The sequence below is a fragment of the Apodemus sylvaticus genome, chromosome 3 (assembly GCF_947179515.1).
Source record: "Apodemus sylvaticus chromosome 3, mApoSyl1.1, whole genome shotgun sequence".
Taxonomy (NCBI): domain Eukaryota; kingdom Metazoa; phylum Chordata; class Mammalia; order Rodentia; family Muridae; genus Apodemus; species Apodemus sylvaticus.
Window position 1 is genome coordinate 110,891,788 of NC_067474.1, and position 72,089 is coordinate 110,963,876.

General features: G+C 38.3%; 1 protein-coding gene across 2 annotated transcripts; it reads right to left on the reverse strand.

Moving 5' to 3' along the window:
• Positions 1-1,775: 1,775 nt before the first annotated feature.
• Positions 1,776-48,786, reverse strand: LOC127680964 (cytochrome P450 2J4-like). Of its 2 annotated transcripts, XM_052176794.1 has the most exons (10): positions 48,571-48,786; positions 43,356-43,518; positions 42,176-42,325; positions 40,787-40,947; positions 28,182-28,358; positions 26,298-26,434; positions 20,147-20,154; positions 19,805-19,992; positions 4,505-4,643; positions 1,776-1,954 (listed from the first exon to the last, which is right to left on the reverse strand). In XM_052176794.1, exons 1-10 carry the CDS (start codon positions 48,784-48,786, stop codon positions 1,776-1,778), a joined length of 1,518 nt encoding a protein of 505 aa, XP_052032754.1. The 2 variants fall into 2 exon arrangements, with proteins under 2 accessions (XP_052032754.1, XP_052032753.1); XM_052176793.1 differs by lacking the exon at positions 20,147-20,154 and having other exon boundaries at positions 19,805-20,010; positions 26,308-26,434.
• Positions 48,787-72,089: the final 23,303 nt, after the last annotated feature.

Here is a 72,089-nt window from a genome sequence, read left to right on the forward strand (position 1 = left end):
ACTTATTCCTAGGGTCAAGATCAAACTACCACAAGTAAAAGGAAACTATTTTTGATACCTATGGCCCGAGGGAGAGCTTGCCCTGAGGTCTTGAGAGCAGGAGAGTTGTCCCTGCCCTTCAACTTCTGCAACATCAAGAGAGTTGGCCCTGTACCTTGCCTAACTACATAGAGTTTGTGCTTAACATGGGGGTTACAAGTAATTGCCTTAGATGGGCCTGAGTGTTTGAGCTCTGGAGGCTCTGGCTGGCTGTGTGGTGTAGAGGATGAAGGAGAGAGACCCTCATCCTGTCTATTGCCTCAAGGTAGATTGGGAAATCTGGATCCTGGGTCAGGAGAGTGTGAGAACAGGCCTTGTCCCTCACCTGCTGTAAAATTTGGAAGGGTGCTGCCTGTATCTCCCATAGGCAACAGGGTAGAGCTGGCCCTGTTTGTTGAGGTTGCTGGTGAGCATGTTCAAAGGAGCAGGGGAACAGGACAGTCAGTTCAGCCTCTTCCCCACTGAAGCACTTGGAAGCATGATCCTGTACCTCCTTGGGGAAGCACATTAGACCTGACCTTCATAGTGTGGTCAAGGATGAGGGACCACAAAGGCATGACAGCAGGAGAGCTTTATACCCCTTATTGGCTGTACATTGGATATACCAGCCTGGGCAGGCAGGAAATCACAGCCCAGTGATGTGGGTATAAGATAACCCAGCTGGCAGGCTTACCAGCTAAGATACCTCTTAGGTCATATCCAGGGCATTGAACTGGTCAGCTCCAACATCTCTACCCCATTAATGAACTGCTATAGCACACGAAGGGGCAGGTCCTACAAATCCAAATCAATAGCAACTGAACAGCTCAGGACAACAACAGGATATCTGACAGAAAATCCAGTGAGGTTATAATATTGATAGTATAGCAGAAGCCAGAGACCTCCTACTAGACTAATGACTCATTACAGCAAACATGTGCAAGCAAAGATATATGGACAAAGGTGTATACTGAGGGACACTTGCAACACCCTATGGCTTTCCCAAGGAGAATTTTCACTTTGTTGTTGGGAGGAAGAAAGGGTGGAGGAGGGTACAAGGTAAGATGGAGATGAGTGGGATTGGGGTACAGGACATGAAATCACGAAGAACCAATAAAATTAAAATAAAAAAGGAAACATTTTTGCCACTTACTTTGCCTAACTGAGCAGGGAAACATCTGTGCTCTTTAAGTTTCCAGGACTACTTGGAAGTAGAACTACTTAAGTTAATGAAAGATCTATCATATGGGAGAGGTTTCATGGTCTATTTCTGGGGATGCAATCAGAAACTCAGTTCTGATTCTCTTATTCCCTCTTTGCACTACTTTAGGTTGTCTCTGGACTAGAAGCAAATACAATTGTATCAAGGTAAGAATTAGGCACAGTGATGGCACACTACCTGAGATGTGACTCATGATGGGTTAGCATGTTTAAATCACATAAATAATTACAATTTATTTTTACTTTTTAATTTCTTTTTAATTCAATTTAATGCATTTACTTTATAATGGAAAAGTACTGTCCTTAAAACTTTTAGATGAAAAGGAATGCCACTGAGCTCATAAATGATTTGCCCACTGCCAAATTAAGGGTCTAAGAATGAAGAAATCTGATTCAATTTCTTAGCCCAATTTCTTCAATATTTCTTGAATCACCTTCATTCTGTAACCTCTTTCTCCTCCGATACGAGCAAAGTCCAGAAACTTCAGAACATACACAAGGACTTCCTCTTCTTTTTTCTTTTGTCTTTTTCAGCATCACTGTCTAGGGACAGCACAGAAACGATAGCTGACCGGGGAAAGGGTGATGCTCAATCTGAACTTCATGCTCAGCTTCTCATTGATTGGGGGCTTGAAGGCAAATTTTTGCAAAAGAGCAGTGAAGAAAATGAACAGTTCATGTTTTGCCAGTTGTTCTCCAGGGCAACCTCTCTTTCCTGAGGAACAAAAAGAAAAGATGAGTCACTTTCTCAGCTTTCTTTAGTGTGTCTTTGGACTAGTTTCTCCACTTTCCTACTGCAAATCCTGACCTGACCTCTTGGCTTTGTGTCCAGTTGATATGTCTAAAATCTTGATTTAGCCATTAGGATCTGAGTTTCGTTGATATTTCCTGACCTTTGGAAATACAATATGTTTCAAACTTGTTTTTTCATTGGCCAGCTCAGAAAATTGTCATTTCCCCAGGTATCCTGGTTCTCTCTGTGAATAATGATCTGTAGGAGGTTAAATCTGAAAATGAATTATTCTCATAATTCTAGGAACCATTTCTCTAGGTCACTTCACACCATACACATATGCACACTGTACATGCATCAAAGTGTTTGTGTATATATATATATGTGTGTGTGTGTGTGTGTGTGTGTGTGAGTGAGTGTGTGTGTGTGTGTGTGTGTGTACCTGTCTTCTCATTGGTCTCTCTATTGAATAACTGTGTTTGTATGGGCAGTCACTCATGATCTTGCACTCCAATGTCCTCTTCCTCAAGGGACATCCTTATCAACTATCCCAAAAGCACTACAGCACTCCATTCAATTTCAGTCCCATATTTAAGACCCTATTTGTATGGATGTGTTTGTACATATGTGTGCTCATCACTCATCACAGATATACATGTGTCATGAATACAGATTCCCCAGGACAGACAAAGGTTTTGATACTCAAATGTCATACCTGCTTCTTTATTACAGTAGAGTCCTAACTATTTGGAACGTTCCAAGTTAGCCTAGCCACTGAAAACCAAGAGATAAGTCTTTAAGTACTAGGAATATAAGCACATGCTACTATGATCCACTTTTTAAATGTGAACTGTAAAGGTCATAATAAGTTCTCTATGCTTTCAAGGCAAGTCCTTTAACAAGTGAGATATCAACTTTGCCTTCAAGTGCTTTCTCTCTTCTAAACTAATACATTTTTTGACTAAAAAAGTGGAAAATTAATAAAGGAAACTTATAAAGACTATAACAAACATTTTTAGCTGGTATTAAGATAATACTCTTATATCTTTTCCATTGTCCTCATGGGGTTCCCAACAAGGACATGGTAGCAGGAAAGATAGCATGTGTCCTTCTCTGTAGGTTAATGCATAAGTAACTGCATTGGTTTTAATGGCATTAAACCTTCTAACACTTCCTTATAGATGCATTCTTTGTTATCTGCCTAATAGAAGTCCTTGAGAAATAGCATGAAGGCAAACTAGAAGAGGTGAATTGTAAATGTATGTCTATGATGTCAGTTATCTTATATTAAATCTGTATTTTTGACAACAGCGTTGTGTTTGTCTTCTGTTCCTGTTTCTCCTCTTACCAGTCATGAATAACATGGATTTCCTGAGATTCTCCTGAAAGAATGCATATATCATGATATGCAAAGTTAGGACACAAGATTTGTGACATGACCTGTGGTCCACCACTTCTGTGACTGTGACTAAATCTCTCCTTGTCATGAAGCTAAGCCTTCCTCATTTGGCAACAATGTGAAGTCATTTCCTTGTTCCTGAGCATGGCTGAGAATGTGGGAACTTGTGATTCAGTATGGAGCATCTGATTAAAAATCTGGCATGTGTAATGGGTATTTTTGATTTTACCACAGAAGTTTGAGTGAGAAGACCTTTGAGGTTTCAAAGGCCTTTCCAGAACCCTCCCTCTCTCACCCTCCCTCCCTGTTGGACTTCTCCCCTTTCCCTCTTTCTCTCCTTCTTTCCCTATTCCTATTCCTCATTCCCTCTCTCCTCCATTTCCCTCTCTATACCTCTCTCTGTCTCTGTCTCTGTCTCTGTCTCTGTCTCTCTCTCTCTCTCTCTCTCTCTCTCTCTCTGTGTGTGTGTGTGTGTGTGTGTGTGTGTGTATGTGTACCTGTGGATCCAGAGGTTAACTGCTGGATGTGTGTGTGTGTGTGTGTGTGTGTGTGTGTGTGTGTGTGTGTGTATACCTGTGAATACAGAGGTTAACTGCTCATCTAATACTCCAGTGCCAAGCCACCTGTCTGATTCTTGCAATAAGGATCATGGACTAAATCCTATGGATCTGGAAGCAAGACTCCAATTAAAAATGCTGTCTTTTTTAAGAACTGCTTTGGTCATGCCATCCTCTCACACCAATAAAATAGTAACCAGTTCAGGTACCATCTTGACTGTGACACTATTGGAAAGTGACAGAAAATTAAGTGACTATGCACCTAAAGTAGGTCATTTGAGTCATGTGCCTAAAGTGATAGATACAAACTAGGAGCATCATTTTCCTGTTTCTGTCAACCATGAGGTGACCATGTTCTTCAGTAAACAGTTCTAAAAATTGATAATTGTCACTCCAGGCATAGGCTTAATGGCTGGCTGACCACAGACGAGGGTCCTGAAACAATGGACCACACAAGATCTTGGTTGCAGTGGGTGGAGCTATATGGAAACAGTCAAATCTGAGCAGAGATCTCAAGGGAGAAGAGGATGGAAGGGATGAAGTAGACAGACATGTTTCTTTCTTGCTACTACTCACCCACTGAGAATGGCAGAAAGGATTCTCTCTTCTTAAACTGGCCATTCTCCAAAAAGTGTTCTGGATTAAAGACATCTGGAGTGGCCCACTCTTTGGGGTCCCTATGCAGAGCAGTGAAATTGGCCAGGACTATGGTTCCCTAAAGGAGAAAGCAAAGAGTCGAGGCTTGAAATGTGGAATAGGCATAATCAAGGGATGGAGGTTCCAAATATCCCATGCTTTTTTTTTGTTTTGTTTTTTTTTGTTTTTTTCAAGACAGGGTTTCTCTGTATAGCCCTGGCTGTCCTGGAACTCACTCTGTAGACCAGGCTGGCCTTGAACTCAGAAATCCATCTGCCTCTGCCTCCCAAGTGCTGGGATTACAGGCATGCACCACCAAGCCGGGCTCAAATATCCCATTCCTGTTTACACTCTAAACTCTGCACCAAGTCTCACTCTTAGTTCAGATCAATGATGGGGTTTGTGTCCATAGGATATTCCAGGGCCATTAGGTTTCTTTTCATTACAAAATGGTAGTCTGTGGGAATAGGTAACCATGTGATAGGAAAAAAGACTTTTGAGCATAAAAGGATAAAATAAAGGGGTAAGAGGTGAAAAACCATCAACCTAGCTACTTCCTATCCTGAGGATATGAAAGGTCTGCAAAAGAAATCGTCTGTATTTCATTTCATCTTTACTTCCTAATTCTTAGCCCTCAATAGGGAGCCTCTGAGGCCTGTCCCTCGGCTGTGTCTAAAACACATCAAGCAGGCACAGTAAAAAAAAAATAGCCAGTCTCCCTGACATGTTGCCTGGACTGTCCAGAGTGTGCCTTTACCTAACACTGACTCATCCACCCAACTCTATACCTGAAAAAGTCTTTCCATCTCTCTTAACATTGTCATGTTAATTACTATTTCCCACTGCCACCTTAGAGCAGGCAGCCCCCGTGATCTCCTACCTATATTTGTACCACCACTGACAATGAATATTCCATAAACACAACTTAACCACTCTACATTCAGAACTCCTATCATTTTCTGTACCCACTCTGTAGAATGTTTCCATCATTCTTAGTATAAAGAGACATTAATACTCAAGGGCCAGTTGCGCTAAGTGCCTGAGATGCCATAGGCTGCTTTTTTTTTCTTTAAACTTTTTCTTAAACACCAGTCTTGCATTCACCAGTCTACTTTAAACACTGTTTCCTTTGTTAGGAACTCTCTTCCATCCCTGTGTTGCTTGACTAAAATGTAATAGTTCTTTGATTCTCTGAACTAGCATCTGTTCCTTTAGAATCTATCTTACCCTATCCCAGGTTCTGCTCCTCACTCCAGCATATCTACCTCTTGACAGCCCCAGGGTGCTTTGTTCAGGGCATTCTCATGACTTGTAATCTGGCAATTACATGCTCATCTTGTTCAGGATGTCTTACAAACAGGAAATCTTTATGTGTGTGAGGAATAAAAAATATAACTGTTATACAGGGTGGGAAGCTCTGCTTGTAGGATACCTATTCCTGTGATTGCTGCACACTATTCTGTGTGATGGATTGCACTGCACTCTAGAAATGTAGAAATCCATACTATGAGAGATTAACAATTTTCTTAGAGTCTGACAATGGGTAGAGATGCAGACACTTCTAGAACTATGTCCTAGTAAGGTCAACACCATGACTCTTTGCTTCACTTACATATAATATTGTTAGATTGTCATTGTTTAGAGCTGATGTTATTGTTGAAATTGAAGATCCGTGGTAAAAATGAACATGTTGGTGCTGTCTGTTTCCCTGGGTTAAAGGCATGGTTGTATTTGTATTTCTGTGATCCCAACTCTTCTGATCCCAACTCTGAAGACTTTCCTCAGAACAACTCATTCTGTGGTTCTAAGACAAAGCATTACAGATTTGCAGAGGCTCTGTCTGGTAGTAAATCTCAATTATGGACTTTGCTAATTGATAATTGTCTGGGAGATTGCAAGACACCCAGGAGAGTACCTGTGTGTACATTTCCAGGGTTCATTATCTAATGACAGTAGACTTTCTCTGATATGTGGCACTATCCCCCATGCTGAAGAACTGTGTAGAATAAGTAGGGATGGGAGACAGAATCCTGCCTGCTTCCCTTCTGCTCCCTGGCCATCATTGTGAAGACTACTCTGCTGTACCTCCTCTTGCTGTAATGCTAAGCTGAAATTTCAGGCATTCATTTTGTCACTTCCAAGAAATGTCACTTTTGGGCAATACAGAGTGTACAGAAAGAATGTAACTGATAATTATTTTTCCTTGAACAGAAAGTGTATAACATGTTTTCTGCAGAAATTCTGAGTAGATCTTAGCTGGGGTCTGGGAACTGAGAGACTCTAAGAATGATCCATGAATAAATGTGTGAGGGAGATCTTTCAATGTCTAATATTATAACTCCTAGGCAGAAATATTTGTAACAAGTTTACTCCCAGATCCCAACAATTAAGACATTTAATATTGGAGTAGTAAGAACTTATGTACACAAATGTCACCTAGTCACATATTTTTAATTAATAAAGATCAGATCAATGTTCAAGAAAGGGGTATTAACATATTGTGAAATATATCATCATTTTCAATACATGTTTTCTTGGCAAATATCTGCTTTAATCTATTCCTTTCTTAAAATAAATATTTCACTTCAGAGAAGATTTCTTTGTGAGATAGAAAGATCTCCACTATGGAAAGAATAATCAAATGTTGAACACTCACCTATGACATCACATTTGGCAAAGAAATACTGTTTTGAGCATACATTAGCAATAAGATGTTCTTTGGTAAATAAATTTGATTTTGAATGAACAAATTCAAGACGGGAATCTCCCCTTCTGTACTCTACTTGATTGACAAAAATATCTGCTGAGGTCTATCCTTAGTTTAGAGTGCCCAGGCAAAGCAGGGAATGGTCAAGCACTGATTCAGTAATGACTCAGAGTCAGTAGTGGATGCAAGCTGTAAGTTTAAGTGTTATCTCTTTTCTGGAGGATTCTCATTCTCTGTTACTCTCCTTTCCTTTGCACTTCTTCATTCTTCTCATTCTTTTTCCTTCTTCCATCCAGAGAGCCTGAACCCAAGCTTTTATTTCCTAAAGCTACATCCTCAAGGCTTGGGCCATTGATTTTTAAAAAAATCTTAATTTACATAAATCCTATAAACACTAGACTGTTAGCCCCAACCCCAGCTTCCTTAAAACAGAAACTAAACACAAAGCAAAAAACATGTTTCCTCATAGGTTTTACACAGATAGATGGTACAGATCTTTCCCTTTTCTGGGACAACAGGAAACAGTCTTTAGTAATTATTTTCATGTAAGAGCAAGAGGTCAATAGGACAAAATGGCAACCAACAGATTCGGAAAAGATGTTTACCATTACTACATCCAATAGAGGGATAATATCCAATGTATACAAAGAACTCAAGAAATTAGACTCCAGAGAGTCAACTAACCCTATTAAAAATGGGGTACAGAGCTACACAGGGAATTCTCAACTGAGGAAACTTGAATGGCTCTGAAGCATCTAAAGAAATGTTCAGCATCCTTAGTTATCAGGGAAATGCAAATCAAACCAACACTAAGATTCCACCTTACATCAGTCAGAATGGCAAAGATGAAAAACTCATGGGACAGCAGATGCTGGCTTGGATGTGGAGAAAGAGAAACACTTTTCCATTGTTGGTGGGATTGCAAGCTGGTAAAACCACTCTGGAAATCAATTTGGTGGTTCCTCAGAAAATTAGACATAGTACTACCTAAGGACCCAGCTATACCACTCCTGGGCATATACCCAGAAGATGCTCCAACATGTAATAAGGACACATGCTCCACTGTGTTCATAGCAGCCTTATTTATAATAGCCAGAAGCTGGAAAGAACCCAGATGTCCTTCAACAGAGAAATGGATAAAGAAATTGTGGCATTATACACTATGGAGTGCTATTCAGCTATTAAAAACAATGAATTCATGAAATTCTTAGGGAAATGGATGGAACTAGAAAGTGTCATCCTGAGTAAGGTAACCTAATCACAAAAGAACACACATGGTATGTACTACTGATAAGTGGATGTTAGCCCAAAAGCTCAAAATAAACTAGTTAACATTCACAAACCACAGGAAGCTCAAGAAGAAAAATGACTGAAGTAGGGGTGCTTTGGTTCCTCTGAGAATGGGAACAAAATACAGGAGCAATTATGGAGATAAAGTGTGGAGCAGAGACTGAAGGAGAGGCCACCCAGAGACTGCCCTACCTGCGGATTCATCTTATAAGCGGTCACCAAACCCTGACACTATTATGGAAGACAAGATGTGCATACCTAAAGGAGTCTGTTGTAGTTGTCTCCTGGAGGGGCTCTGCCAGAGCCTTACACATACAGAGGTAGATGCAAGCATCCAAGCTTGGGACTGAGTGTGGGCTCCCCAGTGGAGGAGTTGGAGGGCAGACTGGAGGAGCTGAAGGGGTTTGCAGCCCCATGGGAAGTGGAGGAGTTGGAGGGCAGACTGGAGGAGCTGAAGGGGTTTACAGCCCCATGGGAAGGACATTGATATCTGCCATCCAGGACTCCCAGGAATTAAACCATCAACCAAAAGGGTACACATGCTTCCAGCCAAAAGTGTGGCAGAGTAATGCCTTGTCAGACATCAGTGGGAGGAGAGGTCCTTGGTCCTGTGAAGACTCAATAGATGCCCCAACAAAGGGAAATCAAAGAGGGGTTAGAGTGGATCAGGTGGAGGGGCATATACTTGGAGGCAGGGGGTTGTAGGAGGGGTTGGGGTTTTTTGGGGAGGGGTGAAACTGGGAAAGGTTTTAGCATTTGAAATGTAAATGAAGAATATATTCAATAAAAAAAGAGGAGGATGTGACAGACCAGTAAGGTTAAAATAATTTCTTAAAATGTTTTAAAATTTATCTAAGGAAAATGCTAACTCTCTAATTTCTCTTTAGGAGTTGTTATCTCTGAGTAGCTAGGGATTCAAGTAGTTAGGAAAACAAAGCACTTTTTGTATGCATGGACACCATTTTTATTCTCTAATCTTTGTTTCCTTATCTCAGCAATTCCATGGACTCACATACTCTCTTTCTAATACTTCAAGTTGCTATGAAAATGTAATAGTAACTTTTTTGTCATCTTTTTTTTAAAAAAATTAATCATTACATTTGTTTACATCTCAAATGATGCCCCACTTCCCAGTTATCCTTAAATCCCCCATCTCACATCCACCCTCCCTCCTCCAGCATTCCCCTATGCTGGGGCATCACACCTCCCTGGTATCAAGGGCCTCCCCTCCCATTGCTGTCAGGTAAGGCCATCCTCTGCTACATACGTATCTGGAGCTATGGATCCCTCCAGGTACACTCTTTGCTTGGTGATCACTGGGTGGTCAGACAACTTATTTTCTTCTTCCAGTAGGGTTGCATTCCTCCTCTGCTCCTTCAGTTCTTCTGCCAGTTACCCCATCAGGTTCCCTGAGCTCAGTCCGATGGGTTACTCCAAGCATCAACATCTGCATTGGTCAGATGCTGGCCAGACCTCCCAAGGAAATGCCTCCCTAGGTTTCTGTGAGCAAGTGATTGTTGACCATAACAACAGTGTTGGATTTGATGTCTGAAGATATGATAGATCCACAGGTGGGGACGTCCCTGGTTGGTTCCTCCTTCAGACTCTGTTTCATATTTGTCCTTATTCTTCTTTTGGACAGCAACAATTCTGGACTGTACATTGTATCAAGGGCATTGAGAGCATTTGGGCTAATAGCTACTTATTAGTGAGTACATACCATCTGTGTTCTTTTGTGTGTGGATGCTCATGGATGAACAGGATTAATATAGTAAAAATGGCCATCTTAGCAAAAATGAGTTACAGATTCAATGCAATCCCCATCAAAATTCCAACTCAGTTTTTCATAGAGTTATAAAGAGCAATTCTCAAATTTATTTGGAATAACAAAAAAAGCCTAGGATAGCAAAAAATATCCTCAAACAATAAAAGAACTTCTGGGGAATCAACATCCCTGACCTCAAGCTTTACTATACAGCAATAGCAATAAAAACTGGTACAGAGACAGGCAGGTAGATAAAAGAAATAGAACTGACCACCTAGAAATGAAAACACACACCTATGGTCACTTGATCTTTGAAAAGGAAGCTAAAACAATCCAGTGGCAACAAAGATAACATTTTCAACAAATGGTGTTGGTTCAACTGGTGGTCTATATGCAGAAGAATGCAAATCAATCCATTCTTATCTCATTATAGTAAGCTTAAGTTCAAGTGGATCAAGGACTTCCAAATGAAACCAGATAAACTGAATCTAAAAGAAGAGAAAGTGGGAAGAGCCTCAAATACTTGGTCAACTTCCTGAAAAGAACACCAATGGCTTATGCTTTAAGATCAACAATAGACAAATGGGACCTCATAAAATCGCAAAGCTTCTCTAAGGCAATGGACATTGTCAATAGGACAAAACAGCAACCCAATGTTGGGAAAAGATATGTACCAACCCCATGTGTGATAGACAGCTAATATCCACAATATACAAAGAAGTTAGACTCCAGATAACCAAATAACCCTATTAAAAAAGTGGAGAGCATGGCTAAATAGAGAATTCTCAATCAAGGAATTTGAATGTTTGAGAAGCACCTAAAGAAGTATTCAACATCCTTATTCATCAGGGAAATGAAAATCAAAATACGCCTTAGATTTCACTTCACACCAGTCAGAATGGCTAAGGTAAAAAAAAAAAGTGCAAGTGACAGCAGATGTTGGTGAAGATGTGGGGAGAAAGGAAACTCCTCCATTGCTGGTGGAACTGTAAGCTGGTAAAACCACTCTAGTAATCAGTCTGGTGTTCCAGAGAAAATTGGAAATAGTTCTACCTAGGGACCAAGCTATATCACTCCTGGGCATATACCCAAAAGATGCTCTAACATATAGCAGGGACACATGCTCCACTATATTCATAACAGTTTTATTTATGATAGCCAGAAGCTGGAAACAACCTAGATGTCCCTCAACAGAAGAATGGATACAGAAAATGTGATACATATACACAATGGAGGACTATGCAGTAATTAAAAATAATAATTTCATAAAATTCACAGGCAAATAGATGGAATTAGAAAATATTATCCCAGACACATAAGAACATATATGGTATATGCTCACTAGTAAGTGTATATTAGCCCAAAGGATCACAATGCCCATGATACAATGTACAGTCCAGAATTGTTCCTGTTCAAAAGAAGAACAAGCACAAAAAAATGAAACGGAGTCTGAAGGAGGAGCCAGCTGGGGACTTCCCCACCTGGTGACCTATCATATCTTCAGACATCAAACAAACACTGTTGTTGGTGATCTTTCCATCTTCTGAAGTTGTCATCAATTTCTTTCTTCAGCTTTTTAAAGTTCTCATAATACAGATATTTCACTTGCTTGGTTAGAGTCACACCAAGATATTTTATATTATTTGTGACTATTTTGAAGTGAGTACATACCATGTTGTTTTCCTAATTTCTTTCTTAGCTCTTTAATCCTTTGTGTAGAGAAAGGCTACTGATTTGTTAGAGTTACTTTCATATCCAGCCACTTTGCTGAAGTTGTTTATCAATTGTAGGTGCTCACTGACAGAATTATTTATACTATCATATTATCTGCAAAAAGCCATATTTCCTCCCTTGCAATTTTTATGCCTTTGATCTCTTTTTGTTGTCTAATTGTTCTGGCTAGAACTTTGAGTACTATATTCAACAGGAGGGAGAGTGGACAGCCTTGTCTTGTCTCTGATTTTAATAGGATAGCTTTGAGTTTCTCTCCATTTAGTTTGGTGTTTGTTACTGGTTTGGTGTATATTGCTTTTATTTTTTAGACATAATTTAATACCACTTATTAAAATAGATAAGAATATATAGTATATAACATAAAATAAATACAGCAAGTGAAACTCTTTGTAACATATAATATGGTTAAATATGAAGCTGAAGTTGTTTCTTGTAATAAGGTCTTCTGCTATGGTAAAGTGGGAGGTAAAAGGGAACATTGAAATTGAATGACTGGCACCTTCTTCAGTTATGAAGTTGTCCCCTGCAGCAGTATTTACTGAAATCTTTAAATCATCTGGCCTCTTTTGATTAAAGTCACAAATGATATGGTAATCTTATCCAAATATATCTAGACAGTTGCCAATTATGATTTGTATAATAGACATCGTTTTTGAGAGGTCACTCCCAAATAATGTGTTTATGCAAGTCGGATCCCACAGCACATGAGGGCCAATGTGGACAGATAAGATGTAGATGTCTAGGTGATTCCTGGTAAAGGTTTCAATTTTTAATATCACACAGATGAGCTGTTTTAACAGAAGGTAGTTTGCTTGTGGCATCTTCAGAAGAATACTTTGTATAGCAGAAATTTTTCCAAGCAGAGATTCTTCATCAAGGACACTAAGCCAATTTTCGTATAAATCTGAAGAAAGAAGCTTCCTTGTATATTCCTAATAAAGTCTTTAAAAATGGAAGCTACAATCGGCACAGATTCTTCACTCCAGTTAATCTATTGTTCAGTGTGAGTTTTTCCGAAAAGAATAGGAATATTTGATCTGAATCTTGTCTCTTTTCTGCAATTATGGATAACATATTAAGCATAGTAGAAGGTATAGCATTTGTCCAAGTAAACAATGGGGAGAAATTTATGAAATACCTTTTTTATTGGTGCTGGAGGTATTTGAGAAGTTTCTTGTGGGGTTATACAGACATTGCCTTCTTGTTTCTATGAATCTATAATGCCTTCATAGAGAAGAGGGGTTCCAGACTTGTTGGCAGTGCGTAATGGCCAGGGGTGCCTGTCCTTCCACTGGGGCAGCTGCTGAGTCCATGTTCTGTTTCCTTTATGTTGCTGATGTTAGATGGAGTATTCTAAGACCATGAGGCCTTTGCTCCATGTGGATCAAAATGTGATGTTTCATACTAAACTGAAATTATGTCTATTCTGAATATTTTTGGAGTGTTTTCAATCAGAAATGTTACCAGAGGAATCTCTACACTGCTGCTAATTTCTCTTTGTCATTGACTGTTTAGGGTACAGCAAGCCACTGGTCATATAATTGAGAAGTCAGCAGACTTCCTTTAACAGTTCAAAGAAACCCCTTTAGGATCTAGGCCACTACATGCACTGATTGATTTTTTTATATCCACCTTTTACCCAGAATCCAACTTTTCCTTTAGTGTTTTACAAGATGTCCTATTGAGATATGATGGATATGCCCTCTGTTGTGGGACATTTTTCCCTTAAGAGGGACAGGATGGTCAGAATTGCTGTGGGTCATTTTCCATCATGACAAATAGAACTCAGCTCTTTTCCAAAAAGTCTTTCTCACTTACTCTCAGAACAGTGCACACTGGGTCCTGGTGGTGCACAGAGCTCATGTGCACACAGGATGTCATCTAAGGTCTTTATTTCTTATGAGGTATTTCCTTTGCATTTTGCTGATGGATTGTAGATGAACCTCGGGGCTTTAAGGTGACTTTCCCATGTGCATCTGTGTTTAGATATTTCACAAACAATCCAGGCAAAGTGGGAAAATCTGTGAAAATTCTTGGAGTTTGATCTACTGAAGGTATTTTGAAGGTTGCTCATTATAATGTCATGTGGATACTCATAACCTGGAGTGCTCTTGGAGCTTCCTTGGGATATCTGTGTTGTTTCCACCTTCTGACTATTATAAATAAGGCTGCTGTTAACATAGTGGATCATGTGTCCTTATTACATGTTGGAGCATATTCTGGGTATATGCTCAGGAGTGGTATAGTTGGGTCCTGAGGTAGTACTATGCCCAATTTTCTGAGGAACTGCCAAACTGGTTTCCAGAGTAGTTGTACCAGCTTGCAATTCCACCAGAAATGGAGACGTGTTCCTCTTTCAGTATATCTGGTTTTATGTGGAGGTCTTTAATCCACTTGGACTTGAGCTTTCTACAAGGGGATAAGAATGGAACAATCTGCATTCTCCTACATGCTAACTGCCAGTTGAAACAGCACCATTTGTTGAAAATCCTGCCTTTTTTCCACTGGATGGTTTTACCTCCTTTGTCAGAGATCAAGTGACCATAGGCGTGTGGGTTCATTTCTTGGTCTTGAATTCTATTCCATTGATCTATCTGTCTATCACTGTAATAATACCATGCAGTTTTTGGTATTATTACAGTGGCTCTGTAGTATAGCTTGAGCTCAGGGATACTGATTCCATGAGAAGTTCTTTTATTGTTCAGAATAGTTTTTCACTATCCTGGGTATTTTGTTTTTCCAGATGAATATGCAAATTGCTCTTTCTAACTCTATGAAGAATTGAGTTGGAATGTTGGTGGTGATTGCATTGAATCTGCAATTTCTTTCAGCAAGGTGTCCATTTTTACTATATTAATCATACCAATCTATGAGCATGGGAGATCTTTCCATCTTCTGAGATCTTTGATTTCTTTCTTCAGTGACTTGAAGTTTTTCTCATACAGAACTTTCACTTGCTTTGTTAGAGTCACAGCAAGGTATTTTATATTATTTGTGACTATTATGAAGGGTTTAATTTCCAAAATAATTTTCTCAGCTTATTTATCCTTTGAGTAGAAGAAGGCCTCTGTTTTTTTTTTTTTTTTTGAGTTAATTTTAAATCCTGCCATTTTGCTGTATCAGGTTTAGGAGTTCTCTGGTGGAATTTTCGGGGTCACTTAAATATACCATCACATCATCTGCAAATAGTGGTATTTTGCCTTTTTCCTTTGCAATTTTTATCCCTTTGACCTCATTTTGTTGTCTAATTGCTCTGGCTAGGACTTTGAGTAGTATATTGAATAGGCATGGAGAGCATGGGCAGCCTTGTCTAGTCCCTAATCTTAGTGGGATTGCTTCAAGTTTCTCTCCATTTAGTTTGATGTTGGATACCAGTTTGCTGTATATTGCTTTTACTATATTTAGTATGGGCTTTGAATTCCTGATCTTTCCAAGACTTTTATCACTAAGGGGTGTTGGATTTTTTCAAACACTTTCTCTGCATCTAATAAAATGATCTTGTGTTTTTTTTTCCTTTGATGTTATCTATATAGTGATTACCTTGATGGATTTCTGCATAGTGAATCATCCCTGCATCCCTGGGATGAAGTTTACTTGTTCATGATAATCATTTTGATGTGTTCTTGAATTCAGTTTTCTAGAATTTTATTGAGTAATAATGCATCAATATTCATAAGGAAAATTAGTCTGAGGTTCTCCTTCTTTGTTGGGTCTTTGTGTGGTTTAGGTATCAAAGTAATTGTGACTTCATAGAACAAATTGGATAGTGCTCCTTCTGTTCCTATTTTGTGGAATAGTTTGAAGAGTGTTGGTATTAGGTCTTCTTCTAAGGCCAATAGATCTGTAAAAAAAGAAAAAAAAACCAAACCAAACCAAACAAACAAACAAAACATCTGCTCCTGAGTTTCTTTTGGTTGGGAGACTTTTAATGACTGCTTCTATTTCTTTAGAGGCTTTAGGTACTTTTTAAATCATTTATCTGGTACTGATTTAACTTTGGTATCTGATATCTGTCTAGAAAATTGTCCATTTCGTCCAGATTTTCCAGTTTTGCTCAGTATAGGCTTTTTAGTAGCATCTGATGATTTTTTGGATTTCCTCAGTTCCTGTTATATATCCCTTTTCATTTCTGATTTTGTTAATTTGGATATTGTTTCTGTGCCCTCCTGTTGGTCTGGCTAAAGGGTTATCGATATTGTTGATTTTCTCAAAGAAACAGCTCCTGGTTTGGTTGATTTGTGGTATAGTTCTTTTTGTTTCTATTTGGTTGATTTCAGCCCTGAGTTTGATGATTTCCTATTATTTACTCCACTTTGGGGTATTTGATTCCTTTTGTTCTTGAGCTTCCAGATGTGCTGTCAAGCTGCTAGTATATGCTCACTCCATTTTCTTTTTAAAGCCACTCACAGCTATGGGTTTTTCTCGTAGGACTGCTTTCATTGTGTCTGTTATGTTTGTGTATGTTCTGGCTTCATTTTCATTAAATTCTACAAAGTCTTTAATTTCTTTCTTTATTTCTTCCTTGACCAAGTTATCATTAATTATAGTGTTGTTTAGCTTCTACATGTCTGTGGGCTTTCTATTTTTGTTGTTGTTGTTGTTGTTGTTGTTGTTACTGGCGATCAGCCTTACTCAGTGGTGAACTGTCAGAATGCATGGCATTATTTCAATCTTCTTATATCTATTGAGACCAGGTATGTGACCGATTTTATGGTCAATTTTGGAGATACAATAAGATGCTGATAATATATATTCTTTTGTTTTAGGTTGAAATAGTCCATAGATAAGTATTAAATCCATTTGGTTCACTGTTTCTCTGTTTAGTTTCTGTTTCCACGATCTGTCCATTAATGAGAGTGAAGTATTGAAGTCTCCCACTATTATTGTGTAAGGTGCAATGTGTACTTTGAGCTTTAATAAAGCTTCTTTTGTGAATGTGGGTGCCCTTGCATTTGAAGCATAGATGTTCAGAATTGAGTTCTTTTTTTGTAGATTTTTTCCCTTGATTAGTATGAAGTTTCCTTCCTTACCTTTTTTGATATGTTTGGGATTTTATTTTATATTAGAATGGCTACTCCAATTTTTTTTCTTGTGACCATTTGCTTGGAAAATTGTTTTCCAGCATTTTACTTTGAGATAGTGTTTGTCTTTGTCACTGAGGTGGGTTTCTTGTATGCAGCCAATTTGGGGTCCTGTTTACAAATCTATTTTGTTAGTCTATGTCTTTTTATTGGAGAATTGAGTCCATTGATATTAATAGATATTAAGGAACAATGATTTTTGTGCCCTGTTATTTTTGTTGTTCAAGGTGGAATTGTATTTATGTGTCTATCTTCTTTTTGGTTTGTTAATAGAGGATTATTTTTTTGCTTTTTCTATGGTGTAGTTTCCCTCCTTGTGTTGGAGGTTTTTATTTAATGTCCTTTAAAAGGCTAGTTTTAAACTTTGTTTAAAGTTATTGTGTAAATTTGTTTTTGTCATGGAATATCTTGGTTTCTCCATCCATGGTAACTGAGAGTTTTGCTGGGTTTAGGAACCTGGGCTGGCAGTTATGTTCTATTAGTGTCTATATGACATCTGCCCAGGATCTTCTGGCTTTTAGAGTCTATGGCATGAAGTCTGGAGTAATCATGATAGGTCTGCCTCTATATGTTACTTGACTCTTTTCCCCTCTTTTAATATTCTTTCTTTGTTTTGTACATTTTATGTTTTGATTATTATGTGACAGGAGGAATTTCTTTTCTGGTCCAATCTATTTGGAGTTCTATAGGCTTCCTGTATATCCACAGGTATCTCTTTCTTCAGGTTAGACAAGTTTTCTTCTATAATTTTGTTGAAGATATTTACTGGCCCTTTACATTGAGAATCTTTGCTGTCTACTTTTTTTTTAATTTATTGATATATTTATTTACATTTCAAATGATTTCCCCTTTTCTGGACCCCCACTCCCCGAAAGTCCCATCAGTCCCCTTCCCTCCCCCTGTTTTCCCACCCAACCCTTCCCACTTCCCTGTTCTGATTTTGTTCTATACTGCTTCACTGAGTCTTTCCAGAACAAGGGGCCACTCCTCCATTCTTCTTGTACCTCATTTGATGTGTGGATTATATTTTGGGTATTCCAGTTTTCTAGGTTAATATCTTTGCTGTCTTCTATACCTAATATCCTTAGGTTTCATCTTCTCATTTTTTCCTGGATTTCCAGGATATTTGGGGTTAAGAGCTTTTTACATTTTGCATTTTCTTTGACTGTTGTTTCAATGCTTTCTATGGTATCTTCTGCACCTGAGATTGTCTCTTCTATCTCTTGTATTCTGGTGGTGATGCTTGCATCTATGACTTCTGAATTTGTTCCTATGTTTTCCACTTCTAGAGTTGTCTCCCTTTGTGATTTCTTTATTTTTTCTATTTCCATTTTTAGACCCTGGATGGTTTTGTTCAATTCCTTCACCAGTTTGATGGTATTTTCCTGTAACTCTTTAAGGGATTTTTGTGTTTCCTCTTTAAAGGCTTCTACCAGTTTACCTGTGTCCTCTGTATTTCTTTTAGGTGGTTATTTAGGTCCTTCTTAGAGTCCACTATCAACATCATGAGATGTAATTTTCAATCCAATTCTCGCTTTTCCCATGTGTTGGGGTATCCAGAACTTGCTGTGGTGGGGGAACTGGGTTCTGATGATGCCAAGTGGCCTTTGTTTCTGTTGGTAAGTTTTTTGTGCTTGTTTTTTGCTCTCAGGTTATCTTTGATGTTTGTTGGTCTTGCTGTCTCTGTCTGGAGCTTATCTGTCCTGTGGGCCTATAAACCTATATCAGCACTCCTCAGAAACTAGTTATGTCCTGTCGAATCTATGCATGAGGGCTGTGGAACAACCCCAGCACCCAGCTCTGGGTGGTGATGAGAAGGATCCTGTGCCAGCTGTTCCACTGTTCCTAAATTCATTGTGCTCCTTGCTGGTCTGCTTTAGACAGTTATTGGAGAGACTGTATAGTTCTCACAGCTAAACCTGAGAGTAAGAATACTCCTGGAATACAAGCTCTCTCCTGGTGGGACCAGTTCACAGAAGGCTGTAAAATAGCCCCAGCTCCCAGGGGCTTTTAACCCTCTATCCTTGATATTCCCATGTTTACACTGTCTAATTAGTGCTGCAGACATTGGACCTAAGTGTACAGACTTCTCATATTATTACAAGTTCATGAACAAATCTCACAATAAAATATTTATACAAAGGATCATATAGACTTTTACGGCCTTTGTGGTTATGTTATCTAGTTCCATTCCCATGGCTCTTAGGAAGTCAAGTGGATGGTATGTTCATAGTCCTCCATAACCTCATGAAAACCTCCATTCCTCATTCCTGATAACTACATCTGTTTCACTTACTACAGAGTGATTAGCTCTGAGTAATGTGGGAGAATATGCTTCTGAAAGAGTGATGGAGAGTAAAATAGAAGAGACAGCAGAACAGATTCAGTGCTAGAGCAACTGTTGGCACATGTGGTGATCAATGGCCTGGTAATGCTTTAGGGGCAAGAATTGTGGCACACTGACCCTCATGGAGTCATGCTAGACCTGGAAAATAGCTTTTAGACACATTGGAAGAATGCTTATATTTTGTTATGAATAATATCACTCTACCATTTAAATTTTTCTTGAGGCAGAAATAATTATTTCTGTTACATTTATGTGTGGGTTGCTCAGATAATTCCAAAGATGTACTAGAGTTTGGAAGCTGCAAATGCAAGGTTACCTTAGGCAGATGGAATCCAGCTAATGTGCTATCTGCTGTTACTTCTCTGGGAACATTCAAGGGGATGATGTTGCCCATCCTCAGCACCTCATGGATGACAGCGTTGGTGTAGTGCATGGAATCTCTGTCATCTATGCTTGGCTGTCTTCCACGGCCTATCACTCTGTCAATCTCAGAGTGTACTTTTTCTGCAAGAAAACAGGGGGCTCTGTTAGATTGGGCCTTTCCTCTGAAGACAGAAAATTTATCTCCAAGATATTAGCTTTTTTAGATTTCACACAGTATTCTTGTTAGAAAGAATCATCATGTGCTTCATCTTCTCAAATAATTGTTTTGAAAAACTCTGAACCCTGTAATTTTCCTTATGCTTACAACATAACCACTATTAATGTTCTGTTACTAGATGGTCAATCTTTTCTGTGTCTAACATCTAAAGAAGAAGGAAATTTTATTGTTCCTGCTTTGGAAAGGGAAATATTTAAAAAATATTACATTTTTCTATTTGTGTGCATGCACACATTTTCCAAAGTAACGAAGCAATGTTTATTGGACATTTTGTGTAAATAAGAACTGTTTTTGTACCATCTGCTGTCCGAGGATATAACTCAGGACAGTCTTACAGCCAGCACAATTAGCAGATAAAAATTCTCACTGGCCTCTCTGATACTTCTTTCAAAGCCACTAACGCAGGTCACAAGGCTAATCATTTCACTGATTACTGATATTTAGGACATGAGTTCATAAAGAAGACATAGTCTTTCAAACTACTGGGTATTGGTTATATTGTAATTTCTTATGGATATGTTTCAGAGTACTTTACAAATGTTTATTGAACATTTTTGCTGCTGGATCTACTTACATTCCCCCAGGCTCAGTTTCTTCATCTGTTTACTAAATACTATACTACTATTAATACTATAAATACTACCATTCAACCCTACTTATAATTGCCAGATGCTGGAAAGAACCCAGGTATCCCTCAACAGAATTGTGGATGCAAAAAATGTGGTATATCTACACAATGGAGTACTATTCAACCATTAGAAACAATGAATTCATGAAATTCTTAGGCAAATGGATGGAGCTAGAGAACATCATACTAAGTGAGGTAACCCAGACTCAAAAGGTGAATCATGGTATGCACTCACTAATAAGTGGTTATTAACCTAGAAAACTGGAATACCCAAAACATAATCCATACATCAAATGAGGTACAAGAAGAAAGGAGGAGTGGCCCCTGGTTCTGGAAAGACTCGGTGAAGCAGTATTCGGCAAAACCAGAACGGGGAAGTAGAAAGGGGTGGGAGGGAGGACAGGGGAAGAGAAGGGGGCTTACGGGACTTTCAGAGAGTGGGGGGCTAGAAAAGGGGAAATCATTTGAAATGTAAATAAATTATATCGAATAAAAAAATAAAAAAAACAAAAATGTAAAAAAAAAGAAATAAATAAAAGGAAAAAAAGGAATGCTTTCATAAGTACATGAACTAATACAAACATAAAAATATGGAAGTTACTCTATGTTTCTCCCTATAGTTTACCCCCTTCCTATCATAATGAGGATTCCACTGTCACCCAGCTAAAAACTTCCAAGATTCCTTTCGGAGTCAGTTTGAACATGTGCCTATATTCTGGTGACTAATATGCAAATAGGCATGATGTTTTATGCTATGGCAAGATCAGATAGATAGTTCCCTGCTTACTTCCTCTGTACCTTTTCTGTGGATTTAAAGGCAATCCTCATGGGATGCAACAGAGAGAATGTTGAGTCTCAGTGTCAATTCAACTGTGAAAAAATTTGGAATTACTAATTATATGCCTGTTACATATGTTAGTTTAGCCTTCTTCTGTAGCAATGATGATCTCAGTTCACCATAGTCGAAAATTATTTAGTGGGGATATGCATATAACAAAATTTATTATAATAACCATACTTTGCTCTTAAAGTAGGGTCATCTTTTGCAGTCAAATAGCCTCAAACCTATACTACTCTTGGCTTAGAATATCAAGAATTATGATTAGTTGTGTCTGCTAACAATTGCAAATGATTGTAGCAATTTTACATGTATGATCAATTATTATTAAATATGTTCATATTATTGTGGATATAATTATCAAGGCATTTCAATTGAAGCTGAAAGTTAATATCTATGAAATACACTTAGGTCCCTATATCCATTCAATTTTTTATGCCTAGGGAATTTTATAATGCAGATAATGTACATTAACTGGAGAGAATAGTTTGTGCATTTTTTCAATTGGTTATTTAATTTAGCACCATGTCCAGAAAGCTCATTTATGCTAGAGTAGTTACCAAAACTTCTTTCCACATGACTGAACTGTAGTTAAACCAATTTAAGCTTATCCCTGACCAGCTTAGAAATAAATAAAAATCAGACTGTGGTTATTTTACTCGATTTTGACAATTGCTGCAGGGAGGGAGGGTAACCTCTAATCTAATCTTCTAACAGCTGATCTCTCTACCTCCATATTTGTGTACCCCAGATACTTGCTATTTCTCCTAGCCATGCATTTATGATCCATCTCCACTCATGGCCTTTTTCTCCTTTTCCTTCTTATCTCTTCCTCTCCAAATACATCACTCGAAATCCTCCACCCTTTAATTCCTCTAGTAATTGGCTGTAGCCAATTTTATTTAACTAATAGTATTAAATCAAGGAACAAGGTTTGCACAGCTAGAGCTTGTAAACATGAGAAGTCATTCATACTTCTAGACCTCCAGGTATTGAATTTAGCATTAAAATAGATAGCAATAGACCAAACCTCAACAATGAATATGCTTTCTAACACATTCATATAGTGTTTCATCTTTCATGGTACATCATAGTCCTATCTCTTCATTACCATACATACTGCAGTATTAAAATGGGTAGAATAAGTGTTGTGTAAAGGTGATGCTTTGAAGTCTCTACTATGGAAGTCAACTCTTATACTAAATAGGTTTCAAGGTTTTTAAAATGTAAGTATTCAGGCAAACATGTATTTTTAAATTGTAACCCAAGATGCATATTGTACAAATTTGAATAAAAATGTTTCCCATAGGCTCAGGTATTTGAACACTTGATCTAATTCCATTCATTGTTTGTAGGGTATAAAAACTTTAAGTAGTATAGCCTTGCTGGAAGAAGTGTTTCAATGAATGTTGAAAGTCTTTCCCCATTTCCAGTTTAGTCTCTGTTTTCTGTGTATAGTTTGAATGTGATTAATTAGTTTTTTGCTCTGACTATCTACTAACATATTAACCCACTTTTATAGACTCTTGGTACCATAGCCTAAGTTTTCTGCTTCTGGAAAAGAAAATATTCTGGAAATGTGATTCCAAGGACCATCACTATGTGTCAGCCAAGCTTGCCAGTGTCATCCTCAAGTTTTGAAGTATGGGACAGGCAATATTAACAGTGTTGATAAGTCTTAATTTGGAGTTTAAAATGGCTACTGAGGTAAGATGACATTTACCAGGAGATTCCTCATGAGAACCCTATGAGTTGTCACTGCTAGAAATTTTGAATGTGAACCCTGGGTTGTAGTAGAACACTCAAGATTTTGGAGATGCCAGTCTCCAACAAGACACCTCAAAAAAAAAAAGCTGTATAACACAGGGATTGCAACTATCCCTTGAAAGAATTTATGTTGCAAGCAGCAAGAGTAAATTGGTGGAACATTTAGGTCCTGTTTCACTAGATTTCCAGACACTATCCATGGAGTGATAAAATTTATGTTTGACCTCTTATGTTTCATTTTAGCTTTCTTTTCAGTATTTCCTTATTATGCATCCATTCTTTACGTTTGGAATTAGAATGTATATTCATTTCTAATATGTATTGGAATTATATAAATCTGCATTTTGTCTTTGCTGTGGGGTACAGTGAAGAGATTGCCTGTCTTCAGTGTTTGAAGAGAATTTGTACATTTGAACACTATAGAGACAGTTAAAGACATGGGGGCATTTTGCATAATAGCATACCATTAGTTTATAGAGAACAATTGCCACAATGAAAAGGGTTGATTGGAGGAACCGCCAGACTGATTTCCAGAGTGGTTGTACCAATTTGCAACCCCACCAGCAGTGGAGGAGTGTTCCTCTTTCTCCACACCCTCTCCAACACCTGCTGTCTCCTGAATTTTTAATCTTAGCCATTCTGACTGGTGTAAGATGAAATCTTAGGGTTGTTTTGATTTGCATTTCCCTAATGACTAATGAAGTTGAGCATTTTTTAAGATGCTTCTCCGCCATCCGAAGTTCTTCAGGTGAGAATTCTTTGTTTAACTCTGTACCCCATTTTTAATAGGGTTGTTCGGTTTTCTGGAGTCTAACTTCTTGAGTTCTTTATATATATTGGATATTAGCCCTCTATCTGATGTAGGATTGCCAGAAGATCCTGCTATACCACTTCTGGGCATATATCCAGAGGATTCCCCACCATGTAATAAGGATACATGCTCTACTATGTTCATAGCAGCCCTATTTATAATTGCCAGATGCTGGAAAGAACCCAGGTATCCCTCAACAGAAGAGTGGATGCAAAAAATGTGGTATATCTACACAATGGAGTACTATTCAGCCATTAGAAACAACGAATTCATGAAATTCTTAGGCAAATGGATGGAGCTAGAGAACATCATACTAAGTGAGGTAACCCAGACTCAAAAGGTGAATCATGGTATGCACTCACTAATAAGTGGTTATTAACCTAGAAAACTGGAATACCCAAAACATAATCCACACATCAAATGAGGTACAAGAAGAAAGGAGGAGTCGCCCCTGGTTCTGGAAAGACTCAGTGAAACAGTATTTGGCAAAACCAGAACGGGGAAGTAGAAAGGGGTGGGAGGGAGGACAGGGGAAGAGAAGGGGGCTTACGGGACTTTCGGGGAGTGGGGGGGGGGCTAGAAAAGGGGAAATCATTTGAAATGTAAATAAATTATATCGAATAAAAAAATTAAAAAAAAAAGAAAAGGGTTGATTGATAAAGGTAAAGTATAGGCTCTAGTATTTAGACACTTAGTCCTAACAAGTGATGCTATTTGTGAATCCATGGGGACTTCAGGATGCAGAGCCTTGCTGGAGAAAATATGTCAGTGGGAAAGGCTTTAAAGGGTTTCCAGCCTTGTCCTATTTCCAGTTTATTCTGTGCTTTTTGTTTGCAGTTGAGATATGAGTGATGCGTCAGCTTCCAATTCTAATTTTCAATGCTTGCTGCATAGTTCTAGATTCTGTCATTCAAAATAAACTCTCCAATATATAAGTCAGTTGTGGTTATAGTAGTATATCACAGAAACAAAAATCACTATCTGTTTGTATAGATAGAAAAATAGACTATATGATAATATATACCTTTTGGACAATAAAGAAAAAAGTTGTGCATAAAGAAATTTCAGCAAACGAAGTGATAGATATGTGAACATGTGGATCTGTGGTTTATCCCAAGAATTCGCTTAAAATTTGTATGTATGGTGGCATGGACTTCTAATCCCAGAGTGTCAGAGTGCTGTGCTTCACTCACCAGACAGTCCTGTCTACTTGGTAAGTTCTAGACCATTAGAAGCACCCATCTCAAACAGTAGATGGAGCTCAAGAAATAACCATTTGACCTTTATTAATTTTATAAATCACTGTGTTATAATCACTACACTTTCATCTTATGGCACAATAGGTGTCTTGAATGTGTCACAGTGACTTCAGGCCTCACACATAAGCATTTACCAATGCTTGAAAAATGTTTTATGACATGAAAAATACCACCTGAATTTTTTTTGACAATCCGTAGAGACAAAAAGGTGAGATGGGCCATTTTTTCTGAAGGCACAAAAGTCCCTTTGGAGACATATACTGTAAGCACAGTCTATAATGGGGCACAGTGGTATGTCTTATAATGGGTAGAATATCAGTATTATATAAGGTAGACATATCAGGAGGTAGTATCTGAGAAGATTCTTCTGAATGCGAGAAATAGAAATAGTACTTCTTGATAGATGGAATGCCCAAACCCTTCTTAGAAGTAATTTTAGGAACAGTGCCAATGGAGAAACTGTAGTTTAGAGAGGCACCATGAACAATTTGTGTGCTTGAGTCTGGACAGCAGAGGTAACACAGATATGATGGTAGGTGTCAGACTGAAGCATCTTAGTGATATCCAGGACAAATTAGGATGGCAATTATGAAAATGAAAGAAAGACTAAGTAGATTTTCATGGGACACTATTACTCTTGTCTAGAAACTACCACAAGGACATGACTTCTTTACATAACCTTAGGACTGAAGCTCCTTTAATTCATAGACTATAAAGTCTACAGCCATGACTCATCACAATCCTGACAGGATATGTGAAGACCATTCCTGTTCTCCAAAACATCTTGTCTAACAGCTGTTCCATGTCTTCTGTTCCACAATTTTATCTGCTTGCCCCACCTAAGTAACTTATAGACATACTATTCTGCCACTTCTAGGCTCATGCAGCATATGCTCACCTTGCACTCTACATAACAAGCAGTTATGTAGAGCAGAGCCCAGCGCAGTGCTGTGGATGTTGTCTCTGTTCCAGCAAAGAAGAGGTCCAGAGTGCTGCAGATGAGGTTTTCTTCATTATAGCTTGTAGTAGTCTTGTCTGAGCTCTGTAAAGACATTGTGTATTTTTTCTAGGATTTCCTCATTAATTACTTACTTGAGTGATTAATTGATGTATTCTTTTCTTATCCATTACATTTTGACTGCAGCTTCCCAACTCTCCAATTTTCCCAGTCTCCACCCTCATTTCTGCCACCCCCAGATCCACTTCTCAGTTTCCCTTCAGAAAAGAGTTTGACTCACAGGGCTACCAACTGAATTTGGCAAAGGAAATTAGAGTAAGGCTCATCCAGCCTCATGGACTGAATAACTACTGAATTCTTTTGACTTTCTGTTGGTAGATAGCCATTGTTGGAATAGGTGAACCATAGACTTTATCACACATACAAACATGGACTCTAGATGGCATGTAATGTGCCTCTTCTTCTAAGGAAACACTGTTGTTTCTAACTGATTATACCAGGAAGATGCAAGAACTGATAGAATGCACAAGCATTTTACTGTACACTTGGACAGAGGAGGAACCTGGAATTCAATGAGTTAAAGAGTGTATGACAGATACTGTAATGTGGATTAGCCGGAAGTCTACTGAGATTATAGCAGCACAGTGAGTTATGATCTGAAAATGAAACATCCTTTGCAGGATCACGTTTGGAATAACTGAATCCTACTTGTTGGGTCTAATTTGGGGGTTCAGGAGAATTAGGAAGTCCATTGAGAGTCATCACCATGGGAGGTACTCAAAGTATAACAAGGCACTGGACTCTGTATTGGTTTCTCTTTCTTGTACATAATTATGTGCAAGCTCATTACATCCCTTTCCTCCAATGAGCTAAACTGTTCTGCCATTCCATTCTGTAAGAGTCAAACAAACCCCACACTCCCCTGAAAATTATGAACTAATCTCTTAAATTGTTTTTGCTTAGTGGTGTCAAAATGAGGCATAGATAATATATACATGCAAATGACTGGTTTCTAATCTTTGTGGTTGGAGAGTTATGATATAGGAACAGAGGAAAGCAGAGGCCCCACCCAGAATTTCAAGTTCAACACTAGAACTAAGTTAAAATCACTGTGTACTGAGATGGGGTGGGTGAATTATCTTAGACTACCTCATCAAAAACTAGAACTGTGAAGTATAAATACTGATATTACTTTGTGTATAATTTCTTTACCTAAGGGCAAAGTGCAAGGAGGGTCATAAGGACCCATTATTTACCATCTTTAGAACCTCATTTTAAACAGTAATGAATGGTTTTCTTCTAATGATGTTGCTGTCATACTGCTTTATGCATTGCTAAAATATTATTCCTAATTTATATTTACACAGTGTGTTTACCAGCATTCTAAAAAGAATCCCAGATCTTTATTTTCTATCCTGTGCAGGTGACTAATAAGCTAAAATTGACTTTGTAGCTGTGATTAACTTGGGAGATAAAATATTAGCCTGGGTTATCCTTTTTACAGTGGGGTTTGAAGATAAAAACATAGGAGATGTGATTTAAAGATGGAAGCAGCTGATGAGAAACAAATAAGAAAACTTGGTGATAACGATGAAGGAAGGAACCAAAGAAAAGGATATTAGAGTCCTCCCAGAGCTTGGAGTATCTTGACGGTGGATTCTGCATCAACTCAAAAGATTCTCACCAGGGCAGTAGGCAAAGGGATTCATCTTGCAGAGAATCAGTGCAGTGTTATAATCTTATATAAATGTTTCCATGATAGAGGGTCAATAGGAAACTTCTAAACCACAGCAGTTTTTTTCTACAGAAACCCAGGTAGCATCTTCCTCACCTTTGACATTTCTATAAGGAAAGCATCAATGAAGTCTCTTGGCTTATCAGGATTCAAATCTTTCTTGTGACTGTCCACCATACGTGAAACAAACAATTTCAGTTTTTCCCAGTTGCTGAAAAGTTTTTGATGTGGTCCAGGAAGATATTTAAATATGGATGGAAAGAAATTGTAGAGCTTATGAAGAAAAATAGGAAAATATCAGAGATACCATGAAGTAACTTTTCCACATTTTTAAACAATCTTTTTCTTCCTTCTGATTCCTTCTTGGTAGCATTGTTGCTCTTTTGGTTTATGGGGTTCCCCTTATCTCTGCATATCCAGGTGCTCCAAACTGTGCCATATACAATATGTGAAACAACTGGCCACTTTTAATGAGTAGAGCTCCTTGATCCTGATGTACTCCAACACCTCTCCTATGTGAATATTGGCATGCAATTTAATTATTTATTTTGATTCAAACATTAATGATTTCTCAGATTATTTTGCAAATAGTTTTGATATAGCACATTAACCAATGCAGTCACACGGTCTCACACTTTGACCTAAAATCCTCCAATGCCATCTACTATACTCAAAATCAGACAGTGCTTTGAACCCATAAGCCTGTGAGAGATAGAACTATCCAAATTTTCATCATTATCCATGTTCCTCTACACAGTCAAACCATCATGGTCTCTGTGATCACACTGAGGGCATTTCTCTTTCATAAACTGAAAGAGAATTCCAAACTGAAAGAGAATACCATCATTTTGGTATTCACTGTAAATAAATGATGTCTCTGAAATGAGTCTGGTCCCTGTACTTTACTTCATGGAAGTAATGCTCAAAAGTCAAGTGCATGGAGCTTTGCTATTTGGTTATTTTTAAAGAGATAGGCATCTTTTTACCCACTTTCTAATATTTCCTCTGGATTTATTTATCCTCAGGAAAATTACCACTAGTACGTATTTTTATGTACCTCTGTATGGTGGTGCCCCAACTTGATTTAGTTTCTGTATGGCAAGATGCAATCTTTATTTAAGTAAGGTAAATGGTGAATAAAGATTCAAAATTTTTATGTAATGTACAGATAGTATGGCACAGTATAAAATCTACAATACTTAAAATGTGTTAGATGTGTGTTGCTAGTACTGGTAACTTCAGATTTGATAACATTTGCAACAAATATATTTTATTATTATTAATAATGTTAATTAGGCCAATATTTATTTTAATATTAGATATTTTATATTTTATATTTATTAGATTATATTTAATATCATTAAAGTTGTTGATATTTAATATTAATTATGTAAATATATAATGTTTAATATTATTTATTTTATTAAATAATGCTAGTAGTAGACTCTTTACTTGTGGATTCTCACTTTGCCCACTGAGATGTACTAAAGACACAAAGCATTCCACAGATTTCTATTGGAATACTGTTTTTATTATTTGTATAGTCATGTCTAAATACATTAATATTTGCTAATTGTTTTCTTCCAATTTTTGTTTCATGTCTCTTCACATTATTGTTCAACCATTTTATTGATTTTCTCATTGATTTTGCTGAATTTTTACCTGTAAAAACCTTGTCATTGTATGAGGTTTCAGACTTCATGTTGCATGTTTTTATATGTAAGACCTCATTAAGAAAATTGATGCACATATAATTTTGCAGTGTGTATAAAAGTTCCTAAAAGTAATTGGTCATGCCAAAAATGTTATCACACTCTGCCACCACCTTCTCTCCCCTCTTAGAAAATTTCCCCTAATACATTCACCTTGAATTTGACCATGCATTAGCTGAATCCTATGGACTGTGCTTAGTAGGAGGAAAGAATGTAGCTCCTGAACTTGGAAATAGTATGAGTAAGAATTATATATCACAAGAAACACAACTTAATGTAGACAATCAGAACAACCAATACCATACTTTATGCTTCTTTTCATACAGGTAGCAACTTGCTATAAACATGTAACCATACTTATAACCAAACTGCTAACAAATTCCTTAGTTTTTAACGAGATCATCCCTTATTTTGAGGAGAAAGTATTTGTCCAGTTTGGATAATTGATAATAAACCCACTTTGGGTGTATCCTAGTGAAGTTGATGCACAGAAACAGAAGGATTATTATTTTTACTACTACTACTACTACTACTACTACTACTACTACTACTACTACTATTACTGCTGCTGCTGCTATTATTCTTTAATCACTTTTTATAGTCCAGTCATTATTTCCTCTCCTATAGTTGCTCATCCCATTCCTCCATCCCTGTCTCTAAGAAGATGTCATCTACCCACACACCCCACCACGTATCCCCACACCCTGCGGCTTGAAATCTCTCCATGGTTAGGTGTACCTTCCCTCACTAATGCCAGACTAGGCAATCCTCTTCTGTATATGTACTGGAGTCCTCATATCAGTTAGTGTATGCTGACTATTTGAGAGATCTCAGGGGTAGTTGACCAGGTTAGCTGGTCTTCTTATGGGGGTCACATTCCTCCTCAGCTTCTTCCAGCCATTCCCTAATTCAACCATAGTGGTTCCTGACTTCTGACCATTTGGTTGAGTATAAGCATCTGCATCTGACTCTTGAAGCAGCTTCCTGGAGCCTTCTCTTGAGTTGGATCCCAATTTGGGCCAATCCTTTCCCTCAGTCTTTTCTCAAATTTTTTTGTCCCTGAATTTCTTTTAGACAGGAACAATTCTGGGTCAATGTTTTTTACTGTGGGGGTGCATCCTCATCCCTCCAATTGATGCCCTGTATTTCTATTGAAGGTGGACTCTATAAGTTCCCTCTCCCCATTGTTTCGTATTTCCTCTAAGGTCACCTAAGTCCTGGGAATCTCTCCCCTCCCAGGTCTATGGCACATTCTAGAGTGTCCCATACCTCCTGCATCCTAAGGTTGCCTGTTTCCATTTCTTTCTGCTAGCCTTCAGAGCTCCACTCCCATCCTCTGTCCCTACAATAGTTGATTTTGTTCCCCTTTTTACCCTCTCTGGACCCTCTCCCACCTAGGTCTTCCCTCCCTTTTGCCCCCTCAAGATTGCTTTCATCTCTGTCACAAGTAGGATTGAAGCATCCTTACATGGGACCTTCATTTTGTTAACTTTCTTAACTTCTGTGTATTCTGTATTTTGTTTAGCTAATATCCAATTATCAATAAGTACATACCATGCATGACCTTTTGGCTCTGAGTTACATCACTTAGAATGATATTTTCTAGTTCCATACATTTGCCTGCAAAACTCATGATGTCCTTGTTCTAAATATCTGAGTAGTATTCCATTGTGTAAATGAACCTCATTTTCTGTATCCATTCTTTCCTTGTGGGACATCTGGGTTGTTTCCAGCCTCTAGGTATCACAAATACGGCCTATATGAATATAGTAATGCAAATGTGGCATCGTTAGGCATCTTTTGCATATATGCCTAAGAGTGGTATATCTGGCTCTTCAGGTACATTTATTTCCAATTTTCTGAAGAACCTCCATATTGATTTCCAGATTGCTTGTAAAAGTTTTCAATCCCACAAATAATAGAACAATATTCCTTTTTTTCCCACATTCTTGCCAACATTTTCTGTTACCTGAGTTTTTGCTCTTAGCCCTTCCGATTAGTGTAAGATGGAATCTCAGGGTCATTTTGATTTGCATTTCTCTGATGACTAAGACTTTGAATGTTTTTTTAAGTGGTTCTTGGCCATTGCAGACTCCTCTGTTGTAAACACTGTTTAGTTCAATACTCCATTTTTTTATTATGTTGTTTGGGTTGGGGATGGTTAGCTTTTTTGAGTTCTTTATATTAGTCCTCTATCAGATATGGAGGTTAAGATTTTTTTCCAATCTGTAGGTTGCTGATTCGTCCTATTGACTATGCCCTTTGCCTTGCAGAAGCTTCTTAAGTTCATGACGTATATTTATCAATTGTTGCTCTTACAGTCTGGAGTTCTATTTAGGAAATTTCACCTTGACAATGAGCTTGAGGCTCTTTCCTACTTTCTCTTTTGTTAGGTTCAGTGTATAAATGGGCTGAGAATGAAATTAGGGAAACAATACCCTTTACAATACTCACAAATAGTATAAACTATCTTAGGGTAACTGTAACCAAACAAGTAAAAAACATGTATGACAAGAACTTCAAGTCTTTCAAGAAAGAAATTAAAGAAAACCTCAGAAAATGGAGAGGTCTCCCATGCTCATGGATTGGTAGGATTAACATAGTAAAAATGGCCATTCTACCAAAATAAATCTACAGATTCAATGCAAACCCCATTATAATTCCAACACAATTCTTCAAAGATATGGCAAGAACTCTCAATTTCACATGGTAAAATGAAAAACCCAGGATAGTGCAAAGAAGCAATTCTTAACAATAGAATAACTTCTAGGAGAATCAAATCTGTACTACAGAGCAATGGTAATAAAAAACTATACGATAGTGGTACATAGATGACAGGTTGATCAATGCACTAGAATCGAAGACTCGGAAATGAAACCACACCTTTATAGACACTTGAACTTTGACAAAGAAACCATGAATATACAATGGAAAAATGAAAACATCTTTAATAAATGGTGCTGGTCTAACCAGCAGTTGGTGCATAGAAAAGTGACAATAGATCCATATTTGTCACCTTGAAAAAAGCTCAAGTCCAAGTGGATCAGGGATCTCAACATGAAACTAAAGGTTTTAAAGAGAAAATATGAACTTTTGAAGGACCAGAAATTGATACATATTTATTTTCTTTGGAACCATTGTATATTCAAGGTGAGATAAAGCTAAAACTTCTGCAACTGTTACTTACACACACACAGCAGAAGAGAAGTCTAAGTGAACACAAACTGTAACACAGACATACAATAAATACGAAAGTACAAACTGGGAGAATGTCCCTAAAAACTAAGTCCTGAATATATAAACCCATATATACTAAAAAGAAGTTAAGTGCTACAAGAAGAGTTCACAAGTGTTCTTAGAGAAATGATTAGTGGACTGAAAGGGCATTCAACTAAGGAGATGGGAGTAAGGAGCTAGCTAGCTCTGCTGTTAAGAGGGCTGGCTACTTTATAAGTTTGAATGCCATGACTAAGACCATACCTGGTAACTCCAGATTCAGGGGATCCAAGCCCCGTTCTGGCCTTCTAGAGTACTACACGCACATGAGGTTCGAAGTATCTTTATAGGTACACCTCCCATACACATAAAATAAAATGAATACGTCTTAAACATTTAATTGATAGAAAAACAAGAATATTTTTTAAAAGCAGGAAATAAAGTAATTCAGCTTCACTAAGCCAGCAATGGAAAAGTGTTTAAAGCAACATTATACTCAGAAGAACAACTGCAGTGTCAATCAAGAGAACACAGGAAAGACTGCATTTCATAACAAATTGCTGAATTATTGAGAGCTATGAAACAATCCACTGTGATTAAAATCCTTAACAAGATAACCTAAAAAGTGAACTAAACAAAGAATAAGCACTTATTCAACCAGCCAGAAAAAAAGCTGTAAATTATAAAAGTTCTTGGAGACTTTGATATAATAATCTTAAATACCAATGACTCAAACACAACAAACATAACAGACAGATTGAAAAAACCTAAACTAACGTGTGTTGTTTCTAAGAAACATACCTTTCAGGCAGAGGTAGTAGTAATTAAAAACATCCAAGTCTAATGATTCTGGTATTTGAAAATTTAAGTTTGAAATGTAATATCATACAAATCAACTCAGGGCTTCCAATTTTGCAGAATCAAGAATAATGAACATAAAATTTCAGAGAAGTCCTGAAGTAATAACAGTTATTTCAGATAGCTTTTCTCATTTGGTGATAGCTCTTCCATTGTAAAAATCAAAAGAAAAGAGTTATATTACACTATACATCAATGGTCTTAAGAGATGGCTTGATGGTAATCCTTCCGATGGGAACACAGTAATAGAAACTTCTCAAAAAACCGAATGCATTCTACATTCCAAATTATGTCTCATAAGACACAAATGAATCAAAGTTGTCTATAAAATGAATGAGGGCAATAGCAGTAGACACACCACAGAAATTTTAACCTTCAATAAGGCACTATAGGCAACTTCAGAATACTGAGAATGAAGGAAAAAGTCTTTTCCAGGTGAAACGCTTACCAATTGGTTATAAAATAGCGGATGATCATCTTTGAAAACATAATGAAAGTAACATTATACAGAATGATCAGATTGTACTATATATTTAGAAACATTTATATTTATACATATACTTAGAAAAATACTTAGTAAAAATTGTGCCAATGAGCTTGAAGTTCTTTTCTACTCTTTTCTACTAGATTCAGTGTGTTTTATGTATGTTGAGGTTCTTGATCCATTTAGATTTGAGCTTTTTACAAGGTGAAAACTATGGATCTATTTTCATTTTTCTACACACCAACTGCCAGTTAGCCCAACACCATTTATTGAAGATGCTTTCTTTTTTTCCATTATATATATTTTGGCTACTTTGTCAAAGAGCAAGTGTCCATAAGTGTGTGATTTTATTTCTGGGTCTTCAATGCTATTCAGTTGATCCAACTGTATTTCTCCATATTGGTACCATGCAGTTTTTATCACTATTCCTCTGTAGTACATCTTGAGGTCAGGGATGGTGATTTCCCCCTGAAGTTCTAGTATTGTTAAGAATTATTTTTGTTGTCCTGGGTTTTTTTCATATGAAATTAAGAATTATTCTTTCCATGTATTTGAAGGATTGTTCTGGAATTTTGATGGTGATTTCACTGAATTTGTAGATTTCTTTTGGTAGGATAGGCATTTTTACTGTATGAATCCTACCAACCTATGAGGTTCTCCATTTTCTGAGGTTTTATTCAATTTCTTTCTTGAGATATTTGAAGGTCTTGTCATAGATTTTTACTTGTTTGGTTATAGGTAAGCAAAGATTTTTTATTTATTATTTGGCACTACTGTGAAGGGTATTGTTTTCCTATTTTCTTTCTCATTCAGTTTATGATTTGTGTAAAGGAAAGCTACTGATTTGTTTGAGTTAATTTTAAATGCAGACATTTTGATGAAGTTGGTTACCAGCTGTAGAATTTGGGGGGTTGAGTATATATAATGACATATCATCTGCAAATAGTGATACCTTGACTTCTTTGTTTCCCTGTGATCTCCTTTCGTTGTCTTATTGCTCTAGCTAGAACTTCAAGTACTCCAGTGGCTCAGGCTCTATGTTTAAGAATTCAGAATTGGGACCTCATGAAACTGAGAAGCTTCTGTAAGGCAAAAGTCATAGTCAATAGCACAAATTTGCAACCTACAGATTGGGAAAAAACTTCATTAGCTCCACATGTGATAGAGGGCCAATATCTGAAATATTTAAAGAACTCAAGAAGCTAACATCCAAAAAACAAAACAACCCAATTTAAAAATGCAGTATAGAGCTAAACAGAGAATACCCAAAAGAGGAATCTCAAGTGGCCAAAAGGAACATAATATGTCAAATCCTTAGTTATCCATGAAATGCAAATGCAAATGACCCTTAGAGTTTACCTTATACCAATCAGAAGGGCTAAAATAAAAAATTCAGGTGAGAGCACATGTTTGCAGGAATGTGGAGAAAGAGGAACGCTCTTGCATTGCTGGTGGTTGAATTGCAAACTTATACAACCACTCTGGAAATCAATCATGAGGTTCCTCATAAAGTTGACAATATATGTACCCAAAGACACAGCTCTATCACACTTGGGCATACACCTAAATGATGAACCACCATACCACAGGTGCACATGTTCTACTATGTTCAGAGAGGCCTCATTTGTGATACCTAGAAGCTGAACAAAAACCAGATGACCCACAATGGAAGAATGGAATACAGGGAATGTGGTTCATTTACACAATGGATACTCCTCAGCTATTAAGAGTGTGTTTTAATCATCATGAGATTTGCAGACAAATGGATGGAACTAGAAAATATCATCCTGAGTGAGATAACTCAGGCCCAAATGGACATGGATGGTATGTTCTCACTGATAATTGGAAATTAGCCAAAAATTATATAATACCTAGGATACAGCCCACAGTACACAAGAAGGATAACAAGCTAAATGGCCCAGGGGGATGCTTTAATCACATTTTGGAGAGAGAATAAAGCAATAACAGGAGGCAGACATATGGAGGATCCTGGGTAGAAGAGGGGAGGGACAGAGGCAAAGGTGAACATGATTAGTTATTGGGGGCAGGAAAGTCCTGAGAGACAGCAGAATGAATGACATATGCAACCTCATGGGACAGGAGGTACTTGAACCCTCTAGAATGTACCTGAGACCTGGGCAGTAGGAGACTTCTTAAGACTCAAAGGGAGGGACTTTACATGAAATACCAACAGTATGGAGAAGAAACTTGTAAAGTCCAGATGTAGTGGAAAGACAGGGTATCAAGTGTAGGAAAAGGATTGCCATTCCACAGTCAAAATTTTTGACCCATCGATGGAAAGATCTTCCATGCTCTTGTACTGGCAGAATTAATAGAGTAAAAATGGTCATCTTGCCAAAATCAATCAATTCTTCAAAGAGTTAGAAAGAGAAATTTTCAAATTCATCTGGAATATCAAAGAAAGAAGGAGGGCACACATTAGAAGACAAGCAGTCTCAACTAACCTGGACCCCTGAGATCTCTCAGATACTGACCCTCCAATCAGATAGCATATAGTAGCTGGTCCACTTCTCCTGACACATATGTAGCAGAGGACTGCCTGGTCTGGCCTCAGTGAGAGAAGACATGGTTAATCCTCGAGAGTCTTGAAGCACAGGAGTGGGGAGGCTTGGTTCCTGTCTGGAGTGGGTGAATGGGGATATTCTCATGGAGACAGGAGGGAAGAAGAACGAGAGGAGGAGCTGTGAGAGGCCAGGCCAGGCCAGGCCAGGGGTTAGGACTAGACTGTAAAAAATAAATATAATAAAATAATTGAGGCTGTGAATTTGAAAGAGCAGGAATGTGTCTGAAGGAAGGAAAGAAAAGGGGGAAATAATATATTTATATTAGAAGCTTAAAAATATAATAATTTTTAAATCACCCTAAAATATCACCAAAATGAATGAATGAATGAATGCATTCACTTCAATACTGGCAGCTGAATATTTTTAAATTCTTAAAACTCTAAACCTAGGATATTTCAAATACCTAACCACAAAGAATGTGACATCATGTTCAGAAACTGCATTCAGACATGTTCAGATAAAGTTAGGATATCTCAATACCAACCACAAAAGAAGTGACATCATGTTCAGACACTGCATTGCATATGAAGAAGAATCTTAACACAAGTTAATAAGCTACAAAATACACTCAGAATATTACTCTAAGAAAGGAAGAGGGGCCATCAAAGGAGCAAATACTATTTAATGGTAGGATTATTGTTATTATTATTATAAATCCTTTATCATTTTTTGTGAATTTCCCATTATATAACCCAATCCCACTCATCTCAATATCCCTTGTATCCACTGTCTGCCCTCCCTGACCCTCACAAAAGAAAATAAATAAGATAGAACAAAAAATCTAGTTGTAGAAGAAGTGTGTGCAATTTGTCACACACAATACCCTTACACTCTTTTGGTCAACATTTCTTCACTTGAAACATTCATTGCAAAGGGTCATTGGTCTGTTTGGAGGCCTCTGGCTTGTGTTACACTATCTATACTAGAGCCTCATGGGAACTCCTCTTGGATAATCTATTATTGCCCTATGTCATAGGGATCCTGCGACTTTGGGTCCACAGTACTGGCCCTTTCTTGTGATACAGCAGATGATAGATTGAGTAGGTGTTGGAGTGAGCCACCTCAAAACCCTATCCTCAAATGGGAGGTAGGTGAATTGGTCATTCCACCAGAACTCTTGTGCCCAAATCACCAGGGCATGTTCTCCAGCACTTCTCCAGGTGCCTTACCCAATGCTGCAGCCAACAAGGGGAAGAACCATGTCTACAGATCATGTCCTCTGGTTGGATCATCCATACTTCCTCTATCTACTAGGTCAGCTCTACTGTGCTGCCCAGGTGAAGTACAGGGCCCAGTCTCTCAATTGTAATTATTTTTTTTTTTTTGTTAAAAAAGAGATGTCCCTCAATGGAGGAATAGATACCAAGAAATGGGGTACATTTACAAAATGGAATACTACTCAGCTATTAAAAGCAATGAATTTATGAAATTCTTAAGCAAATAGATGAAACTAGAAAATATCAACCTGAGTGAGGTAACTCAATCACAAAAGAACACACATGGTATTCACTCACTGATAAGTGGATATTAGCCCAGAAGCTTGGAATATCAAAGACAAAGTTCACAGACCAAATGAAGCTCAAGAAGAAGAAAGAACAAAATATGGATAGTCTGGTCCTTCCTAGAAGGGGGAACAAAATACACACAGAAGGAGATACAAAGACAAAGTGTGGAGCAGAGACTGAGGGAAAGATCATCCAGAGACTGCCCCTCCTAGGGATACATCCCATATGCAGTTACAAAACACAACACTATTGTGAATGCCAACAAGTGCTTGTTGACAGGAGGCTGATATAGTTCTCTCCTAAGAGGCTTTGCCAGTGCATAACAAATACAGAGGAGGACACTCTCAGCCAACCATTAAACTGAGCACAGAGTCTCCAATGGAGGAGCTAGAGAAAGGACACAGAAGGTGAGGGGGGTCTACAGTGCCATAGGAGAAACAACAGTTTGAACCACCCAGTACTCCCAGAGGTTCCAGGGTCTAAACCACCAACCAAAGAGTATACATGGAGGGACCCATGGCTCCAGACACATATATAGCAGAGGATGGCCTTGCTGAACATCAAAGGGAGGAGAAGCCCTTGGTCCTGAGAAGGCTAGATGCCCCAGTACAGGGGAATGCCAGGACAGGAAAGCAGGAATGGGTGGATTGGTGAGTAGGGGGATGAGGATGTTTAGGAGATTTTCCTGGGGGAGGGGAACTAGGAAAGGGGACAACATTCTAAATGTAAAGAAACATTATATCCAAAAATAAAACTAAAAAAGCGAATATCATTCAGAGTGAGGTAATCCAGACCCAAAAGACACATGATTTTACTCACTTATAAAAGGATATTAGCCATAAAATATAGGATAACCAGGCTATAATTCACAAACCAAACGAAGCTAAGAAACAAGGAATGCTAAAGGGAGGATTCTTGAGTCTCACTTACAAAGGAAAATAAAATAGTTATCGGAGATGAATAGAGAGAAGGAACGGTGTGGGAGACCAGGTGAAGAGGGGAACAGGGATGGGAATCATCTAAGTAGAGTGGGATTGGCAGAGGTCTGGGAGAGAGAACAGAAATCAGTGGAGGCAGTCATCTCTAGAATAAGCTGGAGACCTGGGATGGGAAGAGGCCCCTGGGTATCTATGGGTTGACCCTAGTTGAGACTCCTAGCAGCTAGGAATTTAAAGGCTGATTTGGGCCACCTACTCTAGCCAGCAGGATTTCCATTGGAGGAAGGGGAAAACACACACACACACACACAAAATCTTTGATTCAAAATTTGTACTATCTATAAATATGCAGTGATAAAGAGCAGGAGAGATTTAGGTGAATCAAGGACTAGCCCAAATTGAGATTCATCCCATTGGAATGAGTCAGTGCGTGACACTATTAATAATATGCTTATTAAACATATGAGCCTGGCATAACTGTTCTCTGAGAAGCTTCATCTAGCAGTTGATAGAAATTGATGCAAAGACCCACAGCCAAACATGAGGCAGAACTGAGGGAATCTAGTTAAAAAGTGGGGTATAAGTTTGAGGGACCTGGAAAGGTCAAGGACACCACAAGAAGAACTGGGCTCACGGAGAGTGAATCGCCAACCAAAGAACAGGCAGAGCTGTAATGTAGGCCTACTACACATTTTCAGTAGATGTACAGTTTGGTATTGTTGTGGATCAGCTAACAGTTAGAAGATGGGTTATCTCTGATTCTATTGCCTGTCTTTATATCCCATTTTCCTGACTAGACTGCCTTGTTGGGTTTCAGTGTGAGATGATAGGCTCAGTTCTTCTACTACTTGATGTCCTATGACAGACTGGTACACATTTAGATTTTCTCCATCTCTGAAGAGAAGGGGAAGGGATAGTTGTGGGAGGAGCTTATGAGGTTGGGACAGCAATCAGTATGAAAATTAACAAACTAAATTAATTAATGAAAAGAGAGTGAATGTATCCCATATATATCAATGAAAATATTGGAATAGATCATATAAATTCTAGAAAATTTTTATATATGCTAAATTCATATATTATAAATTGATTTGTAAATTCAAATTTTATGACATTACATCTTAGCTTTAAAAGCCGAGCGGTGGTGGCGCATGCCTGTAATCCCAGCACTCTGGGAGGCAGAGACAGGTGGATTTCTGAGTTCAAGGCCAGCCTGGTCTACAGAGTGAGTTCCAAGACAGCCAGGGCTATGCAGAGAAACTGTCTCAAAAAAAAAAACCCAAATCCCCAAAACAAAAACAAACAAACAAACAAAATCCCCACACCAAAAGATAAGCATACCTGTTTTTGAGTCAGTCATAGTCTAATATTCTTTCCAAAATAGGCAGAGGCAGAGAGCTTACCATTGTTGCCTTTGATGCCTCCAAACACGATGTCTCATCAACTAACTTCAGTAGCTCCTGAAACTGATTGTCGTCATACTCAAAGCGCTCCCCAGTTGTGATGGACCAAAGAATATTGGTAACTGCATTACTGATCCTGAAGTGAGGGTCAAAAGGCTTTCCTGCAGGTGCAAAAAGGGGAAGGTTGTGCCTTTTAAAGGTCAGGTCTGTAGAGACCTGGGAGGTGAGAGGCTCTCAGGATTCAAAGGGGAGAACCTTAGATGAAATGCCCTACAGTGGGGTGAGGGAACTTGTTAAGCCCACCTCCAGTAGAAAGATGGGCATAAAGTGAAGGATGGGGTTGCCATCCCACAGACAAAAACTCTGAGCCATAATTTTTCCTGCCTGAAAGAATTTCAGAGACATGAAGAAGAGCCTAAGGAAAAGGAAGTCCAGAGACAAGAAGAAAATGAGATCCAACTCAGTGGGAAGTCCCAAGCCTGACACTATTACTGTTTTCAGAAAAAGTGACTTTTCATGACTGTCCTCTGAAAGACCCAATAAGCAGCTGAAAGAGTCAGATGCAGATATTTATACCTAACCAATGGACAGAAGCTGCTGGTCTCTGTGGCTGAATTAGGGAAAAGCTGGAAGAAGTCGAGGAAGGGGGTGATCTTGTAGGAGAACCAGCAGTGTCAAATAATCTGGACCTCAGGAGATCTCTCAGATATTGGGACACCAACCAGCAGCGTTCACCAGCTGATATGAGGCTCCCAACCCATATAAAGAAGCGAGCTGCAGGGTTTGTACTCAGTCAGAGAGGATGTACCTAACCCTCAAGAGAGTGGAGCCCCTAGGGAGTGGAGAAGTCTGTGGACTTGGGGGAGTGAGAACATCCTTGTTGAGATAGGGTGAGGAAGTATGTGATGTGGAAGAGAGTGTGAACTGAGAATTGGAAAAAATATTGACAGTAAAAAAAAAGGTTAAATTAAAAAATGAAAGATCTTGATTTCTTTTCTTTCTTTCTCTTCCTTCCTTTCCTTCTTTTTCCTTTCTTTTTTCTATTATATTTTATGAAGTTTCTACTCTGTGTGACATAAAATTTGCACAGTAGAGGAAAATGTGGAAATCTCTTGCCATAGCTCCCTACATGGATAATGGTATGATTCAAGGACATTGGCAATATGTAAGATGTCACATATATTATCAGGCTTTAAGTTCAACAATTTGTTTAATGACTCATTTATGTGCTTAGCTACAGCACTCCTGGGCCAGGGTCATGGTTACATGTTCATTGTTCCAACCACAGTGCCCATCACCCCGTAGGTCAAAGACACAATTTAGACAATAAATATTTCTTCAATGAATGAAATGACTAGAGGCCTCTGCACCACCCTGTGAAATGCCTACCTTTCTCCTCTCCTATGGCCTCCACAAGATGGTGAGCCTCCTCTTGGATGCGCCCTTCTAAGCTCTTCTTCCCTAATCCAAAATTCTTGAGTATTGTCAGTGTGAATCTTCTTTGTTCCTTCCATGTTTGGCCACTGGAAAAAACAATTCCTTCAAAAGAAAGACAGCATAATGATATTGTGATTGTGACTGAGAAATACCTGAAAAACTTCATGCATATACTTGAAATAAAAAATAAATATGGAAACTCAAAACTGAGTAAGGAGCATTCCAATGCAAGTATGCAATATGTTCTGCTGACTTGTGAAAACACTTAATTTACTAAGTACTGTATTATATAATTTTGTACTGACAGGAACTGCATAGGTTCATACTCAATTAGATAAAATGACCATTTTAGTTGCAAAACACTGAGGTATGATAATATATTGTAAAGTAAACTTTGAAAGACAGCAAGTAGGTAGGCATTCAGTGTTCAAATTCAAGTTTTTATGGTTCTAAAATTTCACTCTTATAATTAGACATATAATTCTATTTGTCACAAAGTGTATCCAGGATATACTTTGGAATAAAATAGGGCACACATTTATGAGGATGAAAGAAAGGAAGTAACTGAGAGTTTCTATTAAAAATATAGATTAATAAAAGAGAAAATGTATCAAGAAGTTAACAAGGATGAGTACTCTCTCAGTGTCTCTTTTACACACACACACACACACACACACACACACACACACACACACACACTGTTTTGTTTAGCCTCAACAAAAGATGGGCCTAGTCTTATTGCAACTTGATAAAACAAGACTGGTTGATATCCATGGAAGGCCTCTGATTTTCTGAGGAGACAGAGAAGAGGGGTAAAAGGGAGGGTGAGAGGAAAATAATAAAATATAACATTTTATGAAGGATTTGATTCATAGGGATACTGTTAAATTACTGACAGAGAGTTACTTTTAGCATACAATACACACAAGGTCTCATACTACAAAGTATTATTACCAGCACCACTTTCCCTTTTGAAAATTTCATAAATGTGATATGCATCTTATCAATATTTTTTTTCCACTCCTTACCTCCAGCTGTCAATGGAGCATTTCCAGTTTCCCATTTTCCATCCGAATTCATGTCTTGTTTATAATAGCCCACTGAATTCAACATTCCTACCAATTAAACTTACCATTATTTTTAAAGACATGATTCCTTGCAGCCAAAGTGGGGCGTTTCATAAAGATTTGTTCCATGCCAATGAATGCTTCTCTTATTAAGGGCATTCCAGTTATGACCACTAAAGAGATGACACCAAAATCCAGGCTAATTAGGTTTCCATACTTCTTCACAAACTGAAAAACATTTCAATTGTCATAGTTGAGTGCTCCTGTATTATTGTGTTAAGGCGTGGTAGACATGTGTTTGTTCAATGATTTTATGTTGAAGGGTCTATGTGTTAATGCAAATTGAGCAATGCTCCTTGGTCTTTGGAAATGTTTCTGAAAATGTTTTTCTTCTTCTGAACTAAATTTTATTTCAATTAAAATGTAATGTACTCTATAAAAAGATCAATAATATAGGTGAGTGTGAATTTAGAAGTATTCTATCATGTACTCCTAAAAGAAGGTATAAGAATAATTGATATAGTCAACAAATTATTGGGGTTTCTACCTGAAGAATTCTAAAGTCCAGAAAGGCAGAGACTTGAGCACCCATGACCTGACAAAGGTTGAGGAAAATGTGTGCATGTTTTGTACAGCTTTTATGGACTTCTTACAGAATTAAAGGTCTGTTTGTCTAGAGAATAATGTCATCTACACAGCATATGCCAGGCATGAGATGTACATGTGTAAATAATGAGACAAACAAGGAGGGGAGTTTGCACATCTGTATGAAGAAAAGTTACCTTTGTGTCTTCAGGAATATTACAGTAATTTTAATCTCATCTCCCTTCTTTCAAATTTTAATTCAGTTACAATTGAAGTTTTTTCTTATACCTTTACTTATGCATTTACCATGAAGAACTGAGTGAACACAAATGTTTCCCTAGACTAAATCATGAGGGCATAAATGTTTTTAAAAAGGCAAGGTCTCTAACCTGGTGTACAATGAAAGCAGAGAAATAGTAGCATCAGTCCTCGGAGAGTTCAAGGTGGCTCTGTACAAGTTGGATGTAGCAAGAACATGATGCTTTAGTAAAATGTATATCAATGTCAGAAAGAGAATGTTCCCTTTTCAAACTTTTGCAGAGTGTTTCTCAACCTTCCTTATTATATGACCTTGTAATACAGTCCCTTATGCTGTGGGGATCCCTAACTATAAAATTGTTTTTTTGCTGCTTTATAAATGTAATTTTCCTACTGTTACTGTTGCAATATAAGTATCTGTTATGAAAGATATCTGATATATTATGGCAGCAAAGAGGTCAGGATACACATGTTGAGGACCATTATATTAGAAGATATTGAAATGCAATAAAGGGTGAAGGCTGGGGAGACATCTCTGAAGATCTGGAGTGATGAAAGCACATGGACTCTAATGGTGAATAACTGTGGACACTTGAGGCAGTTGTGATCTCTCAAGTCTCAGAGCCCCAGCCATGAAAGTGTTAAAAATCACCCCCTCCCTCACAGAATCCTGTGGGGAAGAATGAGAGCAGCACTGGGAGAAGCAAGTCATTTGGTCCCAGTCACCCACTGAATCTCTGAAAAATGAATGGGTTCTGTGTTCCAAGAGTCAGGGACACAAATACATAGAGACAGTCAAAAAAACTTAATGATTCAACACAAACACATTCTCAGAGATTTAAAGCTGTTGTGCCTTGGAGTCCAGAAGTCAACCAAACCAGGAAAGAAACAGTATAGATGAGAATATACTTGAATGGTAGAAACTTCCTAGAGGGGAAAAATACAACCATGCCACCATGAACTCAACAGCATGAAGCCACATGCTTTATTAAGCAAAATCACCATAATCAATGTAGAATCTAAAAATAGAAAATATTTTGAAAACAGAGAGAAAATTAAGAGTGAAGATGACTACTTAAAAAGTGTTCAATAGTGAAAAAAATCACAGGGACTGGGTAATGGGAAAAGAAAGAAAAGGAAATACAAACACACAATAATAAAATTAAGGATCTGTCACTTGGTCCTTTCTGCTGTAGCAAGCTCTTCACTGGTCTGCTCCAGTAAAACCCACTGCACTTAGAATAGTTGGTAAGAACACACTCCCCACTCTGGAGCTGCTGTTGAGGGCCCAGTCGACTCTGGACCCATCACCCACCAAAACCCATACCCTACTGAATACCACTTCCCTTCTATCCTTTCTTCTCCTTTCTCTGCTTAGTCCCCTGGAGCAGACTCTTGGCTGCAGTTGAAAACCTTCTGTTCTTAGGGCAATTGAGGACCTAAAACACTCAGAGGTCGAGAAGATACCATAGAAGAGATTGATACAGCTGTCAAAGAAAATTCAAAACATAAAAAAGCTCCTAACCCTGGAAACTCAGGACACAATGAAAAGGATAATTGGAATAGAGGAGAATGAAGATTTCCATCTCAAAGGACCTGAAAATATCTTCAGCAAAATCATAGAAGAAAACTTTACCAACCCAAAAAAAGAGATGCCCATAAAGGGACAAGAAACCTATAGAACAGCAAGTAAATGGGATCAGAAGAGAAAATACTCTCATCACATAAGAACTGGAACACTAGACACACAGGACAAAGAAAGAATATTAAAAGCTGCAAGGGAAAAGGGCCAAGAAACATACAAAGGTAGACCTATCAAAATTACATCCAAACTTTCAACACAGTCTATGAAAGAAAGAAGAGCTTGGTCAGAGGACATACTGACTCTAAGAGAACACAAATGCCAGCCCAGGCTACTATACCCAGCAAACTCTCAATCAATATAGTTGGAGAAAATATTCAGGAAAAACCAAATTCAAACAGTATCTGTCTACTAATCCAGCCCTACAGAGGATCCTAGAAGGAAAAATCCATCACAAGGAAGGTACCTGCACCAAAGAAAGGACAAGATATTAAACATCTAACAACAAAGCCAAAAGGAGAGAACCAAAAGCACATAAAACCACCTATAAAAACAAACATATCAGGAACCAATAATCATCCCTCCTTAATATCACTCAATATTAATGGACTCAAATCACCTATTAAAAGGCATAAGCTAACAGACTGGATATGCAAATAAGATCCAGTATTTTTCTGCATACAAGAAACACACCTCAATAACAAAGACAGACACTATCTCAGAGTAAAAGGATGGGAAAATTTCCAAGCAAATGGCCCCAGGAAACAAACACAACTTGCTATACCCAAATTTATGGGACACAATGAAAGCAGTGCTATGAGGAAAGTTCATAGCACATAGCACTCTCTCAAGGAGAGATCTTAAACTAACAACTTAAAAGCATACCTGAGAGCTCTAGCACAAAAAGAAGAAAACTCACCCAAAAGGAGTAGAAGACAGGAAATAATCAAATTCATGGCTGAAATCAACCAAATAGAAACTAAGAAAACAACACAAAGAATCAACAAAACCAGAAGCTGGTTCTTTGAGAAAATAAACAAGATAGATAAATGCCTGGTCAAACTAACAAAAGGGCAGAAAAGAAGTATCCAAATTAACAAAATCAGACATGAAAAGGGAAACATAACAAAAGAAATGGAGGAAATTCAAAAAATCATCAGATCCTAGTATAAAAGCATCTAGTCAACAAAACTGGAAAATCTAGATGAAATGGATGGTTTTTTAGACCAGATACCACACACCAAAGTTAAATCAAGAGCAGGTAAGCTATCTAAACAGGCCCATAGCAAAAGAAAAAAGAAGAAATGTTCAACATCCTTAGTCATCAGGGAAATGCAAATCAAAATACCCCTGAGATTTCACCTCACACCAGTCAGAATGGCTAAGATCAAAAACTCAGGAGACAGCTGGTGCTGGAAGGATGTGGAGAAAGAGGAACACTCCTCTACTGTTGGTGGGATTGCAAGCTGGTACAACCACTCTGGAAATCAGTTTGGCAGTTCCTCAGAAAACTTGGTATAATACTACTGGAGGACACTGTTATACCACTCCTGGACATATACCCAGAGAAATCTCCAGCATGCAATAAGGATACATGCTCCACTATGTTCATATCAGCCCTATTTATAATAGCCAGAAGCGAGAAAGAACGCATATATCCCTCAAGTGAGGAATATGGTATATTTACACAATTAAATAACTCTCATCTATTAAAAACAATGAATTCATGAAATTATTAGGCAAATGGGGGGAACTGGAAAATACCATCCTGAGTGAGGTAACATAATCACAAAAGAACACACATGGTATGCATTAACTGATTAGTGAATATTAGCCCAGAAACTTGGAATACCCAAGACACAATTCACTTATCAAATGATGCCAAAAAAGAAGGAAAAACAAAGTATGGATACTCTGGTCCTTCTTAGAAGGGGGAGAAAAATACCCGCAGAAAGAGATAGAGAGACAAAATGTGGAGCAGGGTCTGAGGGAAAGACCATCCAGAGACTACCCCACCTAAGGATCCATCCCATATACAGTTACAAAACCCAGACACTGTTATTGATGACCATAGTACTTGCTGACCAGAGCCGGATATAGCTGTAACCTGGGAGGCTCTGCCAGTGCATGACAAATACAGAGGGGGACACTCTCAGCCAGGCATTGAATTGAGCACAGGGTCAACAATGGAGGAGCTAGAGAAAGGACCCAAGGAGCTGAAGGGATTTGCAGTGTCATAGGAGGAACAACAATATGAGCCACCCAGTACTCCCAGAGCTCCCAGGGACAAAAACATCAAATATATAGTACACATGGTGTTACCCATGTCTCCAGATGCATAGGCAGCAGAGGATGGCTTTGTTGGATGTCAAAGGGAGGAGAGGCCCTTGATCTTGGAAAGGCTCTATGCTACAGTGTAGGGGAATGCCAAGACAGGCAAGTGGGAGGAGGTTGATTGGGGAACAGGGGGTAGGGATATGGCTTATGGGATTTTCTGGGGAGTGGGAACTAGGAAAGGGGAAATCATTTGAAATGTAAATAAAGAATATATCTAATAAAAAAAGACGAACTATCAAGTCATCTATTAAGCTTAATATCCTTAAAACAATTGAAATAATGCATAGAGTGTTGTTAGACCATAACAGAGTAACACTGTAAATTGCTCATGCAAATATAATAAAATCAACATTTTGGCATTAAACATCATGTCTCTCCCTTGAGGACCCAGATTAGAAACTAGCTCTACTGGCTAGGCTAGCAGGCAGGCCCCATCAGCCTCCAGACATACCCTTCTGCCTGTTTCAACAGTCTAGGATCAAGTCATGACACAACCAGACACTCTCTCCATTTCTTACCGGCTGGATCCCCAAATGCAGATGTGACAAGTCTAAATCAAACTGAAACAAGTTGCCCACAAATGGCAGTCGCCATGGTCCAGGAGGGTAGTTCTTGGAGCATTTGTTTTTGAGGTAATCATTCAGGAGCAGCAAGGTGAGAGCAGCCAGCAGTAGGGTCCAGAGATGGATTGCTGAGAAGATGTTAGCCACCAGGCAACCTGCAATAGCAAGCATGGTGAGAGACTGAGCTGGGCCAATCCCCTGGCAGTACTTATAGCTGGCTGGCAAGTTCCACCTTGTTCCTTGTTGGACAAGCCTGTCTATGTTTCTGGAAGGGTTTGTTTTCTTCTGGTACATTCACCCTATCTCTATTGGCCCTGCCCACTCTATGCTCCCTGCCAGTCTTCCACAATGAATAATATGGCAAACAGTGTGTCCTCTGCTCCTTGTCACCTTTACCCAAACTACTCTGTACCATGAACTCCTAAGTTTTGTTCTGGTGTGCTCTGCTCTGCCTCTTCCCCAAAGTCATGCCCATCTCTAGGTACTGTGTCCCCCACCCCTACATTCCAGACACTATATTACTAGAAAGTCACACCCAATGTAATTTAAAAGGGCTGACTAAATGTTTGAAATTATGGTCTTACTGCAGGCAGGGACCAGTCATGTTGATGTCTGTGCGCTGTGCTGCTGCCAAAGGCCACACTGGTGTCTGTGATCATGCTCCATCCTAGGACCATATTGTTGTCCATGCTCCTGGTTACAACTGAACACCAGGTACATTAGATGGCCCTTTTCTATGCTGAGTCCTGAAGTCATGTTAAGGACCACAGGCTGGGTTGATGCCAGGGACCATATTGGTATACTTGGCCCCTGTTCCCAGAAGACCATAGTAATATCTATGGCTTGTGGGGCTGAGAAAGGTTTTATGGTATCTGTGGCCTTGCTGTGGCACAGAGCCCTGTTGATGTCTATATTCAGTAGTATTATCAAAGACCATGCTTTGACCCTGGCACATGCTGACACCAGTGGCCATGATAATGTCTGTGGTTCATGTTGTCACATGACACCATGTGGAAGTCTATGATCCATGTTCTTACTGGCTGTGAAAGGCAAGGAAGTTTATTCTGCAGAGGAATGGATGACTGTGGGCTCATGGTTAAGAAAGGGAGACATAGAAGGCTGCTGTGATAACCCCTATACCTATTCACTCTCAGAGAAAAGCAACAGAATAAATAGGAATCTTTTAAGAGGACTCTTAAAAGTCAGATAAAGATTCTGAAGTATACCTCTAAACAATAGTTGGCTTCTGGTTGGGGTGATGGTAAGGTTGAGGAGGGGCCAACTTTTCATTAAGGGGCTTTCCTCTGGGAGTTATATTCCAGTGAATATATGGGAAAGAGAAAATGGACTTTTTTTCCTTTTATGTTCCCCACCCCAGGAAGGTTAAAATCATGAAGGGCAAACCCAAGAAGCCTGGCAAGTGAGGCTAATCTGAGTGCACTATGTGAAATTCCAAATACCCAATAAAAACATTATTTTGAGTGGATTGGAATGGCTGCTGAAAGTGGTTGTTTTGTCAGAAGTTATTTTATTCTAAGCCTTTGTGTGGCTCTGGGATTCAAGATTTGCATACATATCACAAGGCTTCTGGAGTGTAAACCAATTTTGTCCAGTGCTGGCAACCTTCCCATGAAGTAAGATTTCTATTGACAGTGACACCTTATATTTCTGGGTTCTGACATTGTGCCAGAGACTGAGTTTCCTCCCTCTCTGTTTCCTTCTCTTTTTTCCTTTTTTATAAATCATTTCAAACATTCAAAATATTTTGCTTATTCTTTGAGAATTGCAGACAGTATATATGTATGTATGTATCTATGTATGTATCTATATGTGTATATATGTATATGTGTATATATGTATAGGTATATAGGTATGTAGGTATGTAGGTATGTAGGCATGTAGGTATACAGGTATATAGGTATATAGGCATATAGGCATATAGGCATATAGGCATATAGGCATATAGGCATATAGGTATATAAGCATATAGGTATACAAGTATATAGGTATATAGGTATATAGGTATATAGTTATATAATTAGTATATAGGTATATAGGTATATCGTTATATAATTAGTATATAGGTATATAGGTATATGCCTGTGTGTCTGTATGTCTGTATGTCTGAATGTGTCTATGTGTGTATACGTGTATGTGTATATGTGTGTTTATGCATGTATATGTGTTTATGCATGTATGTGTTTGTGCATGTGTATGTGTTTATGTATGTGTGTATGTGCATGTATGTATGTGTGTATATGTGTATATAAGTATATATATGCATATATGTTGTATACATTTATGCATGTATACATGTGTGTATATATATAGATATATGTGTGTATATATATAGATATATGTGTGTATATATATAAAACAAAACAATTGTTTTAAAAGTTTAAAAGTGTGTGTGTGTGTGTAACTTTATGTTAGTTTGTTACATTTTAGGGATTGAGAGTAGAAAAGGTGGTAGGTGTTTGGGAATATCATAAGACTGATCTTCAGGAGAGGGTTTCTCCAGGACAATTATCAGTACCCCTGACAGCATGGCAAGGTTCTGAATAGGGAACTGTAGGCAACACCTAACAAAGCAGTTTAGTCTATTCTTAAAGGATTCTGAGGGAGTTGGAGGTCTCACAACAGGAGGCAAAATAATTAAAAAGTAGATAATATTATATGTCTACGGTCACTAGCAACATAGAAGGAAGAACAATTAGATACTTTGTGAGAGCTGTGATGAGAAATGTTGTCAGGGTTCAGCAAGTGGTTTCTCCAATTGAGTGATAGATTTGGGTTCTTTTGTTTGTTTGTTTGTGAGATAGGGTTCTCACTAAGTAGCTCTGCTTTCCACTCATCATCTATGTTGACAAGGCAGGCCTCAAGCTCACAGAGATCCACTTGCATCTCCCATCTACCTTCCGTGCTGAGATTGACAGTGTGTAGCACACCACAGACAGTTGATCTCACCTTCTTAAAGCAACATCTTCTCAGAAGAGAGAGATTGTATGGTAGTGGGGAAGGGTGGTGGTGGTCAGATTTGTAAGTTTAGATTTGTGAGACCTTTTTTAACATGGTATAGATGAAGGCTCCATTGAGAACTTTCTGAAATAATTCCTTCTCTGTGAAGTTTGGTGGGTAGGTATGAAAGTGAGGAAATATATTTCAACGTTTTTAAAATCTTGTTTTTTTCGTATCCATTCTCATGTTGGGAATACTTGTGTGTTTATACTCCTCTTTCTCAAAATTCCTCAAGACTAGAATATGATCTCTGAAGTGGGAAAGCCTTGAAAGATCTCCTTGATTATCACTGATATCTGATGTATATTATGTATTATTTGTAAATAATAATACAAATGAATGTATTATCATAAAGCTTGATTTCGAAGTACAGTTACATCCACTCTTAACAAGATAGGAATCTTGTGGCTTCCATGTGTAGAGAAACACCATGAGTACATATATATGTGGGTAGGGAAACCAATACAGTTTTATTAACATTTAGCCTATAGAATGGGAACATTTTAACTGATGATATAAAATAGAGAACTGATATTAAATCTATATCTATATCTATATCTACATCTATACTATATCTGTAACTATCTATCTATATGTATATCTATATCCATAACCATACCCATACATACATATTTATATACATACATATATATGTGTGTATATACATACACATATATATGTGTATGTATATATACACACATATATATGTCTACCCCCTCATTCCATAGCTTTTTCTGTCTGACACTCCTATTCTTGTCCTTATCTGCTATAATCCACCCATAGAATCTATTCTATTTTCACCTTCCAAGTGATATTCATGTGTCCCTCCATATATATAAACTTGATGCAATAAAACAACCCAATTTAAAACCTAGTAGTTCTCAAAATAGAACTTCATTAATGGACACTCACATGACTGATAAGCACCTAAGGAAATATTCACCATTCTGTCCAATGTGGGAAATGTAAAAATCAAAACAATTTAAGATTCCATCTTATACTTGTCAGAATGGCTGTGAACAGTAATACAATAGATAGCTTATGTTGGTGAAGATACAATGCAAAAGAAACACTTTTTCATTGTGGTAGGAGTGCAAACTTGTACAGACTCTATGGAAATCAATATTTGTAGTTCCTTAGAAAGACTTAAATTTATCTGCCTCAATATCTTGCAAAGCCACTCTTGGGCATTGCCTTAGTGTGTCATTGCTTGTAGAGACATGGCCAAGGAAATTCTTATAAAAGACCACATTTAATTGGAACAGCCTTACATTTCAGAGGTTTAGTCTGTTATAATCCTGGTTGGTAGCAGGGCAGAATCCAGGCTGATATGATGCTGGTGGAGAAGCTAAGAATTCTACATCTTCAAATGAAGGCAGCAGGATACTAGAATCCATATTGTGTGGGCCTGAGTATAAGAGAGCTTAAATCCTGTCCCTGATGCACTTCCTCCAACAAGGAGGGGGCCATGCCTATTCAAAGTGCCACAGAATGTACCCAAAGGACACTTAATCTTTCCACAGAAACACTTGATCAAACATGTTATTCTTGCTCTATTCATAATATCCAGAAATTGGAAACAACCTACATGCCCCCAGAGAAGATTGGATATAGAAAATGTGGTCCATTTATACCCTGGAGTATTACCAATGTCTTTTAAAAGTTTGACATCATGAACTCTACAGACAAATAGATAATATTAGTAAAAAACTATCCAGAATGAGGTAATGCAAACTAAGAAATATAGATTGACACGTATTCACTTATATGTGGATATTAGCAATTAGATAAATGATGATCAAGCTACAATCCAAACACTGAGACTATTGGTATATAAGAAGGGACTAGGGGCACATGAATCACACTTTGAGGGGGAAAATAGAATAGATTCTATGGGTGGCTTGTAGTAGAGGTTGGTGGAAGGACAAAAATGGGAGCATCAGGTAGGAAAAACTAGGAAATAAGGGGAAAACAGCTAGAATTTTGGGGCATTTGGGCAGATATATAGAACCCTAGTACAATGGAAACTTCTTATAGTATATGAATGTGATACCAATTGACTCTCCAAATAATGAGAAAGACAAAGCCCCTACAGGCCCTCTCTTTTCACTTAGTGAAGCTGACAGTGCTGGCACTTGGTTATATTCAACTAAGCTTTTGCCTGAAAATGTCCCTTAGAAATCTCCAGACACCACAGGCCACTTCTAAATGGATCAGTTGCTCACCACAAACTGATACCATGGCCAAATTATTAAAGACAATACCCATACAACTCATTGAACATGAAAAGATGAAACTAGTGCCTACATTGAACCTTCACCCCCATGTTATTGTATAAATGTCGCAGAAAGATAATGTTATGGATACCAAAAGAGGAAAGAAATACCAACCAAAAGGTAAGACATTTGCTCTACAAGCTCTATTGGTCCCAAATGATGCTAGGGCTATGGTGAAAGAAACTTTTTATGAATAACCAACAAATGACTGACTTGAACGATTTGAATTAAAACTCAACTAATAAGATGGAACCTGTATCCCACACTGTTGCCTGAGTAACTAAAAACCAGAATTTAATTAGGACAGAGGCCTAAGTTAAAAGCAATGACTATTGGTTTAAAAAATACAATGATATAATAACTTTAAAGAATATTCTACTATACTTATAGTGTCATATTCAGCCACCCATTTTTTTCTGCAGCAGATGTGAATAAATACAAAGACCCACAGACATACAAGGCACACAGGATAAAATACTAGACCACAGAGGTCTAAATGAGATATCCCCCAACAAATCTCCTCCCCTCAGAGCTCAAGGAACCCCATGAAAGTAGAGGTAAAAGGAGTGGTGGAGACAGAGAAGTTGGAGGAGACCAGGAGAACAAGGCCTTCTAAATCAACAGAGCAAAGCTTAAATTAACTCATAGACTAAAGCAGGAAGCATGGAGCCTAGATGGGTCTTAATATGTCTTCTGTATTTATATTAGAGATTCCAGTCATTTTTACTGGTCTCCTGAGTATGTGAAAGAGTGGGTCACTGATACTTGTGCTCTTGGACTCCTTTCTTTCTATTGGTTTGCTTTGTCCTGCCTCGTTGTGAAACTTTTTGTTTCATTTTATTTTGTTATGTTTGATTATTATTACTTAGAATCCTGGTTTTTATAATGAGAGACAGAACAGGGATGGACTCAGATACGAGAAGAGGTGGGAGAAACTGGAGGAGTAAAGGTGCAGAGGAAACTATAATCAGGATATATTGTATGAGAAAAGAAACTCTCCATTATGTTCATAGCAGCCTTATTTATAATAGCCAGAAGCTGGAAAGAACCCAGATGTCCTTAAATGAAGGAATGGATACAGAAAATGTGATATACTTACACAATGAAATACTACTAAGCAATTAAAAACAATGTTCATGAAATTCTTAGGCAAATGGCTGGAACAGGAAAATATCATCCTAAGCGAGGTAACTCATTCACAAAAGAACAGACGTGAAATGCAGTCACTGATTAGTGGATATTAGCCCAGAAGCTCTGAATAGCAAAGACACAACTGACATATAAAATCATTCCCAAGAAGATGGAAGGAGAAGGCCCTGGTCCTGGAAAGGCTTGATTCAGCATTATAGGGGATTACAAGGACAGTGAAGTGGGAGGGGGTTGACTGGGGAAAGGGTGGAGGAAGGAGGGCTTATGGGACTTATGGGGAGGGGGTAATTGGGAAAGGGAAAATCATTTGAAATGTAAGCAAGAATATAGAAAATAAAAAAATGAAAAGAAAAATAAAAAGCCAATTGAGTTGTTATATTGTAGGTTATCACCACATATGAAAATTCAGTGACAAGAAAGAAAAGAGCCAGTTCTACCTCTATCTAGAAACTTACTGATACTGAAAGATTCTCTTTGATAAAAGATCTTATTCCTCAACTCAGCAGTCATTGTCTGATCTCTCTGCTTCCAACAACACTCTCACAAGGTGGCTTAGTCAGGGCTGCTATTTTCTTTGGGTGATTTCCTGACCAATTCTCCTTTACCCAATGGCTGCTACATCTCATTGGATGAGTTAGTACTATAGGATGCATTAGAAATTGAGCTCAGTTCAATATGAAGATCTCCTTACTAATTGCTTCTGAATAAGACCTACTTACATTTTGGCATTTGGACTCTGGGGACCGTCTCACTTCCCTCCCAGCCCCTTCTCTAAACAGTTTCATTTATATTATTTTATGTATATGTATAATATGCTTACATGTATGTCTGTGTATCATGTGTATACAGGGTGCTATCAGAGGTCAGAAGAGTGTGATAGAATTCCTGGAAAAAATGTTATGAATAGTTGTGAGCTGTCATGGGGATGCTGGGAATTGAATACAGAATGACACCAAGAATGAGTGATCTTAACTGTTGAGCCATCTCTCCAGATTGAGTCACTTCTCCACAACTCCCTCCTATCTTATGTAAATGATGGGCCAAAAATCTCATTTTTCAGGTGAGATGATACTCTGTATTATATAGACTGTAGAATGGCAAGCTTCATTGGAAAACAGATTTAAAATTGCAAATATAAAAGAATTCATTGAGAGGCTTATCACCAGAAGGCACAATACTGCTCTGAATTCTTTGACAAGTATGTGAGCTCAGGCAGCAATATTGATATAGGTGGAAGAGCTGTGGAAGTCCAGAAAAAGAAATAGAACTGATAGCAAAATAGAAGTGCTGCGTGGATCAAGAACAATGCTGATGAGTTGGCAGATAGGGAAGGCTGCAGGTGAAAGATGTTATCCAGGATGGTAACCCTAACCCTAACCCTAACCCTAACCCTAACCCTAACCCTAACCCTAACCCTAACCCTAACCCTAACCCTAGGAGAATAGGTAAGAAATTGTGTTTGCAGAAGCTGTATCAAGACCACCTGCAAAGCAGCCATTTTGACAAATGGCTCTGGGAGGTTTTATTTATTTTATTTATTTTTTATTTATTATTTTCTTTTTCTTTTTTTATTTTATATATTCTTTGTTTACATTCCAAATTATTTCCCCTTTCCCGGTTTGCCCCAACCCATAAGTCCCTTAAGCCCTTTTCCCTCTGCCCATTCCCCAATCACCCCTCCCACTTCTCTGTTCTGATAATCCCCTACATTGCTGCAGCAAGCCTTTCCTGGACCAGGCCCTTCTTCCTTCTTGTGAATCATTTGATATGTGAATTGTGTCTTGGGTATTCAGAGCTTCTGGGCTAATATCCACTTATCAGTGACTGTATTCCATGTGTGTTCTTTTGTGATTGGGTTACCTCACTTAGGATGATATTTTCTAGCTCCAACCCCTTACCTAAGAATTTCATGAATTCATTGTTTTTAATTATATTGCATTGTGTAAATATACCACATTTGCTGTATCCATTCCTCCATTGAGGGACATCTGGGTTCTTTCCAGCTTCTGGCTATTATAAATAATCCTGCTATGAACATAGTAGAGCATATGTCCTTATTGCATGCTGGGGAATCCTCTGGGTATATGCCCAGGAGTGGTATAGCAGGGTCCTCTGGAAGTGTTATGTCCAGTTTTCTGAGGAACAACCAGACTGATTTCCAGAGTAGTTGTACCAGCTTGCAATACCACCAGCAGTGGAGGAGTGATCCTCTTTCTCCACATCCTTGCCAACACCTGCTGTCTCCTGAATTTTTAATCTTAGCCATTCTGACTGGTGTGAGGTGAAATCTCAGGGTTCTTTTGATTTGCATTTCCCTAATGACTAATAATGTTGAACATTTTTAAGGTGCTTCTCAACCTTTCAAAATTCTTCAGGTGAAAATTCTTTGTTTAGCTAGTTTTTAATAGGGTTATTTGGTTTTCTGGGGTCTAACTTCTTGAGTTCTTTGTATATATTGGATATTAGCCCTTTGTCAGATGTAGGGTTGGTGAAGGTCTTTTCCCAATTTGTTTGCTGCAGTTTTGTCCTTTTGCCAGTGTTCTTTGCCTTAAAGAAATTTTGTAAATTTATGAGGTCCCATTTGTCAATTCTTGGTCTTAGAGCATAAGCTATTGGTGTTCTGTTAAGGAACTTTTCCCCTGTGCCCATGTTCTCAAGGGTCTTCCCCAGTTTCTTTTCTATTAGTTTCAGTGTGTCTGGTTTTATGTGGAGGTCCTTGATCCACTTGGAGTTGAGCTTAGTACAAGGAGATAAGAATGGATCAATTTGCCATCTTCTGCATGTTGACCTCCAGTTGAGCCAGCACTATTTGTTGAAAAGGCTATCTTTTTTCCACTGGATGTTTTCAGCTCCTTTGTTGAAAAATCTTCCATGATCATGGATTGGCAGGATTAATATAGTAAAAATGACCATCTTGCCAAAAGCAATATACAGATTCAATGCAATCCCCAACAAAATCCCAACTCATTTCTTCATAGAGCTTGAAAGAGCAATTCATAAATTCATCTGGAATAACAAAAAACCCAGGCTAGCTAAAACTATTCTGAATAGTAAAAAAAAACAAAAAAAAAACAACAAAAAAAAAAACCTTCTCAGGGAATGTATGATGGAATGTATAGCCAGGACCTCAAGCAGTACTACAGAGCAATAGTGTTAAAAATGGCATGGTATTGGTACAGTGACAGGCAGGCAGATCAATGGAATAGGATTGAAGACCTGGAAATGAACCCACACACTTATGGTCACTTGATCTTCGACAAAGGGAGGTTTTATTTTATAGGGATGTGTATATCTATTAAACTGTAAGTTACCACAATCAGTTGAGTACTAGAAAGGAATATAAAGCCATATAGAAAGCCAAGTCAAGACCACCTGCAAAGCAACCATTTTGACCACTGGGCTGTGGGAGGTTTTATTTTATAGAGACATTGTATAGCTATTAAACTGTAAGTTACCATGATCAGTTGAGTACTAGAAAGCAATATAAACAACATCTCTGTTAAGTAGTTAAATATTATGTAGAATTGTTATATTAAAATGATTGTAAATCTGCTATTTGTCCCTTGAATCGCAGAAAAGGAGTAACTTCAGATATTTGAAGTCAGGTTGAGATTATGCATAGTGGTTCACTCCAGGATCACAAGACTCTGTGACAAAAACAGAGAAGCTATGATCATCTGATTAGTATCTTTGATGCATGAAACATATTGACATTGGCTCATGGAGAGAGAAAGGAAAAGTTTATGACGTTGGGTAAGACTCCTTACTGAGATTACATAGTTGGGAAACAATTGTTAGGAATTGCAACTATACAGACTCTGTTCATTCATTCAGCTGTTAGATAATCAAGCAGGAAACTTTTTGGTTAAAGTCTGCCCTTGATTTATACCTATTGTTTGGTTTAATATATTTTATTTATTTTTAAATTTATTTAATCTATTTTTACAGTCCAGATTTTTTTTCACTCATGGTCCACCCTCTAACTGTTCCATAGACCATCTTCCTCCCCCTCATCTTCATGAGGATGTCCCTACCCCACCAGCCCCCACCCCACCAGACATCCACACTCCCTGGGGCCTCCAGTCTCTTGAGGGTTAGATGCATCTTCTTTGACTTAGTCCAGACCGGGTAGTCCTCTAATGTATATGTGTTGGAGGCCGCACATCAGCTGCTGTGTGCTGCCTGGTTTGTAGCCCAGTGTCTGAGAAATCTCAGGGATCCAGGTTAGTTGAGATTGCTGGTCCTTCTCAGTGTCCCTCTCCTCCTCAGCTTCTTCTAACTTTTCTCTTATTCAACCACATGGGTCACGACTCTGAAAAATTTATAAGTGCATCAACCTGAATTTATTTTTTGTAGCCTATTGGTACCTTCTCTGTCTAAGCTTCATTGATACAGGTGCTTCTTATGGCTCGCTATAATCTTCATGTGACAGGCACAATAGGGATAAATTAATCTTCATTTTTTTCTTACTGAGTTCTATTTATCAAATATATTATAGGGTCAAGAGTTCGCATTTCTTAATCTTATCCATTATATCAGATGACAAGATGTATGCTCTCACAGATTTCAAGGAATGAAACAGAAATCTACAGATTTAAAGTCTTGAGGAACTTACATGACTTATGTGAATGCCTCTGGGTACTTCATCCTAAATCTTTTGACATTCCCCTTTGATTCTCAGCACAAGTGTTGGATCACTGGACCTAAGTGAGCTCAAAAGGAAGAAGACATGACTTCTGGGTAGAGCTCTGGAGCTTCCTGTTTTCACTGAGCTGCCTCTATCAGGAGAAGCCATCTATGATACTTAGTTACCAGGCTAGCCCTCAGCTCAGGTTTGTCATATCCTTGACTTCTCCGTGGTACAGGTAATCTATCTATCCAACCAGACACACTTTTTTTTTTAATTTTTTTAGGACTGAGGGTATTGCATATGCCATTCCTGTCTTTGTTCTGAGACCACACAACACCTTACTTATTTTTATTGTTAACTGCATCAAGCCAGTATCTATGTTTCTTTGACAAAGAAAGATTCAAAATCATATCTTGTGATTCCATTTGTAAAGCATGCTCTTTTCTTATCATACCCCTTGCAGAGCAGGTGCCAGAAGAAGCAAGGAGAAGGGTAACAGGGTTTTAAAAGTGAATGAGATAATCGCATTATAAAATGCATTAACAAAACTGTCATTTAATTCTTGAATAGAAGTGAGACTTATCTGTTATAACATTTACAGCAAACTTTAAAGAAAAATAAAGATGTTTTATGCATGGAAATTTCCATTAGGAGTTACAGTCATTCCCAACGTTTCTAGTTCAAGGTGGCCCCATATTTTTTGGCCCTGAGTCTTCTAGCCTTCAAGGCTCAGATTGAGGTTCAAGTATTTGCTTGTTTTTTAAAATATATTTATTGTATTTTTTATTCTTAAGTCAAGTTAATTATTTTTAATGATTCCATACCATGTAAACAAAAAGTGGTTTTTCACAGTCTACTTTGCATAGGAGACTTCATTTCACAAGCCAATTATTATTTCATTTTGAGAATGATTTTGTACCTGAATGGACACATGAACGGCACCATTTCTTTTGAACAATGGAGAAAAATGCAGATTTATCAATGGTATGGAAGTCTGTAGAAAGAGTGCCAGAGTATAAATCGAAAACAGTGATTTGGGACTATAAGGGCATAGGGTCCCAAAACTTACTAGAAATATCTAACAATAATAACAACAAGAGGGTAGTAACTGCATCAGATGGACACCTTAATAGCTGGTCCCTTTTTTTTTTTTTTGGCTATTTTTAGGAATGAAATGTAACAGTTTAACAAAGCTGAGGAAATGGTAAAAGGACAAGGCCTCCCAGAGCCATGTCTGCCATGCTCAGGCATATGAGAATCCTTCAATTACCAGTTGCCCTCCAAACCTGCTTCCAGATTTTGTTTATCTATGACCACATATTAGCTAGCCCTAGGTTAAAAGTCAAGCTACAAAATGAAAAAGAAAACTAACATTTCCCAGTCTAGAGGTTGGGCAAGGTGGCTCTGGGGTAATGAAGGTACAAGAATTGGCCCTGTCTCTCACCTGCTGCAAAACTCAGGACAGCTGGAGCTGCTGGCACAGTTACTGGTGGCACAGCCCCAAGAGCATGAGAGCAAGAGTTTGCTCTGCTCCTTGGAGGCTGTGCCACTGGATTGGCCAGTGTGGACAGGGAAGGAGCCCTAGCCCAGATGATGTGGGTGTTGGAGAGCTAGTAGCTGACCAGCTCAGATAACTGACAGGCCCAGATCCAGTGTTTTGAATTGGTTCACTTCAATCTCTATCCCATTGATGTACTGATGTAGTGCCTAAAATGACTGACCTACAGATCAAAACTACAGAATCTCTATGACACAGGAGAATGACAGTCCAAATGAAGCTGGTATTGCCACATGCATGATCAGCACCATGTACACTACAGTAGACAAACCTTCAGATATACATATGGACAGGGAAGAAGATGACCCTTTATAGCTAACTAACGTCTGTTTTAAAAAAATCAATGGCTATGTGCTAAGAGAATGATCACATGTATAAAAAAACACTAGGGGGTTAAAGAGATGGATATGTCAGTAAAGTTATTCTCTTGCAAGTATAAGAACCTCTTTTTATTCTCCAGGACTCATATATTAAAATTTTCCAGGCATGATGACACACACACTTGAAGTCATAATGCAGGACATGGCATATGGGGGAAAGGTGATCCCTGGGACTCGCTGATCAAATTGTGTTGTCTACTTGGAGAGTTCCAGACCAATTATAGACTTTATCACAAAACACAAATGAGTAAAATTCAACAACAATTTCAAGAAAATAAGTACAGTGTGGAAGGCTACTCCATAATGATATACCCAGTCTATCATGTGGCCTCTATGTGCACATGCATGCATTTGCAAACCACTGTCCCCCACACCAAGCACAAAACGAAAATTCTAAGATTATAATTAAATAACAGTAAAATATCATCATTTGATATGAATTCTATTAAATTTCATTACAAATAAAAATAATGAAATGGTGAACATATATGGTCATCAGAGATTCAGGGAGATCCAGATGATGTTCTCTTTCCCTTTAGCGTCTTGTCTCAGGTGTTATTCACATGGAAATTTTTGCCCTTTTTGTCTGAGGAGTTAGATGATCTGGCTAGGGTCAGAAGAGGATGTATTGAGACAGCAATCTTTTCTAAGAATGACACAACAAATGTTACATGTTACGACAGGAGAAAATCCAGAATCATTTGTACTTTGAATTGTTTTATCAGCTACCCTAGGAATGTCTTGAGAATGAAATTCTTTATAATTTCAGCGTAATCACGTTGCGTGTAAGAAAGCCATCTATCCAGCTATATAATAGATTATTTGGATGTTCTTGTAGAAGCTGTAGTAATTTTGTGCAATAATACTGATGAATATGCTTTCAATTATCAACCACAACTGTGCACATATTCTAGTTCCCTCGCTCTGCCTAGTGCTTGAGGATCAGAAGTAAGTTCTCAGCTACTGCTCCAGTACCATGCCTACTTGCCTGCTGCCATGCCTGTTCCATAATGGACATGGAAGCACTCTGTACCAACTAGAATATGTGCACAGTTGTGGTTGATAATTGAAAGCATATTCATCATTATTATTGCACAGAATTACTACAGCTTCTGAGCTGATTCTTAATTGTGTTTCCCATTGCTTACATCTAACACCTTCCTGATTTGGCCACTAGAATCTGATTCAAATGTGCATTTCCTTATCTTTGGCATAACAATGCATCCTAGACTTGTATTCTAACTTTGTTAGCCCAGGAACTTGTCGTATTTACATGTGTCCTTTTTCCTTGCATTGAATAATTGTAGGTAGAAGGTAACAGCTAGGCAAGAGACATTCCTATAACTCTGGGATCTCTTGATCTAGGTCACCTCCTTTTATACACATATGTCACAATATATTTATTTAAGTGTATATACAGACACAAGTGTTTTGTCCATGTCCTTTTTTGTACATATCTACTTGATAGTCTCCCTATTAAATATCTGGGTTTACATTCATGATCTCTGGTGATCAGGGGCAACCCTAGCACTCCACTATTCTCTTCTTCACTGAACATCCTCTCGTTATGCATCCAAGCATCACTGTAGCATTTCTCATATCTCTAACTCATTTTTCAGCCACTGTTTGAGTGGATTTGTTTGTGAATGTATGGTTAGAAGTTAGAGGCCAGCTAAAGATCTGATCCCAAAATGTCATCTACTTTGTTTAAGCATGTGATTGTTTACTTTTCACATGAGGTCTCTCCAAAGTTGGCTGGCCACTGAGGCACAGGTTGTCTTGGTTTTGGCCAACTAACAGGGTCATAGGACATGTAATAGCATGTTCACGTTTTAGTGTGGATTGTAGGGATGCAGTGAGAACATTATAATGACAAGACAAATAATTTACCTGTTGAGCTACCGTGTCAGTGACCTAAAATGACTTGTTACTAGCTTCTTCCTGTATAATGCACGTTGAATGAAAGAAAGTAATAGTGTAAAATGTATGCTATTGCTAAAATTCTATGCTATTAGAATCTATTTTCCTAGGCATAGCTCTGAATTATTACTATGTTTCATTTTGGCTGCATTTAACTCCACTTGCCCAGTCCTTAGACCCATGGCAGCTTCATCTCCCTCCTGGTGCAATTTCTTATCCTTATTTTTCTCCTCTGACACCCCTGCCAAGGAAATCTAATTATGCCCAATCATATTTGGCAAATGAATGTAACTCATTAATCAGAAATGGGAAAATTGAAATATATACATGTTTGTATTGACACTTGTTCAGGATTCCTTTTTGCTTTTCTGCATAAGGGAAAAACCTCTATAAATGTAATTGATCTTTGTTTACAGGCCTTTAATACTATGGGATTACCTAAAGTCTTTAAGACAGATAATAGGCCAGCATATAATAGCAACAACTTTGTGTCATTTTGTAAGGAATTCAGTATTGAACATAAAACTGGAATTCCTTATAACCTGACAAGGAATTGTTGAGTGTGCACATCACACTCTGAAAAACTGGATTTTAAAAACAAAAAGGGGGGAATCATACCCTCCAAAGTCACCAAAAGCACATCTTGGTTTTGTCTTATTTGTTTTGATTTTTTTTTTTTTTTTTTTTTTTTTTTTTTGCGAACAGGTGCTAAAGGTCAGTCTGCAGTAGATCGCCACTGACATGTAGTCACTTCCAACTCATATGCCAAGGATAAATGGCAAGACCCCCTAACTAATTCATGGGATGGTACAGTCCCCATTTTAATATGGGGGCAGGGTTCTGTCTGTGTTTTTCCACAAAAAGAAGGATCCCGATGGCTGCCTGAAAGATTGGTTCATCAAGTGGACACAGATGCTGAGTCTTCTAGTAAGTATGATTCCAATTAGGAAGATGGCTAAAAATCTTTATCAGTAAGCTGAGTTAATTTGGAGCATATCCTCCACTCTTACCTGAGAAGTAACAATTTTTCTGTTGATTATCAAAGCCACCTCTCACACAACTGGAGTCCTGGATTTGTGTCTGATCATTGCTAATTTGCAACAGAATTGGATACTTGGAACATTCCCCACAGACAACCTTAATCCTGTTAATATTTGACTTTGTATTTTAAGCTTTGGAATTTGGTTGCTTTCACACAGGGTTGTTGTTATTCACCATGGCAGTTATTCATTGCTATGAAGAAATGTATTGAGTGCATATTTGTACATCCTTTGTGGCTTTGGTCTTAATGGGAAAAAGGTGTACTATGAGGGCCAGTATTCAGAGATGAGCCACTGATGTTCTCTGACTCCTATCAACCTAAGACAGAGGCATGTGCCAAAAGGTTGTGCTTGCTCATAATAAACAATAAGCATGTGTGCTTGAGCATGGGTCAGAAAGAGGATAGATTCAGACCTAAGCAACAGTAATTCCCAGAAAGGATCATGGAGCATGAGTAAATCTTATGCCTCCCATCTAGCTTATCTTTAAAAAAAAATAGGGGGAATTGTGCCCTTCCCCAGCCTTGAGTGGGCTAAACCAGACCTTGTTTGCCACAGTTGCCTAGCCTACCTAGGGTGGAGTCTACCGGCCTAGGTAAAGTCTATAGTTCTGTCACATCCAAAGGTTCCTGCAAGAAACTGACTACCCACTGAGCAGCTGTTCTTGCTTTGCTGATGAGATCCTGGCAAAATGTGGGATGGATTTCTCCCCTTTAAATTCAGTGTTAAACATTAAATACTGGGCATTCATCAGAACCTTTGTCTTGGCTTAATTTCTGCCTTGTCCATTCATCTATTTCTATGCCCAGCTCTCCTTTCAGGTATCCAGTTTGACCAAAGCTGCTGGACAGCTACATAGTCCATATAACATGGTGGATATAGTTTAGCTTTTGATCAGTCATTTCTCAGAAGGTGCTCTGAACTAGAACCTTGATTGCTAGTTGACACACCTCTAACAAATGGTAGAAAATTAAATACATGTGCCTAAGGTCATCTGAGCCATGCACCATATGGAATTTTCAAAAGTTAGTTGCTTCTTTTTCTTACTACCTGGCCATCATGGGGTAGTCATGTTCTTCAGCCATACATTTCTAACAAATGCTGTCTCCTATAAGGAAGAGGTTACATGGCTACTGAGAACTCTGAAACCATAGATCATACAAAACCTTATCCAAAGAAGTTGTTCATCTAATATATTGTTTCAGTGGAAGCAAATTCACAAACACTGCCTGGGCTAAAGGCTACTTTGACCCTTTCCTTTCACAAAACAGCAGTAGCAACAACAATAACCACAACCACCACCACCACCACCACCACCACAACAACAACAACAACAACAATAAACAGAAAAATGACCAGTTGAGTTAAATAAAAGGATTGACCTAGGCTATGGCCAGTTGTCTTCATGAGCCCTGTTCTTATGTCCTGTGACACCATTTTCTTTCTTTTTTTATTTTCTATATATTTGTTTACATTCCAAATGATTTTACCTTTCCCAGTTCCCACCTCTCCATAAGTCCCATAAGCCCTCTTCCCTCTGCCAGTTCTCCAATCAACCCCCTCCTACTTCTCTGTCCTGGTACTCTCCTACAATGCTGCATCAAACCTTTCCAGTACCAGGGACCTCTCCTTCCTTATTCTTGAAACTCATTTGATATGTGAATTGTGTCCTCAGTATTCAGAGCTTCTGAGCTAATATCCACTTATCAGTGACTGTACTCCATGTGTGTTCTTTTGTGATTGGGTTACCTCACTTAGGATGATATTTTCCAGTGACACCATTTTCTAAAAGAGAACTGGCAATGCTTTCTTACAATGAAACTACTTGTTGACTCACTCAGAGGAATGCTCATGAGAACAATTTCATGTAAATACAGTTCTTCATCTTCACTGATGAGGTACAGACAATGTCTTTCCTTCTAGTTAACGTTTCCTAGAGAAGAGATTATTCAATTGGACTTCACTTTCACCAGGTGGATTCTTTTAAATCTTCTAGAAATGGCAAGAATAGTCAGGAGGATGGGGAAGCATCAAAGAGTGATTTAAAAAATTCACTTTGCTTTGTTAACCAGGCACGTTTTCAGGTTTGTCCATCATGCTCAGTTTAACAGATTTTATGGCACATCCCTAGGCAATAGCATTTTACTTTTCTCTGTCAGAAATTGAGATGATGACAATAAACAGGCACAGTCATTTTCTATCCTTGCTTCCACATTTTTTTACTATGACATATATGCTATTCCAAACAAAGATTGAAGTAATTTCCCTCCCCTGGAATTATGGCTGGTGCTTTGTCTGGCTACGAGAATACTGAAGAAGTATTATCAGGGACGTGTTCTTCTGTCCTCCCTCTCAGGAAATGGACACTACCATGTGCATGGCAAGTTGAGAACTCTAATATTCCACTGAGATCACCGTAGACCAACAGTCAGCCAAAAGGCTAACCAAGAACAGCCAAAGCACGAAACTATCTGAAAATCTCTGAGCAACAATAGATTCTTACTAAGTGGTATAGTTTGAGATGCTTTCTGTTCATTGAGATTTTAGCTGATACACAGAATAAGAGCTCAGTGAATCTTAAACTTGTAGGATCCATAACTATGGAGGCCACTTAAATTTGCTTGTAATTTATGTACATGGTCAGCAATGGGCCTGGAGGAAGATATTCCTGTGGAAGCCATGAATGGGGATCTGCTAACATACCTCTCACCAGTCTCAGGAAATATCACACAAAACATTTATTTGTCACATGAAAGGGGATATAATTGTAGACATTTCATAGATCTAATTCATAAACTAAAAGTCTTTAGGCAGAACCAAACAGGACTTGAAAAGCAAGAACGTTAATGAAATGATCCCTAGTCATATTCTGCTTTATTCATTGAGCAATGTCTCATCCAGTCTTCAGGGAGGCTTCCTCTGGCCACATATGGGACTGAGTGCAGACACATGCAACCAGACATTATCGAGAGAAAGAGAGAGAGAGAGAGAGAGAGAGAGAGAGAGAGAGAGAGAGAGAGAGACACTAAATTAGAAGTCTCAGCCAGATCCCTCCCCTCCTTCACAAATCTCTGCATCCTACGGAAAAGGGGGAGAAAAGCATGTAGGATTCAGAGCACATGGAGGACATCCGGAGAACGTGTCCTACTGAATCTACTAAGTAGAGGACTCAGATGAACATACAGAGACTGGAATAGCAAGCATAGGACATGAGTCGAGTCTGAATCAGGTTCTCTGGTTATAGGTAATGGATGTTACCCAATTGTTTTTGTGAAGCTCTTAACAGTGTGTGTGGGATTATCTCTGATTCTTTTGTCTGCTCTTGGGACTCTTTTTTTTTTAAATCTAGTTTGGCTGTCTTCCCTTGGAGGTCTACTCATTTCTGAGGAGAAAAAGAATGTAGAGTGTGGGGGTGAGATGGGAATTGGGGAAAAACTGGGAAGAGTAAAGAGAGTAGAAACTGGTCAGTGTATATTGTATGAAAGAAGAATCTATTTTCAATAAAAATAAAAGAATTGTTAGAATTAGTGAAATATGTAGCTAAGATTTTGTACTATAATTCAAAGCTACTCATTTTTTATAAACAGGAAGACTAGATAGTGACCCTGTGTCCTATCAGCTTTCCAAGTAAAGGAAGTATGAACAGTGAACAAGATACAAGCCCAGGTAAAAAGACAAAGAGGTGGGAACTAATCCTACAAGACATACCCATGGCAGTCCAGCACTGAGAAACACTGGCTCTGGATTCAGATTGGCAAGAGGGCAAATTCAGGCTTCTCCTTTCCTGACCCTTAGTGTCATGAGACATGACAGTGCCCCAAATAACCAAGCAAATTTGTAGACCAGCGTAGCTTTCCCGTGTGACTTTTGTGCAGCCTTTGGTCAGCTTCTGGAAGCATTGTTTGGAAATACAACATTCAATATGAAAATATTTGATGAATATTGAGTTCCAGCTGCGGTATATCTGGCTATGTCTCTATCCTCATCTCTGCCAGGCTCACAGATTCCATCCTGAAAGGCAGCAGTGGGTCACATGCTCCAAGGGACAGCTCTGCCTCATTGCCTATTCCACTGCTCTCATGTTCACATATGTATAATTACATATTTATTGAACTAAAGAATTGCAAAAGTATTTGAAAATACATGTGCAAGGTATAAAAGTCAATAGTTGTAGTGCTTCATGGCAGTTTTTAATGGTTCAGCAATTGTATGACTGGAAGTTTTTGTTCATCACTTGCTGGCTAGAAAACATAAGAGATAGGTAGGTAGGTAGATAGATAGATAGATAGATAGATAGATAGATAGATAGATAGATAGATAGATGATAGAGACATCACTATATCTTCTTCATTGACTATTAAATTGCATAGCACAAATATATCTACCTAGATTTTGGAAAGCAAGTTTAAAATCATAAATGACAAAAGACCTACCTATTCATTGAAATCTTGGATAGGATAGAAACCAAATCCAGGTAAGCAAACACTAGTTGCTTCTTGTATTTATTTTTCCATGTTTCCATTGTGTTGCATAGACAGCTACTCCCCCATTTCTCCTTATCATATCATTTCAAATATACTTCATTCCCTGTAAAGGTGAATCACTTAAAAACAATGTGGGACACTGAACATCTTATGAAGATGGCACATATCTACCTTAGTGAAAAGGAATCAGAGTATGGGTCTCTATTCTTAATGTTTTAGCAAACAGAATAAGGCAATCTGGACTTACCTAGCAGAGGAAAGGGGCAGTGAGAATGAGGGAGATTCTAGGGTAGTGCCAAGCCCCAGGGAATGCTAGAATGCAACCAAATCAAAAAGGAGCCACACTGAGCCATCTGGAAATGGTTTCATTAAACAGAAGGACTTCTTCATTACAACTCACCCATCAAAAATGGCAGGAAGTATTCTCTCTCCTTAAATTTCCCATTTTCCCAAAAGTGCTCTGGATTAAAAGTGTCTGGGGTGGGTCATTCTTTGGGACCCCGTTCAGTACAGTTAGTTTGGTTAGAACAATGGCATCCTAGAATGAACAGCAAAGATCAAAGATTTGATATATAAAACAGACCTGAAAGGTGTTCTCAAGTATCCCTCCACAGAAATCTATCCACTCTTGTTTGTCTACACAATTTTAAAATGACTATAAGAACCTATTGGGTATTTCCAGCCCATTAAGTTGCTCTTCAACAATGAACACAGTTCTATAGAAATGTCTGTATGGGTCTAGGAAAAGACATATTTGAATCCAAAGGAATATTATGTGGCAGGCAAGAATAAAAACAAACTCAGCTACTTCCTATGTTGAGGACAATGGTGGGTCTGTGAAGGGAAATGGTAGGCCATTTACCATTGCTTCTCCACTTTTAGATCAATATGGAGGCTTTTTCAGCAGGGTTAGGGTCATATCTACACATTAGACTAAACAAGACTAGTCCATCAGGCTCCCTGGCATTATGCCTGGTCTTCCCAGGGTATGCTTTTACCTCACACAAGCACATGCATCCCTCCAGTTTCCTGATTAATTTGTTAAACCTCTTTTATTTTTGACATGAAATTTCTTTCTTTCTCATTTTTTTATTTGATATATTCTTGCTTTACATTTCCTCTTTCCTGGCTCCACACTCCCCGAAAGTCCCATAAGCCCTATTTCCTCCCCCCTGTTCCCCCATCCACACCTTCCCATTTCCCTGTTCTGGTATTGCCCTACACTGCTGCACTGAGCCTTTCCAGAACCAAGGGCCACCCCTTCTTTCTTCTTGGATTCATTTGATATGTGGATTATGTCTTGGGTATTCCAAGTTTCTAGGCTTATATCCACTTATCAGTGACTGCATACCATGAGTGATCTTTTGAGACTGGGTTACCTCACTTAGGATGATGTTCTCCAGCTCTATCCATTTGTCTAAGTATTTCATGAATTCATTATTTCTAATGGCTGAATAGTACTCCATTGTGTATATATACCATATTTTTTTGTATCCATTCTTCCATTGAGGGACATCTGGGTTCTTTCCAGTTTCTGGCTATTATAAATAGGGCTGCTATGAACATAGTGGAGCATGTATCCTTATTACATGATGGGGAATCCTCTGGGTGCATGCCCAGGAGTGGCATAGCCGGGTCTTCTGAGAGTATCATTTCCAGTTTTCTGAGGAACTGCCAGACTGATTTCCAGAGTGGTTGTACCAGCTTGCAACCCCACTAGCAGTGGAGGAGTGTTCCTCTTTCTCCACATCCTCCCTAACACCTGCTGTCTCCTGAGTTTTTAATCTTAGCCATTCTGACTGGTGTGAGGTGAAATCTCAGTGTTATTTTGATTTGCATTTCCCTAATGGCTAATGATGTTGAACATTTTTAAAGGTGTTTTTCAGCCCTCCGAAGTTCTTCAGGTTAAAATTCTTTGTTTAGCTCCGTACCCCATTTTTAACAGGGTTATTTGGTATTCTGGAGTTTACCTTCTTGAGTTCTTTGTATATATTGAATATTAGCCCTCTGTCAGATGTAGGGCTGGTGAAGATCTTTTCCCAATTTGTTGGTTGCCGTTTTGTCCTTTAGATTGTGTCCTTTGCCTTGCAGAAACTTTGTAATTTTATGAGGTCTTATTTGTCAATTCTTGATCTTAGAGGATAAACTATTGGTGTTCCATTGAGGAACTTTTCCCATGTACCGATGTCCTCAAGGGTCTTCCCCAGTTTTTTTTTTTTCTATTAGTTTCAGTGTGTCTGGCTTTATGTGTAGGTCCTTGATCCACTTAGAGTTGAGCTTAGTACAAGGAGATAAGAATGGATCAATTCACATGCTTCTGCATGCTCACCAACAATTGAACAGAAAATGGAAATATCTTCCATGCTCGTGGATTGGTAGGATTAATATAGTTAAAATGGCCATCTTGCCAAAAGCAATATACAGATTCAACGCAATCCCCATCAAAATCCCAACTCAGTTCTTCATAGACTTAGACAGAGCAATTCTCAAATTCATCTGGAATAACAAAAAACTCAGGATAATTAAAACTATTCTCAACAGTAAAAGAACTTCTAGGGGAACAAGTACCCCAGACTTCAACAATACTACAGAGCAATAGTGTTAAAAAGTACATGGTATTGGTACAGTGACAAGCAGGTGGATCAATGGAATAGGACTGAAGATCCAGAAATGAACCCACACGCCTAATGCTACTTGATCTTCAACAAAGGAGCTGAAAACATCCAGTGGAAAAAAGATAGCCTTTTCAACAAATGGTTCTTGTTCAACTGCTTTAGATTTTGTCATGTAAATGCCAAATTAGTACAAGCTAAACTTTTGCTCTCCGGCTTCACAGGTAGAAGTGAAGTGTGTCATGAGCTTATGCCATATTATCTACCTCCCATCATTTTCTTTGCCAACTCTGTGGTATGTTTCTATGAACTTATAGTAATATCTGCTAAGACATTTCACGAGGCAATCAACTAATGGCAGTAGATCTTCCATGACTATGGATGGCACCATTTCACAAGCTGAAGGC

What these genes read in the sequence shown, in the direction of transcription:
- LOC127680964 (XM_052176793.1), bottom strand. Translation starts at nt 48,786, where the DNA reads ATGCTTGCTATTGCAGGTTGCCTGGTGGCTAACATCTTCTCAGCAATC. An exon ending in AGGCATCAAAGGCAACAATG is followed by an intron (nt 28,359 to 40,786) that starts GTAAGCTCTCTG and finishes TTTCTTCATAAG; the next exon opens with CTCTACAATTTCTTTCCATC. An exon ending in TCTGCTCTACATAACTGCTT is followed by an intron (nt 20,011 to 26,307) that starts GTTATGTAGAGT and finishes AATCTAACAGAG; the next exon opens with CCCCCTGTTTTCTTGCAGAA.